Genomic DNA, 60,948 nt, shown 5'->3' with positions numbered 1-60,948 from the left:
GAACTAAATTTTTTTAGTTTCAGGTTAAAGACTAAATGAGGATCATAATGTCAGACAGGAAGCATAAAGAGACTCTCACCACACACGCCATGATTGGGGATAAAATACATGAGACATTATGTGATCATCTAAATCACTGATCATGTTCACATAAACATGATGTCACGGTTTATTTACTCCGGGTGAATGTAAATTTGAGCAGCAGACATGACAAATGTTACTGCAGTTGCAGTTACGTGTGCAGATGCATGAAATCATGTGTGTGCTTTAAAATACCTTATTTATTTTAACACTCTGTTTTGTTTTTTTGCTTGGATTATGCTCTTAGTATTTGATCAAAGTGATACTTTAGTTTTGTCTTCATCTCTTAACCTCAGTGCTCATGACTCATTCTCGCTGAAAGAAGGTGGAAAACCACGCTCACTGAATGAGTCGTAAACTGAATGTTCATGCAGTCTTGTGGTCTACTATGTTCAGCCGATCAGTTCAGAGTGTTTTCTAAAGTGTAGTTTGTGGTGGAAACTGCACTCTAGAAACAAATAATTTATGTTAAATCATTTAACCCACCTAAAGACGCCCACTTCTGGATATTGTGCAACACCTCTGTTCACATTAAAAACAGTTTGTCACCCGTGCAGAAGAAAAAGCGTATTGCTCTGTGTGATTACTGAAGGCTGTTGTAGATCTCTCATGTATCTCGTAAGTGCTTTAAATTCATCTAATGTTTTATATGAGAAGCAATATATGGTTTTGAGTGAATTACTGTAAAATGACAAATGTACTCTTTAATCTTGGCTTATATTTATAACTTTTATAATTTATTAATCTTGCTTTGTGTTTATATGCTGTAGTTGAGACCGGGGCTAGTTGTCAAATTGTAACTTACAGTAAATGCTCTGAGTAACACACTTTTGTAACAGCCCTGCATGAGTATTTTAAGCTACTTTTTTATTATAACCTGCAATAATATCTTAATACATGATTTAAAAAGAAGTTGGATTCCACTTGAGGCCTCCAAATTAAATGTATCTGGAATTAGAGGCATTAAGAGACAATGCAATGTAAGGAGTGAAATGATCTGCCTCACAAAAACAGATGCCATGCAACAAAACAAACAAACAAACAAACAAAAAAACTAATTGGAGAAAGAGAGCAAACAGAGGGGTCCATCTGAGAGTTTCCCCTACTAAAATTACAAGCAGCTCTGTGTATTGTAAATAATAAATAAATTAAAAATTGATTAAATTGATATAAATAATAAAAAAAGTAAATATAAATGTGATAAATAAATAAAATAAAAAACGTTTTAAAAAATGTTTTCAGAAATGTTTTGAAATTTTGTTGCCATATTTAGCAACTTTTCAGACTATCCTAGCAACTGTTTCTTCCAAAAGCACCTAGCAACAAATTTAGCAATTTTTAATATTTATTTGACAACTTTAAGCAACTTTTGATGAGTGACTCAGACCACAAAAAGCCACACATTCTCCATCCAAATTACACAAACAGAGGAAATTAAAGATGCCGAGCAGTACACACATCACGTGAATTGAGTTAGCTATTTGCAATTGTTCAGTTTAATAATAATAATTGAATAATTGTTTATTTATGATACACCTTCTTAGTAGCTTCTAGCTTGTACCCATAATTGTTGATGAGTACACTGTAAGAAAACAGGGAAAAGATACTAATTTTCCAAGATATTATCCATTATCCATTGTAACCCTGCAACTTGAAAACAAAATGCGCAGTTTAAAATGCAGTAAAATTAGGTAAAATACTTGAATTATAATCATATTGTGTAAGTGTTCAACAATACAATGACTATACTACTACATGAAAGGATAAAAGGGGAACACTTTTGGCATTTCTCACTTTGTGTAAACACTTGCGATTCAGACCATAAACTACAAATATGTCGCTTTGTTTCATAATTACAGTATATATGTTTTTTGTTATTTACCTCAAAAGAAAGAGTGAATGTGACAACATGCCCCGTAGGTGGGGTACATCGTAACATGTGAGGGGCGCGTTGTAACATGACCATATGACAGCTTAAAATGTTATCTGATGGAATGGGAAAAAAAATCTACACGAACTAAAATATTTTGTCAATAAAATAAAATGAGTACGTTTTTCTACTAAAATAATCACGTTTTTTAAAAAATTAAAAATAATCACATTTTTGAGGTTCACAATGAACACATCGCAAATATGCATGGGACAGCCATCTAAACTGATAAACAATAGACTAGACATTAAAATAATAGCAGATTTGTCTCATTTTAAATGAATACTAAAAACTGAGATAAAAAATTTACTTAAGACAGAATTACAGAATCCCAAAAAAAAAACAGTTTGCACTACAAACCAGTGTGTTCATAATTAAGATAACAGATTAAAGTAATATGGTAAGACACACCAGTTTGCAATATCAACCAACAAAATGAGCTTTTTGTGGAGCTAAAAATAGCTGGAAGTGGGTGAGACTGGAAGCCAGACATAAAATTTTTTTTACAAATTACTGCACTCACTTCACCCAATGTTTAAGGTGAGTAAAATAGCCTTGACAGACTAAATTGCTTACACATAACTACTGACGAACTTTATTATTTCCTGTGTGTATGGGTAAAGGGGGAAAGCAGGCAGTGGATCAAACCACTGTGAGGTAAAGGAGGGGGGACTCAAAACATTTCTGAACTTTATTTTTATTATTAGTGTTTATATTTAAAATATTTATTCATTATTTACAATACACAGAGTCACTTGTAATGATATGTTTAGAGAGGAAACACCAAATTTGATCTGAGACTGTGCACAAACTGAAAGCGATGGAAACGTTCATATTAAACAGCCTTTGCGTGGAAAAGTGCTTAAAGCCACGTCAGGGTCCGGGCAGAAGTACATACTCATGAACAACTATCAAACACAGCTGTGGATCATTCAGATATATTTTTATAAATGTAGCTTATTTTTTTGTGGACTATATGTAAACATCTTTTATATGATATATCTTATTCAGGTCAGTACTAAATAAACAATAACATGCATTTTGTAAGATTCCTTTTATTTTGGTAAAATAATGAACATTTTGCAGATTCTGCAAGGTGCATGTAAACTTTTGACTTCAACTGTATGTCTTTTTTATTTTAACAGTATGGTTTGTAAAGCTCCGACTTGTAAGTTATGAATTACTGTTATGATATACACTGTAAAAAACTATTTCTTGAGTCAACTTAAAATAGTTTGTAACCTGGCTGCCTTAAAATTTTAAGTTTAGTGAACTCAAAAAAAGTTTATTCAACTTGAAATGTTAACTTATACTAAGTGACAACTTAGATATTTGAGTTGAATCAACTTAAAATTTTGAGGCAGCTGGGTTACTTACCCATCTGTTGAGTTTAGCAAACACAAATATCTAAGTTGTTACTTAGTACAACTTAACATTTCAAGTTGAATAAACTTTTTTTGAGTTCACTAAACTTAAAATTTTAAGGCAGCAGGGTAACAAATTATTTAAAGCTGACTCAACAAATTGTGTTTTTTATTTTTTACAGTGTAGAACCATTAAGGGGAGGAGAATATTAATACTGATTGATGTTTTTTCTTTATTTTTGAATTTTATTGTTCAAGTTAGATGGAAATTGGAAGTAAACACATGAAGAGACGGCAAGAGAGAGATGAAGACACAAACCAGTGAAAACATGAAGCTTGTGAAGCTCGCCAGATGGAGCAGCTACGTGGATATACGACCGCATTGTAAGCAGACAAATATTAATTTCTACTAGTGTCTGTGTGTATTTCTGATCTTCAGCATTAGTCCATGTACAGAATCTAAATGATGAAGATAACAGATGTGTGTTTTATTCCCAGTCTCTGCTGATCCAAACCATAGGTGGAGTTTCACTTTTATGCGGGGGGCAGACGAGCCAGCATTGCGATTATCCTGCTGTAAAACCTGTAATTTCTTGAAGCAGCAACATCTGAGTCTGTAAAGAGCGAGTCAGCGTGGGCTTTGATTCTTATGTTTGCTGCTCGGGATGAAGATGAAGTTCGCTGAATAAAGGCTTGGATTTGTGTCTGTTCCTTGCAATCGTATGGATTCTGAAGATGTGAATTACAGAGCAAAAATAAAATTGATTCTTTTTAATTATGTTGAGTTTTTGATGTATTTTATGGTTCTATTGTCATTTACAGCATACTGGAGAAAACACCTTTTGTGTCCCGCATTTCCTGATTTTGCCGAGTTAGATGTGTTCCTGTGTCATCATATTTTGTTGACCCTGGAACAACATTTTAATCCAAAAATGTAATCTTGACCACATCCCTACACCTAAACCTAACCTTACCCATGAGTAATCCCTAAAATCAGAGGAAATGATAGATGAATGCACTAAACTTCACAAAAAATACAAACTGTTTTTTCAAATCTGATTGGTTAATTGCAATGTTGTTCCAGGGTCAACAAAGATGTTGATCCAGGAACATGTCATACTTGGTAAAATCAGGTTCTGCTTTGTGTCCCACCACAGAAAACAAAGTAAATAATGTTTAAATGATTGTTCATTTGAAGGGTTTAAGACCCTGGTGAAAAAAACAGCATATGCTGGTTTATGCTGGTCAAGGACCAGTATAAAGCAGCAAAGGACCAGCTTAAACTAGCATCAAAACATACCTACCAGCTTATTGTTTAACATGTAACTCAGGCCTATGCTTGGAAATGAGCTGGCAGCAGAAATCACACAGAACTGAGCAAAATGTTATCATTTCATATTAAGTAAACAAATAAACAATTTAATAATGCAATTAAAAACATAATGTCATTGACATGACAACTAAAAACAACAATAAAATTAACGCCCATTTTTAGGTGCCTTAGGTGTCGAGTATTTGTACATTTAGATGCTTTAAATATGTCAGCATGTTTTAGTGTCTGTAACGATGTACTGCTGCTTGATCACTTGGACTTTCCATCTGCATTTCCTCTGTCACACCTACCGACTTTGTAGTGTTTTTTGTAGTGTCGCTCGTTCCCTTGACCTGGTTTTTACTGATTCATAATGATAAAAACGTAACTTGATAAAGGTTAAAACATAGACTTGGATAAAACATTATTCTCCCCTATTTTTATTTTATGAATAACGTTCAAGTTTAGAACAAACATTTTACAAGTTTTTGGCGGGGTTCCCCTGATAAAAGTAGCATAACGGGGGCTATAATTAATTTACTGGGATCACTTCAGCCCACGGTGTTTAACCCTTTCAGACCCTGCATCCATTGAAATGGACATCACATGACTTTTGGTTTAAACCAATAAAATGTCATGTTTTTAAAATATGAGCAATGCCTGGTCACTGATTGGTCCCTGATCAACCAATTACAATGAAGATCTGACTCCTAACTTATTCTGATTGAGCTACAGACATCACAAAAGAGAGACATGTTAACCAGCTAGACAAGAAGAGGAGGAACCTCATATTTTACCTTTTATATGCAGAATTATGTTAATGGTAGACTCATCAACTTAAAATTAAGACTATAAAATGATAATATTTAAAGTTATTTTGAAGATCTGTCAGAGTTGCAGAACACAGGATTGTTTTTTAATTTACTGTCCATTACAATGGACATCAGGTCTTAGCAGGAACCTCATGAATTAGTTGTATAACAGATTAAGAAATTTGTGCAAGCATTTCAAAGCTAAATACAGAAGTACAAATTCAAGTGTCAATGTTTTATGAACATTGATGTTAATTAATGCAATTAATATTAATATGATTTCATTTATGTCTTCAGATTGACTATAATCTGTAGGTCAATTTTTCATTGGTTTTATTGAGAAACAGCCATAGTGGATGAGATCAGTGAATACACAGTAACACACACACTCACACCCTACACACACACTGATGCCTTGATGCTATAATGCACACAATCATATATTTATCAAAACAATCAGCAAGTACACATAATCCCATAAATATACACACAAAGACATTTATACATATACTCAGATTCACCCACTTCAACCAAAAAACAAGTTTTTTGAGACTTCTTATCATCTTACATTTTTTTTCCACATTCTTATGGCATTGTTCATTCTTACAATATGTATTCTGTTCAAAATCTTAAACACTAGTTCAACTATAGTGCACAAACTCTACTTATTATGTATGGTTAAAATATGTGGATTTATTTTTATTCAGTCCTGGCGTCCATTGTAGAAGACATGAGAAAAATCTAATAAAAAATGATTTTGCACAAATCTTTTTTTTTTAGACTCATTTATATGTTGGAGAAGAGCAAATATCAAGAGGACAATAATTTTTTTTTTTTTTTTTTTTGTCCAGTGAAAAAAAATCAGGTCTGAAATGGTTAAGTGGCAGTTTCTGCGGGAAAACCGCAAACATTAGTGCTGTTTTGACTCATTTCCACATTTTCCTGAGTATCTCTTGTAGTAGTGAGCCACCTGTGCTCTGCACTGCACTGCCGCCCTCTCGTGGTGAAGTAATGTTATCTCCAAAGTTATTTTCACAGCTGATTTCATATCAGTGAAAGTGACCGCCTCAGCTGTAAGCGCTGACTGTTTATCTTGAACAGCAGGACTCCGACTGACTCAGTTTGTTCAGAGCGGCTGCAGGAGCTCTGGTGACCACATGGCTGTTTCTGGCCAGATTCACCGCATGACAATGATCACGTGTGTTTTGGGTTTATTCCAACATCCTCAAGTCCGATAATGCTGACAAATCTGTTTTTTAGAACAATGCAAGTGTTTTTACTGTAGTCGCAATGGTATATTGGGTCAGATTTATAATAAAACACTGATAAAAGCATAAATAACCCCACTTCATTAGTATTTAAACAGTATATGTTTATGTTGATCATTATTCTTGTTCAGATGGCGCTGTATTAAGCATGAGAAGTGATTCTGTTGCTTATGAAAACGCTTTTGAAACGTCTGTGTATTTGATAAATATTGCATTTAATTCATTTCAATTGTTATTAGTTACAGTTACTGAGAATAAATGTGTAATTAAATTACAGTTACTTTTGAAAAATGCCAGTGATTACAAAGGGGATTTCATCTGAATTTTCCCACACACCCACCCACACTTACAGATTAAATTGACTTGAACTGCATTGACCTCTCTAAAATGAGACACCAATGTTTCAGGAGTTTAGGACACAGAACAGGACACAAGCTTATTCCATAACTGTTTTATTTCCTATTTGGGTTTATGCATTAACTTTATTTTTTAAGATTGTTTTTCCAAGGCATTGTTAGAAGCTAGCGTTTTCTATGCAAACATTTGATTTCAAACCCAGTATCGTAGCTATTAAACTATTTCTTGTTATGATGTTATTTATGTTATGATCTTGTTATGACATATAGCTCACGGTGACCCGAGTTCGATTCCCATCTCGATGTCCTTTGCTGATCCCGCTCCCCTCTCTCCTCCAGCTCTTTCCTGTCATATCTCTACTGTCCTATCACAATAAAAGGCATAAAAAGCCAGTAATGGATTATAAGATAACTAACAAACTAGTACTACTTCCTTAATTATTTATGTGGTGAAATGTTGTGTAAGAAAACTGGTGTGACTGCACTGTGTCCCTAAAATGTCTTGTTTGAACTTGCCGTTTGCAAGCAACTGATTTCTTCATGGAAGCTTTGCGTTTAAATATTTCAGCTCAGATCAGAGTTTCGTGTCTAATTATTTTGACGTGAAACATCTAAATAATCTATCAAGCAGCTGTGTAATAAGTGAGATAATGTACATTCAGCCAGTTGTTATCACAAAATAAAGATGTATATTATCCCTTTTTATAATCTTAATTCAAGTGATAAAGGATTTTGAAAGTCTGACAGTAATCAGTGTTGAGTGCTACTGTAAGTTTAACTCTGCCTGGTTTAAACGTTTCAAAATCATTAACAGTTGAAAATATTAGAAATTTAGAAAAGTAATCAAAAAGTAATTAAAAGTAATAAGTTACATTACTTTTTAAAAGTAATTGAAAAGTTACACTACTTATTACATTTTAAATCAAATAACTTGTAATCTGTAACCTATTACATTTCCAAAGTAACCTTCCCAACACTGTTAATAATACATCAAAACCTCGATGTCATTACCCACCGAAGGTCTGTGCATCGAAAATAAACAAAAATACAAGCACTGATACAAGTAATATTGTAGAACAGGTCATTGTTATTAGTGATCGACCGATAATGATTTTTTACTAGGATACCGATATTTTGCATAATTATGCGCCCGATACCAATATGCAGAACCGATATTTATTTACAGTTATAACGTAAATCAGTGACTGAGTGAATTAAGTCCATACTTCACTTTGGTTTTTCCTCCTTTAAGTCATCTTAGTTGAAAGATCAGTGTTGAAAATTAGCAGTCTTTCATATTAAACTTAATCTTTTACAACAATAAAACCATTTTATTTATAAAACGCATCAGCTGCACCACTAATAAGCAAAATAAATGGAGAATGGAGAATTTTTTAAAATGGAGAAAATAAAGAGGAGTCATATCAACTTAGTTTGCTATAAACTATAAACTACAGTTTATAGGCTGTTTAATAGGCTAAAGAGTGAAGAATTCACTAGATAATGTTAATTCACTGAAAAATATTCTCTGGAATATTGGAATATAACAAACAAAAAATCGTATTTTATTGTATTTCTCAACTGGTATATTATATCAGAATTACTAATATTGTTTTCGTCGTTCTATTCTGAAATGCCTGCTGACAGCGCGGTTTATCTATGCATTTACATATACTCAAACTGTGATCGCTGGCAAAGATAATTCCATACTGTACATATTTAGAAGTGTATTAGAAAAATAATAGTTCTATAGTAAATGTTGATATAATTGAGAGTGTTTTAAACAAGTGAATCTTGTTAAAAGTTACATGCGGTGGCCCATTTCAGCCCGACTTTTTTACGTCCCTATAAGGCCGGGCTTCGGGACAATTTTCACGTCATAACTCAGACGCGGGCCTGGCTTCGTGTCTGTTTTAGGCTTCTACTTATTTTTATGTTTTTGACATCCACAATTTATGGTTATGAAAAATTCCCCGCTGGTGGAAACAACACGAGACTTCACTTTCGCTTTTTTGAGACCGGCTTTTGAAATCAACGAACGGGAACAGATCCGCGTTCAAGTGCACACAATAGGCTAAAGCTTGCTGTGAAGCACCGGCAAAAGTAATTAGCATGAATGTGTCGAGGGAAAATAGTAAGGAGATTTTTAATTACTTATTAATAAACTAGTGTTTTCTGAGTCAGTGATTTCAGGATGAATTTGCCGATCTGGACTCGCCATCTTCTTTTTGGACGCGCCTTTAGAGAGAAATTCATCGTTACAGATTACACAATGAAAGAGCTTTTGTTTTCGATTTGATTTATTTCATTAAGTAATATTTTTGAGCTTTCTATATGTACATTTATCATGTCTGTGCAGTTTGTTTTCGCTGCGTGTCGGTTTATTTTTGTGAAGCGCTCCTGTTGAGAAAAATATCGGAAAATCGATATATCGGTCGATCTCTAGTTGTTATTAGTGGCTGTTTCCTTATTAATGGTAGTATATTGTAAATATTATTCTTATTCACTACTCATTTGAACCCTTTTTAACATTTTTTATTAAATACTATTTTTACAAACAATATTATTTTTTATGCTTTTTACACAATTACGATTCATAAAGTTTATCATGTTCAATATCTCATCTATTATATAAAGTAACAAGTCTAATTTCACTAGAATATCTTTATTTATATATATTTAAATATCGAAATATTTTCAAACTCCCCCTAGACCGTTGCTCTGATTTTCACCAAATTTGACTCGGATCATCTTCAGACCTTGCTGGCAAAAAGTTATAGATTTCGTGTCGATACATGAAATGGTTTTCGTTTAGAGCATCAACGAATTTGCTGGAAAGATGCCAAACTACATCTGAGGCTGTATCTCTGCAAAACTTTGATATATTGACACCAAATTTTATATGTGCCATTGTCGCCTCACACTAACCAGGCCACATCAATTTGGTAACGGCGCCACCTATTGGTCAGAAGTAATACACCATTCATTAAACATTAATAATGCCATTTCCAAAAATGCTAATAATGTCTGATTGCATTAGCCTATTGTAATAAAACTGGTCTCAAAATATTCCTTGGGTCATGCCGACAACATACATACCAATTATACCACAGTTGGGCGAACTTCCTGTCTGCCATTTTGATTAATGTACAAAACCTACTTGTTCGAACTCCTCCTAGACCGTTGGTCCGATTTTCACCAAATTTAACTCAAATCAAAGTTATGGATTTCATGTCAATAGACAAAACAGTTTTCGTACAGCGCCACTACACATTTAAGGCATGATGCCAAAATGACTCTGAGGCTGTATCTCTGTAAAGCTTTGACATAATGACACCAAACTTTGTGTGTCATTGTCACCTCACACAGAACACGTCACATCAATTTGAAAACAGTGATAAGCCATTAAATTATATTATTAGTGTTTGTATTTATGATTTTTCAGCCATTTCAACTGATATCATCCTAAAATGGCTGTAATTACTCGTTGTAGTCGGTCTGTCGCTCCTTGTCATGTTTAGCTCATCATTCTGCCTCTTTTGTGCTTGGCCCTGCAATTGCGGCTTGCAGCTATATTTTCTTAGTTATTGTACATGGAAAAACTGTAGATGGACAGATCAGTTCTATAAAATAACTAATTAAAATCTTAAATTTTATGACAATGTAACCTGAAAGTTGGTTGTTTTTCGGATAACATAATTTATCCGTTATTATCATATTGTCATTTTGACCATAAAGTTATTTCTGTTTTTGCTTGGAGGTTATTAAAAGGTTATTTTCTGGAACAGAAAACTGAATATGCCTGGAAGCCCTGCTGACAGTCCTTTTACCGTTTTTTACTACTGCATTTTACAGGCAGATTCCAAGAAATGAAGTTGTCAGCAGTATGGCAAGCCATTTTGACTTTTAGTCATTTTCAGGATATGAATTCTTGATGTCAATAATTCAATTTTAACTAGTTGAAATGTTACTTCTTGATGCCATAAGAGCAGGCTGATTTACAAGAAACCATGCAGTCATGAAAAATATGAAAGACATCAGTTTGGAAGAACATGCACAAACACACACTATTACAAGCCTGAGAATGAATAAAAGTCAAAACGGCTTGCCATACTGCTATGTTTGGCAACGCGATTTCTTGGAATCAGCCTGTGCATATCTTCCTCTAAAAATCGGGACTATAAAACCGCACGCACAGCCTCCTCAGAGCAGTACCGTGAGCTGCTCTATACAGAGCTCCGCTGTAGAACGTCGCCTTTACAGGAGCTACTCTTGATTTTGAACTTTTCTGACAACATCAGATTATACTGTAAGTGTCTATGATAATATCAAATGATTTATTGCATTTGTTATTGTTACGGTCTGTTGACGCACTTGAGCACAATCTAAGTCACATTTAATTCTAAAAAAAATAAAATAAAATGACAAGAAGAAATGCCACAAAGAAAGAAAAAAAAAAGAAAAGGAAAGAAGGATCATAGACTAATCAAACAGCAGATGCTTTAAAGCAGAATGAAATGAATTTCCGTTCTGAAGCTGCAGCTGAAATAGTGATACTAGTGCAGTGTAAATGCAGACTAATGGATAATAGTAAAATGAAACCGTATGACTCTGCAAATCCATTAAAATGATTTGCAACAACTGCAAACTCATTAATTGTGTATTAATTGTGTATCATTGATTTTTAGCTCAACATTGTTATGATCTCAATTTTAACAATAAAAAGTAATATTCTGACAGTGATGCATGTGCAAAAACGATGTTCTGATCTACTGAAACTTATAAAACAATTTATTCTTAAACATAATATGGTTCGTCTGTATTATTAAAGGCTATATGCTTAATATAGCTCTGCTCCACATTTTGTATCAGACATTCGTGCCCTGAAAAACATTTAAGACCCTGCACTAGATAGTTTGTTGTTTTTAACACCATGTTAGCATTTACATGGTAAAGACTAGGTCAGCATCATAATCCCTAACATTTTTAATTATTGTAAAAAAAAAAAACATTTTAACTTGACATAACACAGAAATTCTACACCACTTTAAACTGTACTTCCATATTATTTGCAACAGATATTCTGCAAGGAGAAATGACTCAAAAAGACAGAACGCATCTGGATCAATCTGCAGATGAAGGCTAAGAAAAGAATAAAAGACAAAAATGGCAAGTTACAACCTAATGAACCAGGAGAGAAAAAGATGATTGTAGTTAGACAGAACAGCATAAATGGCTTCAGACCAAACTGTGAGTATTTATGAGGTTTGAGACAAAACACTTTTTCATGTCTTTGATCATCAACACTGTTTCTCCTCTAATCTGTCAGTGGGACCTAAATAAACTACAACCACTCCAAATAAATTGCATATGAAAATATCCATTTAAATATGTACATTTGGCAGACATTCTTTATCTAATGCAACTTACACCAAATTAAATATGAGTTCATATTTCATGAATCTGCTCATCTGTTCCATGGGAACTGAACCCATGATCTATAGCACCATTCTTGTACAGAAATGATATGAACAAATGTCTGTTTTTTTGTGTGTGTGTGTGTGTTTTCTCCGTTTGTAGATTCGGAAGATCTAGATGGCTTTATACTGATGTTTCAAAAAATGTCACAGATTCTCACACATCATATACAGCAGCTCATTTCTGTTCCTGGAGGCTGACCTTCCTATACACAGTAGCTCAGTTTTTAACCCTGTGTTCCTGGAGATTTGGTTTTGAAAGAACAGGATCAGGCTCCTAAGGGGACATAGTGATCAACTGTGTGCTATAGTGCAAAGTGTGCGTTTTCTCTCCTTAGAAAGCAGCAGTTCCTTTCACCAAAGTGGCAAAGTGTTCATGTTCATTCTCTGATTAAGCAGTCTGTGTTTTAAAGTCAAAGGAAAAGCCTGAATCAGTTGAGGGGCTCTGGCTGCTCTGTTATGGTTTGAGTACATTCATCCCTCAAGTCTAATCAACACAAAGCTGATCGTCTTCATCCTATGATGACACATTTCTCTCCTGATGGGAGTTTTCTCCTCCAGGATGAGGGCACAAGGACTCAGTGATGGGTTCAGGAATATACATATACTTAAAACTTCACAGTCACTAGATCTCAACTCATTTAAACACTTATCCGTTTTTTTGTTGTTGTTTTTTAATGTCAGCTCTTTTATGACGATGCTGTACCACAGAATACTGCAGGCTAGTGTAATATGAATGCAAAAGAATGAATTTTTATACAGGCTCATGTTTTTTGAATCACTGATTACTGTGTTGTACTGCACACTGTATGATATTACATTGGAATGGAACATGGTGCAGCAATGCCAGTGTCATAAGTTTGATTCCCAGGGAACGCATATAGTCATAAGACGCATAGCTTTAACGCAGTTGTTATCAACCCAGTTTCTAGAGACCCCTATACTGTACACTTTAAAGACTCTTTAAAAGTCTGATAAATGCAATAAATTTTGTGGAGTCTGTCCTAATGAATTGATGACTGCACTGCAAGAAATATGAACTACAATAGAATTATATTCATAACTGTATTGCAATAAATCTGTACTACTCCAGGGAATAAACCTGGTTTACTTGTAAAAAAAAAAAAAAAAAAAACTTAAAGTGCTTGTTTGTGTATCATGTATTTTGATTGAACATTATTAAAGCAAGAATCTGTTCTGACTTGCTCTTGAGTTGTTGAGCAAGATCAGACATTAAAACAAAAACAATCAAAAACAGCTCTCTACAGGAGATTGTAAGTATTACAGCTGAGAATAATCACATCAGTATTTACATCACATCAGAATTTAGAGGAGGTTTTTATAGTTATTTAAATTAAATTTGTAAATGTATATTCCAGAAGTAATCCAGAATTCCAAGAGTTAATCTGCTTGAGAATTATCTATTGTAATATTATTGCTATATCTTTAGATTAATTATAGCACTAAAAAAGAGATGCTTCAAACACATTCATTTACACTGATTTTAATTAGAAAAAAAAACATAAAAAAAAAAAAATAACTATATATCCAGACAGATCTATCTGTAATGCTGATCATGCGCTCAGAGTACAACACAAAAATGACCCTGTCACATTATTGAATTTAAGCAAATGGGACAAATGGGAATTTAAGCAAATTGGATATTCATGTCTGTCTTCTTTATTTTTTTTTTATTTTTTTTTTTTTTTTAATGAAAATAACCAATCCTTTCTCTAGGTAAGACCCTTCTTCCTCGGCTGGGATCGTTTACAACTGCATTTGGGATCGTTTGATCGTTTTGATCTTCATTTAAACTACATTTTGGAAGTTCAAACTCAGGGCACCATATCAGAACTTCTCCTTTAAAGTGATGCTTGACTCTTTACAAAATAACTGATAACTTTACAAAAAACACAAAATATTTCCTTGTCTCATTTTCTCACATCTTAAAGGAGAAGTGCACTTCCAAAACAAAGATTCACATATAATGTACTCACCCCCTTGTCATCCAAGATGTTCATGTCTGTCTTTCTTCAGACGTAAAGAAATTATGTTTTTTGAAGGAAAACATTTCAGGATTTTTCTCCATATAATGGACTGATATGGTGCCCTGAGTTTGAACTTCCAAAATGTAGTTTAAATGAAGATCAAAACGATCAAACGATCCCAAATGCGGTTGTAAATGATCCCAGTGAGAAAGAAGGGTCTTATCTAGCAAAACAATCGGTTATTTTAATTAAAATAATACAATTTATATACTTTTTAATGTCAAACGCTCGTCTTGTCTTACTCTGCCTGAACTGTTTTTGTTCCGGTTCATGACAGTTAGTGTATGTGGAAAAACTCCCATCTCATGTTCTCCCTCAACTTCAAAATCGCCCTATATCACTGTTTTATCGCTGTTTTAACTTTTGTTCACTTTGCAAACACTGTGTCTGTACTTCTGCAGCGATGTAGGATGATTTTAAAATGATTTTTGATTTTGAAATTATTATTATTTTAAATCTTAGTCTAAAGTTAAATTTGCGACACAGAGCTGAAGATGCGTGTGATAAATGTGTGTGATAAAAAACACACCTAATTCACATCAGCAGCTCATGAATGACTTTAACAGAAACACAAGAGCTCGACTCACTCAATCCTGCATTTTACACTGTACATCTACTGTTCAAACACACAACAGTTTCTGCTCAGACTCCAAAAATCTTGATTTCAAATCACTAAGAAGCTCATTTAGCACATCATCTCAGTTTACTGTACTTACTGTAACTTTCTGTTCACTGATTTAGGAAATACCTCTGAAAATGAAAAAGGTTTATAATATATATTTTGTTTTATAAGCCATATATATATTGAAAAAAAATAAAATATGTGTGAATGTGTGGAAAATTTTAAAAAAAAAAGGTTTGGAAAATTTTGTCTATGTTTTTTAAAATAAAAGCACAAGGACTTGTATGATTAAGTTTGCAAGGAAAACATTGCTGTACGTGTTGGCTTGAATGTGAAGCGCACTTGAAACCAGTATCATGTCCTGACTTGTGTCGTTTTCCACATCTCTATCAGTTTGGTTTGTTCGTATATCACAGAGCCTCTGCCTGGAAAACACCAGCAGCATTGCAGCTCATTATATAGTGGATTTAAGAACTGAAATTAGGCTGATCAGGAAGGGGGAAAAAAAAAACACACCACACCCCACACAAACACACAGACTGTAGATTACTTACTTGTCAAGAGTCAGTGTTAACTGCAGTAGGCGAAGACTCAGACAACACAACAAACACCACCACAGATCTCGGAGCTGTAGTGTAGCTCTTTTCAGTTCATCACTGGTAAAATACTTTATTTATTAAACAATTTTAAACTGCACTGATGTTTCTACTAGTGAAACTAAAATGTAAACCGGTATTGCACATGAATCATTGAAAAATGTCAAACATCACTTTAACTTGAAATTGTACATTTTGCAGTGGAAATGAAGAAATGGCAGAACATCTGCGGAGCATCACTAACTACAGGAATCACAAAATGACCAGCAAAGAGGACGAGAGACAATCTACTGAACCAGGAGAGATACAACCAACAAGACGAGTTAAACGGGGCAGCATTAAATATAGACCGTAAGTAAAATAAAGAAAATTAAATGTAGAACTGTAAGTAAAGTATTTATGATCGTCAAGATAAAGCATTGTTCTTATGGAAGCTTTATTCTGCCACTGATTTAAAAAAATAAATAAATAAAAATTTGTTCCATAAATTCTTTCATCACTGGTTTCATCTAAAATTCAGGAGTTTAGTGATTGATCAGCTACTGAAATACAAATGCCGTTTTTCTGTAATTGCCATTTGTGGCAGGACGCTTGAAATCAATCACTCATTTAGTGCAGCATATTAAAAGAGGGACAATGGACACTCAAGAGCTTAGAAAGTACTGAGCTGAACCTACCGTTAAAAACTTGATCAGTGCACCACTGGTAAAATTAATCCTAAATGTCTCATTTATTCACTACATGAAAATACTCAGATGTTTGTGTTTGTGATTTCTAGTTTGTCGTGATTTAGACAGACCTGCAGAGATTCATTCTGATGATGCAAAGACAGACATGCACAGATGAGGTGAGATATTAATAACATGCAGAGAATAAATTGAGTTCAAAGTAGAACTGACATATGCTGTTACACTGTCAGCTCTTACAGAATGTTTCTTTTGTTTTCAGAAAGTAGTTCCAGTTTTATTTCCTCTGATGTCAGTCACTGAAGCAACGACAGAGGTGGAAAGTAATGAATTACATTTACTTGCATTACTGTAATGGAGCAGCTTTTTTGTGTACTTCTACTTTTTAAAACCTGTAATTTTAAGTATAGTTTGTATTAAGTATTGTACTTCGCTACATTTTAAAACACATTAATGACAGAATTCTTAAAAAACGCTCCATGGAAAATACTGCAGTAAATGAAGGGTAGGAAAACAACCTGGCGTTAAAATCATAAGAAAGATGCAGACGGACAAGACAGGCGTTATGGTGCAGTCCCAGCTGAAAACGAATTCCCATCGTATTCTGCTGAAGTTGAACTCGACGAAAAAGAAGAAGTGACCCCTTGCCATGTTCATGCTCTGTTATGCAACTGAAAAACCAAACTAGCAGCTTATAAAATCTCAACATCAAGCCTTCGCAAGCATGTAAAGGTAAATAAATCGTTGTATTGGTACGTACTACCCACTTACTACCCTCAGACTACCTCTAAGACTTTTTGTATGTTATTACTATGTCACTTTATTACACTCATAAACCCCTTTATGCACAATATTTTTATTTATATATATATATATATATATATGTATGTATAATTGTATTTATTTGCATTTCTAATTCTACCTTGTATTTAATGTTACGTGTATGCACCTAGGGTCTGAGAGTAACGAAATTTCAATTCTCCATATGTCCAGTACATATGGCAGATTTGACAATAAAGTTGACTTTGACTTGACTAAAATTAAGCTTTGACAGTTTAGCAAAGGGTTTTGCACAAATTAGTCAACACGACAGCGGTGCAGGGTGTGTGATATATATAGTAATTGTTGTTTTAACGAGGTGCGATTTGACATTATGAATATTTTGCAAAAACCAAACATGCACTTAAGTCTAGCAGACTAGTGCGCGCGTGCATTTAGAGTGCATTCTTTCACTGTGTGATTCAGTCTGTTAAAATGCATTTAGAATAATCACAAAGATAAAGATACAGGAGCAGAAATTTTATACATTTATATCATTTCATATAGTAAAACAATATCACATGAAGAGCTGTGTTTTTTCTCCAAAAATCCAAGGCTCATTGGAAATACGTGCCTCTATATACATTTCTGCAAACCTAAAAAAAATGTATATGTACAAATCACTGCAGTTTCCGGTTAAAATGAACGCTAGAGGCAGTAAAACTTTTAATCCTTTTCTCACATAGTATGGCTTATACACAGAGTTTGATTAATAAAGCCTAATTATCAGAAGATTGCACAGCCAGTTTTGTTCCTGAATGTCTCAACCATTTAAATGATTCAGTTCAATCGCAATGACTCACTCATTAACAGTGAGTTTTTAAAAGACACCCACTGGCGGTTTTAATTTCTCATTTGAAGTATCTTGATTTAAAAAAAAAAAAAAATCAAATATGAGTATTCAACATTTTATGTCGTATATATCAAAACATTATTTCTGCATTTCATGACCTGCATTAAACAGTGTGTAAATACATCTAAATGCCACACCTTGTGAAAAAGAAGTGTGCTTAATTGTATTAAAAATGTAATTTTTGTGTACTTCAAATCTTAAAAGTATACTTTTTAAAAAAGTCCACTTGCAGATAATATTATATAATTTAAATTAAAGGCCACTTAAGTGTACTTAAAAAGAGTGCACTTTAATGACAATAGATCTTAACATAGTGCACTTTTTAAAAATGCACTTTATAATGTCTAATTAAGTATTACTTAAAAATACATTTTACATAACTATGATTTTATTGTTTTTTTAAATAAGTACACTTATTTTTATATATTTATCAATATACTAAATTTATTTTAATTTCAAATTAAGTGTGTTCTCCAAAATTACACTTGTTAATGTATTTTAAATGTATTTAGTCTATAATGTATAATATACTTGAAATGTTTTTTTTTTTTTTTGTAAACTTCAATACACTTTTTTACTATACAGTATATTCCAATAAAATGTATTGTTGAAATTTTCATCACCAGCTCCTGTGATCCAGCATAATTTATAGGTGAATGATTCAGTAATTCACTCAAGATTTACTCGGTTCAGTACTGGATGAATCAGTGTTTTTGAATGAATGATCAAAGACAAATACATTATTAACAGGCCCCTATGTATGTTACTATATGATTGCACAGAGCTTGAGTCTATAGGTATTTTTGATGAAAGTAAACGACCGACAACGGTCGTTTTGAAGAAAACGACCGATTTCATGAGCTGAAATTTTCTTGGACGACATCAGACATGAACTCCATGAAAGCAACAAATCAGTGTTGAGACTCTTTAGGCCTCTTAATTTATAGATTACAAAATGTAAAGCTGCAATAAAAATGAAATATATTTAACACTAAATTAAAAATCAGACATAGCTAGATAAGAGCTAAATAGAGCTCAGTAGAGCTAAATAGAGCTGTCAGAAGCAAAGCACAATACAAATCTATGGAATAATGAAACTCAAAAACCCATTTAATAACTTTTGCAGATTAAAGACCCTGTAAGCTGAATTCAGTGAAGATTGATGTCAGAATGACAAAAATATCAACACTGATATGATGACACCAGCAGATCATTCACAACACAAACACACAGAGCTGCATCTTTTGATTATCAGAAAGTGTGAAAATACATTACTGTGAGGAATGAATGATTTCACCAGGATCAGACACTGACTATTCCCGTGATTATACTGGATAAATACAGTAATTTATGAGTTTAATAGAAATCTGTTACATAGCAATATTGTTCATGATCTAGGCCTACCTGTTGACCTGTAGCTTCACCCCAGCTGATGAAAACATGAACAACTCCTGTCTCACTCTGAAAAAACAACAACAAAAATTAGAAAATCAATCAAATACATTCGACCATTTCAAAATAACACTACTGCTGTTAATATTCACCTTCATTTACACTACAGTAAAGCAGAGAATATTTCTATTCCCATTCTTCAGTATAAAACTGTGGCATGAGATCATGATCACGTGACTGAGTGTGACTGACAGTGAAGTGTCGCTCTCTACTGGACACTAGCAGTATTACAGCTCAGAAAATCACACAGCAGACTGTAGAAATGCTTCAAATGAAATTAGTAAATAAGACTCATGAGATTCACCTTTGTATTTATATACTCCATCTCATACTACAGCTGAAATCTACAGTGTTTAATCACTGTATTGCTTGTCCTTTGTCAGTGTTCTTTAGTTTCTGATGTTCTGTTATTGCTGATTTTCAGGTGGTTTGTTCATCACAGCGTTCATTTCTTCAGCAGACCTGGAGCAGCATTTATGAGAACTGAAGAGTGTGTGAAGATTCACTCAAACACCAAATTACAGCCTCTTCTTCTAAACTGTGTGTTTGTGCGTTTACGTAGGAGTTACTGAATGAATGGAGGCATCAGATACACAAACCCCGCCCACTATTACCAGAAGCCACACCTACTCATCATCATTAGTGCATCACCGCCACCTACTGTTAAACACACTCACAACCATTATCTTTATATAACTGCCACTTTATGATTAATAACCCAATTTTTATAATTTTCTAATCTTTGCAGATTTCCTTTTGTTCTGTCTGTATAACAATATAAGCTTATACACATTTACACATAAAACAAACTGTATTTTATTCCTCTTTATAATCCTCTTCATTAGCTTTCTGCATTTTTGATACTAAATTTAAAGTGAGCTCTTGTGTCTGCTGTAACTCAATGCCATTCAAATACAGACCCACAAATTTCTTTTTATTAAAAATAATTAGTGTTAAATAGTGCTACAAATAATAATATTGCATTGTTAGAGTAGATACAGTAGTTTTAGGTCTGTAACTCATGACTATAGAATATCAGCTCCATGAAATAAAATTTGAGCATTATAATTGTATTAAAAACATGAATATATTAAATATTCTTTGTTTTTTACACAGAAGATTAGCAGTTGTTTCCATCTTTGTCCACTAGATGACACAACTAGATTTTCAAACTCAAATGCCTTTAGTCTCGGGTTAAAGTTTTTCATCCTTAATATCTATAAATCTGTAAGTGCTTTTCTAGAAACTATTTTACCAAAAGCAGCACACAATGGATCACCTGCAAAAGCCTCAAACTTGCTCCTTGTTTATTGTTTAAAAGTATTTAGAAGTATAAACACTGAATTAAATGTGAACTTTTAAGCAGAAAGACTAAAATAGCAGTTTTCTTTTAAAATGTATTTCAAAAACCATTATTTTATTAATTTTGTTTTAGAGGAGAGGAAATCCTGACAACACAAACTTACCTAGTATCTTTTTTTTAAACGATTTTGGCATAAAAACTGTATTTAATAAATGATTTACAGCAGTATATAGACTTGTGTTATTGTTCATGCATGACAGCAGTGGTTTATGAACTTTATGAAAGCTTTTTTGTTTCATGATACTCCAGGTTAAGTTTGAGACTCAAGACCAGATCAAGTGAAATCAGAGATCAGAAATGAAGCTGAATGAGGATCATAATCTCACAGACTCTCTGACACTGTTATGTAGTGGGATCAGAGAGTTTGTGGATGGAAAAAACAAAACAAAACAAAAAAAAAAAAAAAAATCACAGAACTGGTTTGGTGACTCTGAATCAACAGCACCACAATCAACCGTCAATTTGCCGTTAGTCAGATTTCTGACCTGAGAGACGACAGCGTAATTACACACGCCTCTCATTGAGAACAAAAGTAGAAATATCCCACACAGGTCTGATTGTAGTCATATGTTTTCAAGATTCAAGCTTTCGATGAAACATGTACTCAGTATTCCTCTTTATGCAATCAGATAAAATGCCTGGACTGACCTTTGCCCCTCCCTTGTAATACAGTATAAACAGACTCTCATCACACACATCTGATGTGTCTGAATCATATCACAGGATCAGCGTTATAGAATCAGTTTCATCAAACTGCTTTAGAGAGGAGAAAACCTGCTGATTACAAACTTGACAACAGTTTTTAAACAAGATCTGTAAATAAATCTGTATTTTTCTTCTTTTATTATTATGTCCTTCTTTTTCCTTTCTATACATTTAACACTGAAACATAATTAATGATATATAACCGCTTTGTGGTTGCAGCATAACCCAACACCTTTCAATACACACAAAAATATTATTTGAAATAATATATAAAATTTTTAGACAACTAAAAAACTCTATATACACAGTAGATTAAAATCCTAATAATTAATGTGTTTTATAAAGGAACGAAGAGATTTGCAATCTTTTGCAATTTATTTAATTTGAGACTAAATAGTTAAGACAAAAAAGTGTTTTATAATTATTGTAATTGAAGACAGACTGTTCTTATCAGTATTGACCACTAGATGGCGCAAGATGATTTTTGACTTTGTTGGTTGTCTTCCAGATTTCTCCTTCAGTCTGTGGTTTTGATGCAGTTTATTTTGATATCAGAGGGCAGTTTCTTATCAGAGTCCAGCAGCACTGCAGACCTAAACTAAAGCGAATTAAGGAAGAAGAATAAAAAACAACTAGCTTATTTACTGAGTACTGCACAGTATGCACTTTTTTGCATTTAAAAAAAAAAAAAAAACATTGCATGCAAATGCAAAATCAGTATATTATGTGTAAGTTGATAACTGAAGACCACACTGTAAAAAATAAAAAACACAATTTGTTGAGTCAGTTTAAAATAATTTGTTACCATGCTGCCTTAAAATTTTAAGTTGAGTCAACTAAAATAAGTTTATTCAACTTGAAATGTTAAGTTGTACTAAGTAACAACTTAGATATTTGTGTTTGCTAAACTTAACAGATGGGTAAGTAACCCAGCTGCCTTAAAATTTTAAGTTGATTCAATTCAAATATCTAAGTTGTCACTTAGTATAATTTAACATTTCAAGTTGAATAAAACAAATTGTTTTTTAATTAAACATGCAACGTTTTAATGTAGCATGTGATGTTTAAAATTTAGTATAAATTGTGCAACATAAGTGTGAATTTAATAATTGAATTCAGTAATTTGTGTATTGATGCAGCATTAAATGACTATATTATCAGCATTATATCACTGGCTAAAATATCAGTTTCTTGTATCAGTTACTGAAAAACACACCTAGATTAACCACTAGAAATAAAAAACCTTACATGAACAGAAAAAATATTAATATTACAGAAGACATATCCTGATAGCTGCAGGGTGGAGAAACGTGTGCCGCTTATTGATAAGCAAATGCACCATGATAACATGCCACAGTATGAGCTCAGTACAGAAGAGACACTTTTTCCACAGTGCTGGAGTGAACATCGACCCTCTTCAGCTCATCGCAAGGTTAAAAAAACCTCATATTTTTGTGTTGTCAAGATCTTCTCTTTTAAAACCTGAACAAAAATATGTTATTATTATAATATTTTATTAAAATAAAACCGGAATGTAAATATGCATGTACAGCAATTATTACCTAATGACAAACTTTATTTCAAAATTGCATTTTTTTTTTTTTTTTTTTTTTTTTTGCAAAAGCAGAATGAAGAAAACTAAATGCATGGCAGATGAGCTGTGGAGTGTCACAAGCTGCAGGAGAATTAACTGTTAAAAATGACAAAGGAAGAAGATGAGAGTCAATCTAATGAATCGAGAGAGAAACAAACACTGAGACGAGTCCGGCGGAACAGCATTAATGGTGGAGTACCAAACTGTGAGTTTTTGTGATGTTTAAATTTAAGTTAAAATTTCATCATCAGCTATATTCCACCATAATAGCAATGTTCTATTTTTCTTTAACTAAATGAAGGTTTATCAATGTCTGTTTGTGGTTTTATAGTTTGTAATGGTTCGGACAGAGATGATTCAGCAGAGGTGCTCACAGATGAGGTGAGATATTTACTGATTATATGCAGATGAGAGAATGTAAAACTGTAGAACTGATGCAGAAATCTGATGTCATATTGAGAGCTGTGTCTGTTTTCTTTTTAGAAAGCTGCTTTTTCTTTCATCTAAACCAGCAGGAAACTCTTCATCAAAAATGTAATTATACAAAAAAAATTATATATATGCAAAGATTATACAAAACAACTGCACAAAAGTAAACAAAAATGATATTACAAAAAAATAAATAAAAGAAATAAGAAATAAAAAATCTTGATAAATAAACTACTTGTTTGTGTGTGTTTTTTCTTCATATTGTACTTTCTCGTTCAGTGACCTTAAAATGATGCAGGAATTATGATCAGACATGTAACACATCTGCTCTGACAAAACTCTGTCAGGCTTAAAAATATATAATACATAAGCAATCATGTGACGTAATGTACATTTAATTTACTCTGTCTTTACACTGTACACTGTAACTATACATATATTTATAGTATATGTATAGTTACATGTATAGGTTTTAAAAATTGTTTCTACGTCTAGTGTATTTATGTTCATATTTATGTTTATTTATGTAGCACCGTGGTCCTGTGAGACACGACATTTCATTCCACTGTATGTCCACACATATAGCAGAATGACAATAAAGCTTGACTTGACTTGACTGTGCAAACTCAGAGGTGTTCACTATGAGCTTCATCTCATGAACGTGTGCCAAAATGAGTTTGAGGTTTCATTTAATGTGTGTCAGTCAACAATCTACAAACAATGACAGTACAATCTCTGTTTGTCAGTGCATTAAGAACATCATCTGTTTCTTAATAAAACATTCACGTGTGAAATAAATGAATCATGCATAAACTAACATTATATGAGCCGCAGCCTCAACCTATATGGTTTTTGTTGTATTTATGAAAAACCGTAGCCTAAACACACTGAGCAGACATAAAATGCACAAAAATTGCTAGCTTAATATAAATAAATAAACAAATAAGCTAGTAAGTAAAGGGACAAGAATTTCCAGGCTGACTTCTGAACGTAAAATTACAATTAAAAAAAAAAAAATTTACCAAAAAAATTATGTGGAATAATTTTATCAAGTGCAGTAGAGGGTTATGAGTCGCCACCGTGTGGTAAAGAGGGAAAATACAAGGAAATGTATCGAAAAATATTATTAAATGATCAACACTATTCAAACTATTTTGAAATATAATTTAAATGATTATGTCCAACACAATTCTAGTCACAACAGGACATTATAAAAAACAACTAAGGTCTATTTATTATGGCCAGTGTGTGTATACACACACACACACACACACACACACACACACAAATACATTTTTTGGTATATTCACCAAACTTAGGTGTGATTTCTTTTGAGTGTGTGTATGTTTATGTTATTTTTTATTGCAAAATTATTGCAATATACAGTAAACATTCTCCTTTTTTTGTAACTACATGCACTGGACATTGTGTTCTCCATTTTTTTGATGTAGTGTCTAATGTATGATCTGTAGTGTGTGTAGTACTGACTTTTTTTAAAGTTTTGAGAAAATGAGTAATGTTTTCAAAAAAATGTGTTTTAGCATTTCAGAAAAACTGTAAAAGCAGATTACAATATGGCCAAACGATGCTTCCTCAAAAACAGGGCTGCTTCCATTACATGTTTAATATCTGGTTTGAAAAAACAGTTTATAGTTTTTGTGAAGTTTAGGCTTACAATCATTACAAAATATGTTGACCCAGGATCACATGTAACTTAGCAAAATCAGGACGTGCCCACACAGACATACACATCTGAAAGTGCATTGTAAGTGCACCACATGCACTTGCAAATGAGGAACTTTGCACACTTTAAAAACAGCAGGGATAAATACAACCTAGTATTGGGTAAAATACGGACATACACCAGTTTTTTTTTGACCCAGTGGTTTTTAGAGCGCAGCATCTGTGGTCAAACACAAGTTAGATGACGCTAGCTTATTGAGCTGTTTTCTACACCTTTCAGTTTACTCAATGTGATCTTTTTTCATAAGGAAGTAGGAGCATGTGGCTTTTGTCCATTTTTAGAATATTGTGTTGATTATTGTGTTGTTTTCCTGATAAAAGTGGTGGATTTTTTTTAAAAGTGTTTTTGTTTTCAAGTTACACATTTAGACAGATTCATTCAGACTTTCTGCCAACGTAGAATCTAGATGAGTAAAAATTTATAAATGTAATTGTGTGTAATTGACAATGTATAATTCAAACAAATCCAAAACAATTGGAATAATCTGAAATATATATTTGTGATTTATAGTCTCAGATGATCCAGGTGGGCTTGTGAAGTTTTATTCAGGTGCCAAAGCTGAGGTGAGATTCTCACATCAAAACCCTTCAGCATGTTCTCAAGAACAAACAACATCAGATGAAGACTAAACAACTGTGAGCTCCTGTATTCTTTTACAGACTCCTCTGATCACAAACAAACAGACTAATAAACAGGATCTTTCACAGATTTGTGTTTCAATACTGCTAGCTAACACGCAGTAATATTTACTTCATATTTAATGTAGTATTATACTTTACAGCATTTGGATGTCTTGATTTACCAAGCTTTGTGTAAAGCAGTGGTTCTTAATGTATTTTAATTCATTAAGCCATATTAAGTGTTCATGATTTTTTATGGTAGGAAAATGCTCAACGATAGACCGCAAGGCCCGTCCACTGCCTATGCCCCTGAATTAAAAAAATGAATTTGTTTATAAACATTAACATATTGACCAAACTGTTAATGTACAAGATAAAACACTTATTTTTCATCATTTAAATCCAATTTATTGTTGTCACAGAATGCAGCACTTGAAAGTAAATAATCAGCTTTGACTTTCTTCAAAAACACTGTAATATAGCACTTAACTTTAAGGAACACATTTCCACGTTTCAAAATTGTTAAGGAAGTGGTTTATCACGTGGGTGGCAATCATTATAAGAACTAAAGCTTAGAGCGAACTAAGCAAAAAAGCTGTAGTGGATGCTTTCTCTTCTCAACTCATCACAAGGTGACTAAAACACTTTATATTTATTTGTTTGTCATATTTATTTAATTGCTTTATTTAAATCTGAACAGTGATGTGTGTTTGTTATTGAAACTGTATTGTAAGTGAACTACACAATAAGCATTAACAAATGTTGGACTTAGATCAGCACAAGACAAGCAATGGTATTTCTACCTCTAATCGTAATAGTCTGCCCGGGGCTCTTTCCTCTTATTCCTAGAGAGATGGGTGAGTATATAAGGAATGGAAAGAAGGATGGAGGGCTAGAAGGAAGGCCATTTCATAAAATAAAATATTTTTAATCACTAAAGTGTTGCTTCTTCATGCAGCTGCATGATACAATGTGACTCTTATATATGGTCTTATATGTGACTTTTGATTGTTGTTGAAACTTGATTAAAACATTCCTAATAACCTTGAATTATGTGACATGCATGTCTTATGTAAAGCACAAATGTTGAATTGTTGAAATGTTTAAAACGGCTGTGTCAGATGAAAAACAGAATGCTTGTGTTTGGCAGGTGCTGCACATTTATTTTCCTCTCTTCAGTTGCTCTTTCAGATTAAAATGAACAGTGTCAAATACCTCCAACAGAATAATTAGATGTCTCATATATTTGAGAATATAGTTGATTCAGGAAGGTTTGAAACATTAAATATTATGTGATATAAATGATGGCACCTTGACCTACTTTGACTTTTGTGAATTAATGCCACCAGCTGCAACTAAACTCTTGATGTTGTTTGTGTGATTTAACAGATGGAGTGTAGAATGGAAATAACAAATACAGAAAACTCCTAGACCCTCAGAAAAACAAAAAACAACAGGACAGAGAGAAAAATGGAGGCCAGAAGTGAAACGCAAACCAGTGAATCACAAGAGAAAAGCAGATGCAGATTTGTTAGACAGAGCAGTATGGATAGAATAAAGCCAGAATGTAAGTGTTTGTTCATTATGAAACTCTTAAGATGTATAAGATATTGCCATAAAGTGACACCTTCAAGCAGAACCATTTTACCTAAGTGATATAGTTCTCATAGATTACAAAACCTATAAATCCAAAACAATGAGGGCAATCTATATACATTTGTGATTTCTAGTCTCACGTCATCCAAACGGGCCTGTGAAGTTTCATTCATTTTGCTCTCAAGAACACACAACAACAGAGTCCAGTTACCAGCAGCTAAAGACCTGATCATCACATTCTCCATCACTCCAGACTACAGTCTGTTGAGCTCCTGGATTCTTTCAACCATATACAGACTCACTGATCACAAACAGACTAATGAATGTTTTTTCCTTCGATCAGTGTCTGATAATGACAGTTCTGTTAGATTTTCAGTTTGGTTCCTTTTCCTGTTGTCATGTTTATTGATTTGAGTTCATCATTATTTGGTCAGCCTATTTTAGTGTCTGTGCAATTTGAGTTGGAGTCTTCAAAGTGTACGTGTCACCAGCCCGGCCTGTCCAGATTTACCTGCGCGTTTCTTGACACAGACTGTTATAGAAGACCAAACAAGTTTTTTTTTTTTTTTTTGCCACCATTAGCCTGCTTTGACTGGAGCAGGGGAACCGCTCCCTCGGGGAACACTTAGAAGATTTCCTCAGTCTAAACCCGTCTTGCATTCTTGCTGACATTATTTCAATGCACTTTTCCAGTCTCTGTTGTTACTGACATCCAAATAGTTTCTAATTGCTCCCAAAGACTTGCTTTTGATGAACCTTTTGTGCAATCAATGTTTGAATCCATTCAATCCCAACAATAATTATATTTAAGTATTAGAAACAGAAAGATCTTACACATACAGAAACATTAAAATGATTTTGGTAATCACCAGTACTTAGTTTAGTGCAGCTGTGGCACAAACCGTACATCGATTGGTGGTCCAATAAATTTGTTACGTGCAGTCATGGAAAGGCATTTCAAAAACATATTAAACTACAATACTATTTTGTATTTTGTAATTAAAAACATTTAATCTTAGAATTTTGTATTTTCAAAATACATCAAATACTTTTTGCCAATCAACCTCTTAATTAAAAGACCATGCACTCATTGTCACATTTCTGAAAACACCTGTTTCACACCGTTCTTTGAAGGGAGTAAAACACTCGAAAATTATTTGGTAAATTAAATATAAATTAATGAAAAACAAGCGGAGGTGTCATTGCCCCGGGGCACCAAACAGTCTTAACCTGACAGAGGGCCGTCTGTTTCAGGTATTTGTATATGATGAATCATAATCAAAAGCCTTTGCAGAAGCCAATGCAATTAAATGTAAGCATATGTGTCAGATATACTATGCTGAAATAAAGCACATACTACTCGACAATATTTGCATCCTGCTTGTACATGAAGGAATTCAAACATGTCTTAAGTACACCTAAATGAACAGAGTAAATGCATAACTTGAGAATAATATTGCTATTATTCTAGTTAGTAGTAATGTAGTGAAGTGTCGCCCTCTACAGGTGATAAAGAAACTTAAAATGTAAATGAAAGTATTTCATATTAATAGGGCTTCAGGAAAACACACTTCAGTTTATTATTGGGTACAGATGCACCCACTTAAAATCTAATTATTTTAATAAACTAATAAGAGAATCATAGAATTAATTAAACACAAATTATGTTTTTTATTGAATGTGAAGCCTTATTGAAGTGAATCGTGAAATGTTAAGGTCAAACAGCTCATTATATGAGTTTTCTATATAATATTTGGGCAGACGTTCGGGTACATTATTTACAGTAAACACTGATCTAAGCATTCATGTTACAACGTAAACACTCATTTGTAATCTTCTGTTTTATTTTACATAAAGTTATACAACATGAGTTATACAACATTTACATGCAATGAAACATTGTCTATCATAGTTGCACTCAATTTCTCACATTTTAGTCTGGCAATATAGTTTGGGAGAAGTTCAGGTAGTATAATGTGTACAGGTTGGTCACGACAGCGTGACTCTAGTAAATGAGGCTTTGTTACGTCATAACTATAAATGTTTTAAAATTTCAAAGGTTTGGGGAGCCAAGATGTATAGATCTTGTTATCAACAGATCAATTATCTGTTGATAATTATTGGGTATCATAGAGACAAAATAGTTCACACTCTGATAATTTTAAATGTGATCCTGGACCACATATCATATGAAAACTGAATAAAGCTTTCCATCCCATGCAACATAAGACTGGTTTTGTGGTCCAGGGTCACAAATATAACCCTGAGATTTCAGAGAAAGGTTGAACAATATTAATACTGTGTATGATACACCAGGGCTGATCACATGTAGATCACCAGGGCTGTTCCAGGGTGGGTCCTACACACAAGATGAGTAATCAAGATATGATTAATCATCAGCTAATGTTTCCTCTTACGTTTATGGTGTACATTTTACACGTGCCAGCGGATAAGTATGTCAAACACGTGTGTGTGTGTGTGTGTGTGTGTGTGTGTATTACAGGTGCAAGCGACTCCAGACCGAGCCCTTCTGCACCTGATGGTTCCAATTTGTTTCCAATAATCAGCTTTGTGAGCATAAACATAAGTAAAAGTGCCTTTAGAGAGAGAGAGGAGGAGGGAGCTGATTATGCAAATTTGACAAATGTGAAAAAAGGTTCTAGGAATGAAAATGCTTAAATATTGACTCCAAGACAAAGGGTCACTGGACAGAAGTACTTGTGTTTGTTTATAAAGTATTATTGTGTGTCAAACATGGATGTGTGGTTTTATTAGAAAACACTGGATTAATTTCCACTGATATGTTAATGATCATGAAGAAGCAACTACATATGTCTTCTGGACCAGATGAAATGTCTAAATTATTCATACAATAGAAATATCAAACACTGAGTGATCAGTAATTTTTTTGGATTAAATTGTGAACCAAAATCCGGTACACATAATCTCTTTAGAATACAATCTGCATCATGTTTCTTCATCCTCTACAGCTAAAGTCCTGTTTTATTAGACAGCTACTTGTCTTTTGAAAATCATATTTTGCATGCTACAGAAACAACTTAGAGAACGTTACCTCATTCCGAAGCAGAACATTTTTTCATGCATTCATGACTATTGTAATGCATTAACAGCTTGTTGTCCTGCATCTTTAGTAAACAAACAACAGGGTGCTTATACCAGGTCAAGTAAGTATGATCATATCAATTTTACCATCTCTACACTGACTTGGCTACCTGTTATTATTTGTGAAATAAGACATGCAAACAACACAGTCACCAAAGCTGCCAGCCCAGATTCAGTTTCAGAATGAGGTATAAGCTTTCAAAAAAAACATGTCATATAGGTGTATACCATACAGTGGGTGGTTACCTTTCCTTATCCTATATAGCCAACTCAGATCTCAGATCTCAACCTCGGAGTCACACAAGCAGTGGAGATTCTCATCACAAGGTAACTAAACACTTCTATCTTATCCATTTATCTCAAGAGTATTTATATCATTAATGTAAACATGATGTTAGTGTACAGTATTAAGCATTAGTGCATCTAAAAAGTAAATCTATATTGCACAATAATCACATAAAAAGGTACAATTTCTCTATAAATTATATCTGTATTTTTTAAACAGATATATGCACAAACAGAATATAGGAGTTTAATTACGTCTGTGCAGTTTACACAAGAAACTGTTACATTTATCAAATCTCTTAGTACTAATATCACAACAGAACATCAAAAGTGCATGTTTTCAATTCAGCGTTAATACAAAAAAAATAAAAATAAATAAATAAAAAAAATCACAAAGTATCATTTTCTCTACACGTGTTTTAGTATAAATGCTTCATTCACAATGTCATTCATGATGCTATTACTGTCAAACTTTGTTTCTCTCTAGATATTGATTGTATAGATAAAGTTTCTGATATGGTAAACAGTGATTAAACCAAATGTTCTCATTAAATATTACAATATTTTCATGTTTGGAAACAATGCTTATGTGTACTGAAAATGTGAATAACAAATGAAAACACAAGATCATGTTTTGAAAGAAAGACTAGTTGTGTTACAACTGTGATAAGTTTATATCATTGTTTTGTAAATCTACACTTAATTACACCAAAGTAAACAGAAAAAACTGTAAATTCTAACCAGTTTTCTTCATTTACAGTCTCTTGATCCAGATGGAGCTGTAAAGTGTCATTCTGACGTATCAAACCGGACCAAACATGAGGTGTGGAGAGAAAACCGTATACAGTTATTCACATACAGATTTATTAGGAATGTTCTTGTTTTAATGTTATCAAACTGAATTTATGCAGCTGACTGATCAGGAATTATATCACTGTAACACAGCTGGCTTTAATTAAACTGTGTTTGTGTGATTACAGATATGAATGGAGTGTAGAAAGGAAAAAAACACAGAGAGAAATCTGCTGGAGCATCAGAAACCATAGACAAGCAAAACCCAACAGTATAGACAGAAAAATGGAGACCAGAAATGAGACGCAAACCAGTGAATCTCAAGAGAAAAACAGACAGAGACTTGTTAAACAGAACAGTATGGATAGAATAAATCCACTGCGTAAGTATTTGTTTATTATGGAACTTAATATCGCCTTTACACTCTTGTCATAAAGTGATCAGTCATAGAGATTCATCAGACTGGCTTTTTGCAGTTACAGATTAATTAAATATTTACAGTTGTATGATTGTTTAATTGACATTTTTATAATATAAAAACTATAAATCCAAAACAATAAAAATATCTATCTTGTATCAATATATCTTGTGATTTCTAGTCTCAAATGATCCAGACGTGCCTGAAAAATTTATTCAGACGTTTTGAAGAACACACAACATCAGTGACGTACAGTTACCAGGATCTGAAGACCTCAACAACATGAAAGTGAGTGATGTGTGGCCAAATATCATGTCCAATACACACACACACACACACACTGTGAACACACACCTGGAGCAGTGGCCAGCCATTTCTGCTGTGGTACATGGTTTGGCGCTCAAAGGCTCTTCGACTGCAACATTGAAGGTGGAAGAGAATGTTGGACATTCACTCCTGACAACTCCTGCCAGTACCAAGACTCAAACCACAACCTTCAGGTCTAACCATTAGGGCACAACTGCCCAGAGTCCAGGAACAAGTGGCAGAAGACCTGAACGACTACATGTCAGACTCCATTCATCCAGACTACATTATTTCAGCTCCTGGACTCTTATAGCTTTTACAGACTCATCTAATCACAAACAACCAGACTAATGAGTTCACAGTATTGCAGTTTTTCTAGTTGTAAGCAATTCTGTAAGGAAGGCATGTTAGAAAATGTCACGAACATGAAAACATTCCACTGTGGCTTTACATTCACCTTCAACTACAATTCTACAATGCATTACTCAAATGAATCTAATTAACTCAAACTTCATTTCCCAAGACTTGAATTTAAATCCCTTAAAGTGAAAAGGTACACTGTAACAAAAAAAAAAAAAAAAAAAAAAAACTCAAAAAAGGTTGTTTTAACTTAAATTGTTCGTGCTGCCTTAAAATTTTACGTTTAGTCAACATTAACATTTTACAGTGTATGTCAATTTAAAAAATGTTTAAAAAGGTTTCTAACATTACTTGATTAGTATATTAAAGACAATGACATTTTCTTTTCTATGTTTAAAGGGCTAAACAATTATTGGTCAGTAATTTCACTGTGTTATTATTGTTTGTCATTGTTTGCAGTTCAGGAAAATGTAAATAGTATTCATTTCTAGCATAACATTTCTGCTAACAGTTTTTTTCTCAATGCTATGAACAGTTTTACAGACTGTCAATCTCAGTACGTCTAGCTTTACATCATGCATCTTTCCAAGGCCAAAGACAACAGTGGGTGAAAAAGGTAAAGAGACACACCTCTCATCGGGAGGAAAAGCATACATTTCCCCTGCAGGTGCGCCTGTCTGTTTTTAAGATTGAAGCCTCAGAGTGACAAACTCATGATGTGTCATAGAGCCCTATAGTGATCTCTAAACAACAACTTTCACAACAATGCAACAATTTTGAAAGTCTTTCCAACCTGCTGCTGTCAGGATGTACAATAACACATGTGCATGTCTGAATAAGTTCACTAATGTGTTTGAAAAAACTGATATCATATAAAGGAGTTTTTTTTTTTTTTTTAAGATCCAGTGACTGATGGCTGATATAATGCTGATACTGTAACTTAATGACATTAAATAACATACAAATGACTAAAAATCAAATTCACGCTTACTTTAATTATTCAATTCACCAAAAAAAAAGTTCTTTATGGATGATGATAGTTTATGGTATAATAGACTCGGAAAGAAAAAGATCAAAAGTTAAATCAAACTCAACTCAAACATTCCTAAACTAATGAATATAATAAACAGACTCAATATTCCTCTTTATCCAGTAAGATAAAGTGCTGGATTGACCTCTACAGGCGATCATCAGAATCACAGCAGAGTTAAAGATCTACAAATATATATGAAAGTATTTTACAACAACAACAACAAAAACACACAAATAGATTTTACTTCATCAGTGGATATAGATGTCATACTGTACTCATTAAATAAAGTAATTTCTAAAAAAAAAAAAAAAAACACTAAACAGAAAAGCTGATCATTTCTCCTGTTTTCTGATGTATTCTGAATGGTGTGATCAGGATCCAGATGTATTTCATTTCCAGTCAATTCTGTGTTCATGATTCACCTCAGTATTTCATCTCCCCTTTTGCTTTTGTGTATTGGTGCTGTTTCTGACACAATAATCACTTTGATTCTCGGCTTTCTCATGTGCTTCATCTCTCATTTCACACACAACATCTGTTTCTCCAGATGTACAAGAAATTAAGAAAATGATTCTGTTCTTACTAGAGACTCTTTCTGGATTCATCTGTCAGCTGATGATGATTTTTCATATCTCTGTAATACAATTAAACTATATTGTGTAGGAACAAATGTAGAAATCCAGATAAGCAAACAGAATAAACAGAATATGTAATGAATATGAAAAGAGAGATTAAGCACAAAGAGGAGACTATAGGTGATCACATTATTAAATCACATCTTAAAATGTTATCTGATCTAATACAAATAATTAAGGCAAACTAAAATATTTTGTCAATGAAATACAATTTGACAAACACAGCTGTATGTTATAGCTTTGTTTGGACACTAGGTGTCACTTTGGAGTAAGAAATAAGTATTACAATTAGTATTTTACTTCATCATGCCTCCTGGTGTCTAATTTCATCTGCACAGTTTAGCTCACTGACTGCAAATGAGGAAGAAACATCAACACCTCAGGCACAACAGGATCAGAAATCTTTGAAGTCTGTTGACAGACTTTTTTTTATATTCAAAATAAGGTCTACTGTTCATATGATAAATCAGTTAAAAGGTTAAGAATGAATCATTGTTCTCAGTGATCAATGTTTATGGCATGTTGATTGTTTAGCTGTAGTTGTTTTAACCCTAACTGATGCAGTGTGTAGCTTTTTATTTCTTTAACAGGATGTCTGAAAATGTCACACCCTCATTAGACTGACTTTAGCTTTTATAACATTGTGCGTTCATTGTGGTATTGTTTTGTAAAAAAAGAAAAAGAAAAATGCAACACCACAGCATTTATTTCCATCAAGAGTTGCGTTCATTTTTGACAGAGATCTGAAGCCATTCAATGGTTAAAATCCGGATATTGTGGTGACTCATACCTAACAAATGATTCGGCATTCTCACTAAACCACTTTTACACAATTTATGTCAAATTAATCTTGACGTAAACAACCATCATCGTCTAAGAACACGTCTGACGTCATCTGACAATGTTTATCGCCAAAGGTGAAGCTATGTAATGCATCAGTTGGAGCTAAAAGAATTGTTGCTAAGAAACAGTGGGTTGTGCAAATTCTACAAAAAAAAAAAAAAAAAAAAAAAAACCTAAGTGCTGTTTTTTAACCATATGAAGTCTAATTTATCATATTTAATCATATTTAATATTATCAACATGATCAAAACTTTGTTAACAATAAACTCTAACAAATAAGTAAAACTATTAGCATTAGGAAAATCATGTTTATAGGCCAATGTATAACATGATACGGCAGGCTTCCGAGGAACATTTATTTGATCTTGCAATCATCATTTATAGGTGTACTGGATTGTATAATGTTTAAAAGTCACACTGATTTCCATTTTTGGCCATATGAATAATAACTGCACCAAATTGCTTATTCTTGCTCAGCTTGAGTCTCAAAATTAAACAGTTTTTTTCCTTTCTCACTATGTCAGTCTATATGAGCCATAAAAGTCTAGTGCATCAAGAATATGACCAAAAAAAAAAAACATAACATAACATAAAACATTTTGTCTTTTATTTTATATATATCTAACTATATATAAATATATTTCTATATAATTAAAAAGTGGATGATTGGATATTGCTTTTTTGATTTATTGGTTTAATTTTATCTATTATTTTATTTTGATTTTTTTTTTTTTTTTTATTATCATATCACTATATATCATATCACAGATATATATTTTTTTATTCGTTTATTTATTATGTTTTTTTTTTTTTTTTTTTTTTTTGGGGGGGGTTGGGTCAGATATTATTAACATTTTAGTTTTTAACCCTAGGTCCATACATATTGTATGACAGTGTTTTAGTGCAACATTAAATAAATAAATAAATAAATAATTCCAAGATTCAAGATTAAATTTGTAATATTTCAAGAATGAAGTTGAAATGTTACAAGAATAAAGTCAAAATACTACAAAAATAAAGTTGAATAAAATAGAAATATTACAAAAACAAAGTCAAGAATAAAGTTGAAATATTCTGAAAATAAAGTTGAGAATAAAATTTAATTGCCAAAATAAAGTCGAAATAGTATGAGAATAAAGTTGAGAATAGAATTGAAATATTACGAAAATAAAATAGAGAATAAAATTTAAATATTACGAGAATGAAGTTGAAATATTATGAGAATGAAGAAAATAGAAGGTAAAAATGATTTTTATGACCATTACTGAATTTCAAGCTTTACATGACTGATAGAAACATACTAGTCTCAATAATTCAAGCGAGAGACAAAATGCACAAATTGCACAATTTGCATGAAAAAAAGTGCACATTCACGTTCCATGATAAACTCATTTTAAACACTTAAAAAAAGTGTGCATTTTTTTTATATTTGTGAAATATAATTTATGAATATATATTTGTATTTTGTGCATGTGAATTTGGTGTGTATTTTGCATGAATTATTATTAGTTAGTAAGAAAACACAAAATGTATAAAGTCTTTGTTGGTTTGATTATCTTAAATTGGTTTGATTATCTTATCTAAAATCTGAAAATGTAAAACTTGTTGGACTACCTTTCTTTCAGTCACGTGTACGTGTTAGCATAAACAATACAGCCTGTTTACAGAGTAACCATGTAAACTGGAGTTTATAAAAAAAACATGTCAGGTACTGAATGAAATACACCTGAACGGCACCGCCCGCCCATTCCACACAGTATACAAGAGAACACGCACGTGTCAGTTTGCAGTGTGGACGGAGTTTTCTTCTGCTTTATTTCTGCATGACTTTTTCCTTGCATACTGAGGATTATTTTATAAAAACTCTTTTGCAAAAAGAACTGCCATTAGAAACCATACACAGGACCACAGGACAGAGAGAAAAATGAAGCTCAGAAAGGAAACACAAACCACTGGAGAGAAAAGCAGACAGAGACTTGTTAGATGTGAAAGTATGGTTCAAAAAATGGCATTGTGTAAGAGTTTGGATTTTATGGAACACATTGCACATTCAGACAGATTTATCAGACTTTCTGCAGTCAAGATAAATGAAACAGATGTTTAATTGACATGTATTATTGATCAAGAAAATACATTTTTAAATTCAATGCATTTGCATAATCTAATACTGTATATATATATTTGTGATTTCTAGTCTCGGATGATCCAGGCTGGCCTGCAAAGTTTTATTCTGACATAAAAGCCGAGGCGGGATTCTCACATCAAAACCCTTCAGCACGTTTTCAGGAACAAACAACAGCGGCTGAAGACTGAACCGTCAGAAGAATCATCATGCGTCACACAGAGTAAAAAAAAGTATTCACAAAATACTTGTTTCATTTTGCACTGACTCATATTTTATGCACTGCCATTTATGTGTGTTTTTGTATTTCTGTATATAGTGGTTTATTTCATAATCTTCTATCCACGATCAATACCGTTTGTAAACTGAAGGTATCTGGCTTCCACTGTTACACATATCCAGTTATTTTTTTACTGCACACAACAGCTTGTTATACTCTTTGATACTGCAAAACCTGGTACTGCTTGCCATTTTATTTTAATTATAAATACACTGGTCTGTTGTGCAAATACTTTTACCGTTTACTGCATTTTATTCGTAAAGAAGTGTGTTTCCCATACTGAATTGTATTGCTGCATTATAGTCCTTTTCTTTTGTCTGTTGCAATGACATTGTACTGTAGTTTGCTGACATTTTGATGAATCCGGTCCAGTCTCTTGCTATCAGTTTCCCACATAAACTGTACTTTGAACTGTTGAAACTGATAAACCTTAGAGAAGAAATCCAGCCTTGTTTCTCAATTACTGTCATTAAATCACAGCCAGAGTTTACATCAGGAAACACTGACAGAGTATAATATTGAAGACATGACTCAACATGTTAATGCTGATTCTAAATAATGACACAAGGAATGTTATTCTGATGTCACTGATATGGCAAATAAACTGATGAAAGATGTTGAAGAAGAAGTTAAAGGCTTTGGTGTTGTTTGTACGGTTTATGCAAATCCACTTACTGGTTTGCAAACATGGGCGTAGATTTGATTTTGGCATATAGGGACATAAAAGCATACAAAATTAGGGACAATATACAAGTGTGTGTGTATTAATAGGGACGTCATAGCGTCTCTACTAAATTCTGCACCCTTGAAAATCATAAGCAATGTCCAACTTTCACAAAAAGCTTATGGACATATTTATAATACAAGTCAGACATGGAAGTGAGTTGCTGTTTTTGTCATTCATTTGTTTGCCAATGAACCACACAGAGACATTTATTCAGATTTATTAATGTTCATCTGATCTCATTTTGGACTTTTCTTTCCGTTTTAAAGTTTTTTGTTTGGATTGTTTGACTACTCAAAAATAAATATAAGAAAATGTAAAATAATTTGTTTCCTGCTAGCTAAATTTCACATATAGAAACAAACATTTGGCTCTAAATCTCTTTCCTTTATTTAAAGTTGATCTAGACAAGTATATTGAAACTATCCAAAGTTCATCCTCTATATTACTCCCATCTGTCCTTTCAAAGTGGAAAAAAACCATTCTTTTTATTAATAATTTTCTTAAGGGATTTGTTGTTTGTTTCTTTGTTTGTTTCTTGTTTTTATAACCATGATACCTTAATAGTTTAATGTTTTGTACATTTTAATAAAAAAAAAAGAAAGAAAAAAGATTTCTGATTCGCACTCCGAAGATCCAACCTGAGCTCAAAAGATTCACGAACAATCATTCGTGAACCCGCTCCGAAGTTGCATTCAGAATCAAACGATTTGTGAATCCACTCCGAAGTTCCGATCTAAATCGAATGATTCGCGATTAGTCCCAAAATTTCTGACCCATTTCAGATCAGGACCTCTGAGTGTGGTTCGCGAGTCATTCAATGATTCAAAGTTGAATCAAACGATTCACGTTGCGCGATCCGACTGCTCCGAGTGCTTCGAAACAGTGAATCGTTTTGTGACGCAATGGTTAACTGATTTGGAGGTTCGAAAAGCTCTGTTTCACCCATAACAAAATTAAAAAGTGAATGGCTCTCTTGATTGAACTGAATGATTTCACAAGTCACTACTTGTGTACTACTACTGGAAAAGCACTGTCATTTAGAAATAAAAGATCCATATTTCCATTACAAAGATAACACCCAACACTAATCCACTTATTCGTGTTTGGCAACAGGTTTCGCCGCTTACTCGTGAAACACGTCATTAATACACTGTCAGTTCTGTCGCTGGGGCGGAAAAGTGAAAGTTTACAAAAGTGAAAAGGTACAAATATGTACTTTTAAAGAACTAATATGTACCTTTAAGGTATAAGGTATAAGGTAAGTTACTTGATTTAAAACGTAATAAGTAGTGTAACTTTTCAATTACTTTATTAAAGTAATGTAACATTACTTTTAATAATTTTTTCTAAATTTCTAATATTTTCAACTCTTGATAATTTTGAAACATTTAAAGACAGAGTTAATCTTACAGTAGTGTTCAACACTGATTACTGTCAGACTCTCAAAATCCTTTATCACTTGAATTAGATTATAATAAGTAAGGGATAATATACATATTTATTTTGCAATAACAACTGGCAGAATGTACATTATCTCACTTATTACACAGCTGCTTGATAGATTATTTAGATGTTTCATCTCAAAATTATTAGACACGAAACTGATCTGAGCTGAAATATTTGATCACAAAGCTTCCACAAAGAAATCAGTTGCTAGAAAACAGTTCAAACTAGACATTTTAGGGACACAGTGCAGTCACACCACAACATTTCACCACATAAATAATTAAGTAGTAGTACTAGTTTGTTAGTTCTTATAATTCATTACAATGTACAAAAACAGGCAACAGCTGCATTTGTATGAAACAACAGAGCAAGTCCATGATACCACGATGACAGAATTAAGAAATTGTCCACATAATATTGAATTAAGCTTTAATATTTTATTAGCTAACCAAACGCAAAGCTTCCGCAAAGAAAAATGGTCAAGCATATAACACTGACTTAAGTTGCCCCGAAACAGTCTGAGCTGTGTAATAATTTAATTTAAAGCACAGCCACCACATATTTACTTATATTTTTGGGCTTTTTATGCCTTTTGTTGTGACAGGACAGTAGAGAGATGACAGGAAAGAGCTGGAGGAGAGAGGGGAGCAGATCAGCAAAGAAACTTGAGACGGGAATCAAACTCGGATCATATGTCATAACAAGATCATAACATAACATCATAACAAGAAATAGTTTAATAGCTATGATACTGGGTTTGAAATCAAATGTTTGCATAGTTATGACAGAAAACTCTATCATCTAACAATTCCTTAAAAAAACAATCTTAAAAAATAAAGTTTATGCATAAACCCAAATAGGAAATAAAACAGTTATGGAATAATCATGTTTCCTATTCTGTGTCCTAAACTCCTGAAACATTGGTGTCTCATTTTAGAGCAGTCAATGCAATTTAAAAGAAGTCAATTAAATCTGTAAGTGTTGGTGGGTTTGTGGAAAAATTCAGATGTAATCCCCTTTGTAATCACTGCCATTTTTCAAAAGTAACTGCAATTTAATTACATATTTTTTTCTCAGTAGCTGTAATTAATTATAATTACATTTATTTTGAAATTAAATTAAGTACTTCCATTACATGTAACTAGTTACTCCCCAACACTGCCTTTAAGGTACCAGTATGTACTTTCAAAGTACTAAAATGCACCTTTAAGGTACTAATATTACTATTTAGGGGTAGATACAAAGATGTACCTTATCACTTTTGTATCTTAGGGTGCTGCCTCAGCGACAGAACTGCACCTTTTATTGTGTGATTATTTAAGGTTTCTTTTGTTTGTTGTGGGATAATTTAAGCAAATCGATTATTGCTATTGCATGTGGTTTTGCTCTCCTCAGTTTCTGTGTTTCAGTGGCTTTGTACAGGACCAGACCTGCGCTGAGGATCATTTTTCAGGGTTGAGTGTGTGCTGTGGCTTGTTTTCATTCTTTCTTTCTTAGTGATGTTGGTAGAAATGTGGAGGCAATGTGTCAAATCTCTGGCTTATGAGGGAGATACTGCAGATAAACCATTTCTAAGATTCCTCACATGGGTATCTGCTTGAAAACACTGAGGCTCAGTGTTGTGTGTTATACCCACACTCTCAGAAAAAAAGGCACAGTTCTGTCGCTGGGGCAGTACCCTAAGGTACAAAAGTGAAAAGGTACATCTTTGTACCTTACCTACCCCTAAACAGTACATATTAGTACCTTAAAGGTATATATTAGTACTTGAAAAGTACTTTCACTGTGTACCTTAGGGCACCGCCCCAGCGACAGAACTGTACCTTTTTTTTTTTTTCTCACAGTGCATGTATCTGCTTTGAACTTAATATTCTTAAGGTGTTTATTTACTATCACTATCTCTAGTCCAGTCTTTAAAGTGTGGCATCTATCTCGGAGAAATTTACTTAAACAGATGAGAATGAAATGCTGTATCACAGATAAGCTCTGCTCTGTTACCAATCAAATTAAATGCGTATAAACAAAAATCCATAATTTTTCACAGTCCATTTACACTTAAATTACAATTGCATAAATAATGTCATGAGAATAATAACATTTTGATTACTGAAAAATGATGTGACATTAATATGAAACTAAATCCGCCAGTAGGAGGCAGCAAATTATAATAAGTGAATCATTACAGAAATCTTTCACTTTCAAAAGCTTTTATTTGCACTCCCAGTTTTCATGTCACAAAAATGTATAATTATAGTGAATTACAGGAGTAAATGTATATTCTGATCAGCATTGGGAATTTAATGCATTTAAAATTTTAACTTCAATCTTTAATGCCACACGCCCATTTATACATATCTGTGGAGTGAACAACACTATGTTGAGGGAATGATATTTTTCTTTGTTTTCTATGTAAACAAATCTGCTGAATAAGATTTTATTCCAAACTTCATTTCACCTTGGAAGGAATTTTAATAATGCCTGTAGAAAAAGTGGGAAATGATTAATGTGTTACAACGCATAAAAGGGTCATTATTTTCAATAAATGAAAATAAAAAAAGTTAATATAAGAATAGAGAATGCTAGTGTTATTGGAGGCTCTTTTCTTATTAAAGAAAAACAAAACAAATAGATAAAATAGAATAAGAATAGAGAGTGCTAGATAAAAACTCCACAGTAAAATATATTTGATTGTAATATAACTATACCTTTTATATTGTGCAATATTGATATTTTTGTAATAGTTTTTTTTTTTTTTTCTAGTTTTTGGGCATATTTAAATAGGTTCACCTGACCATGGGGACCAATACATAGCTGAGCAAACCCATGCATCTAAACCAATATATACTTGAATAAACCAATATAGACTAACCAGTACATAGTTGAGGAAACAGATATATCTAAACCAATATATTCTTGAACAAACCAATATATACAGACTAATATATATATGAGGAAATCATTGCATATTTAAGGAGCCCAATGTTTACTTGAACAAACCAACATATACAGGAGCAAACCCATGTGCATGTGATCAGACCGATGTAAATTGTGTTCATATCTTTGCTGATAATTGTGCTATTCTTGTTTGTGTCCCATAAAAGGTAATGAGTCCCGATATTGTCCGAAAATAGAAATGGAGGTTGATCCTAAACTGAATTAGTAAAAAATCCTGCTGAAGATACACAATCAGATTGTAACTTTATTTGTTTTTGTTATAAAGTGCTTTTTCTCTTGGGACTGTATTTGCTTGAGAAAATGAAAATGCTGTAAATAATTTGCCATTCACATATTTGATAGTGAGCTGAGGGGTGAGGAGATGCAGATTAATAAAACTAACTAAAATTAAAATGGAATGGAAAATATACAAAACAAAATCAATTAAAATCTGGAAGAAAAACAACAACGTCAGGACAGATATTATGCTTGATACTGGGTGTGTTTCCCATTCTTGGATCAAACAGCAATTTTTAACTTAAAAATCATGAATGTTTGTCATGTTTGTATTTTTATCTTAGATTTAAATTTCTTATTTAGAAATAACATTTATTTTGCATATTTTATCATTACTATTATGTGCATTTCTTGAAAAAAAAAAACACACACACACAATAGATAGTGTGTAATATCCTGTTACCTGTTCAAAAACCACTGGCAATTGAGTAGAAAATATATGTGCCACCAGAATTCTTGTCACAGTTGTCAAACAAACCAGTTAATCCAGATGTTTAGATGCAACGTTTAGATCTACTATGATGAACTCAATGACACTGAAGCGCTGCTGAATCTTCATCTGCATGTTCAGAATCAGTAACCAGACATTACACCAGACTAAAGATTGAATCAGCCTCTTATGAACACTTCAGATGAACACAACACTGAGACATGATGCTGACTCCTGAGAGGTCTCAATCAGCATAAAACTGACCAATATACTTCATATTGTCATCATCAGAATCACCTCATATAATCAGATCTTTAATGTGTTTATCATGTGATATTAACTAACTGTATATTTCTGCCATGTGGACATAACTTTGACTCAGTCACTTCTGATAACAGATATAGAAATGTAAACTATTTGTAAAGCTGCTTTGAAACAATGTGTATTTTCATACAAATAAATGTAAATGGGGAAAATAAATAAAAGCTCAAAAATAAACCAAATCCAGATTTATGTGAAGGAACTCAAACATTTCTAATGATAAATATGCAGAATAATGTCAATATTTATGATATATTTATCAATCAGATAAAGTGGCTGTGTTGATCTTTGACCCCTGTAATACAGTGACGTGTGATTATCAGAATCACGACAGAGTTAAAGATAAACAAATATATATGAAAGTATTTTACAACAACTGCAATAAAAACACACTTACAGATTTCACTTCATCAGCTGATATGGATGTTATCGACTGGATTCATTTAATAAAGTAACGAGAGTTTCTGAGAAATCACTAAACACAAACACAACATTACTGAAATGAAACACAAAGATGTGAAATCGATCAGTTCTGCTGTTTTCATGTATTCTGAAGTTTTGAATGGTTTGATCAGAATCCAGATCTCTTTCATTTTCAGTCAATTCTGTTCATGATTCACTGTAAACTCAGTATTTCTTCTCCTGAAACAACCTGTGCTTTTGCTTTTGTGTACTGATGATGTTTCTGACAAAATCTCATGTGCTTCATCTCTCATTTCACACACAACATCTCCATTTCTTCAGATTTACTGTAAATAAAGAGAATGAATCTGTTCTTACCAGACACTCTTTCTGGATTCAGATGGTGGTGTTTCATATCCAGCAAATCTTCATAAACACCTAAGTGAAGAATAAAATCATGGATCAGTCATAAATGCTTTACAAGAAGTCTTATTATGTTCTCCTTATTTAAAATAAATAAATAAATAAATAAATAAATAAATAAAAATAAAAAAAACTACAGGACAAGGTTAAATAAGGCAATTATTTCTGTACAGAAGATGTCTTTGAAAATTCTATAAGATGTAGAACATACCTTTTAACGACTACAAAGTGATTCATTATTTAAAAGTAGCACCTACTCAGTGAATATCAGATGTCAGATGCAGTCATATTGTTTGTAGAGTTTGAAGAGGTTAAATTCACATCACAGAGCTGAAGATGTAAATGTGTGTGTTGAAACCTGATTCACATCAGCAGATCATTAATGACACAAACACAAGAGCTCAAGACTCACTCAATCCTGCACTTTACACTGTACATCTACTGTACAAACACACAACACCGTCCAATACAGCAGAATAAGCTTGCTGTACGTTCTGATATTTCACACAAAATGCAAAATCACCATTATTATTAGTAGTATTTGTGAGCTGATACCTGAATGACAGTCATTGAATTAATCTGAAAGAATGTCGCTTGTATAAAATAGAAATTCCGGCTTCATACTGTAAATCAAATATGTATCAGAACATGTTTTCTATGCTGTATAGAATATTAACTGCAGTTATCATCATTTGTCCACTAGATGTCAGAATTGGGTTTTCAAACACAAAGGCTCTTAGTTTCAGGTTCCAGAAGAGAAATCAGATCTGCAGCTGAATGAGGATCATAATGTCACACATGAAGCATAAACAGACTCTCACCACACACATCTGATGTGTCTGAATCATATTACAGGATCAGCGTTATAGAATCAGCTTCATCAAACTGCTTTAGAGAGGAGAAAACAGCTGATGACACAAACTCATTATAAATTTTAAATAGATAATCAGATGAGTTTGTACAGTAAAATCGCTGAAGAGGCCATTCTTGACAATTAAGACATTTTACCATCTATAAAATAAAACACAATTCATTTGTATTAATGTAAAAGACGCACCAAACATATAATGATAAACAGAAAAAGTGTGACATAGACATAGCAATAGAAACAAACTATGTGTATAATATCTGAAATCACAGCAGATGTTTATTGTAAATAGATTCACATCATTGTTCATTGGCCACAAAAGGCTGCCGTGATGGAAGGGGCAACAAGCCCCACTTGTTCACTCTTATGAAACATTAAAAGAAGTGAATCATTTCAGTTTTTGACAGAGACTCTTTCTGGGTTTATGTTTCCCAGATTATGTTTCATATCTATATAATCTACTACAAAAAAAAAAATCATTGGAAGTCGACCAATTACCAGTAGAGACCAACAGGCATCATTATAGTTACCACTAAACAATGCAATTTCCATTATAACCAGTAAAACCATTAGAAATTCTGTGATGGTTTCTATTGTTTCTTCCGGCAGGGCAAATGGCTGTTGTTGGCAATATGCCTCGGAATGTAAACATTATAGAAACATGCTGCATTTATTTGCACACATATGTTTTCCCATTCATCTTTTTTGTTTGTTTTGGAGATTATCCCTACTGACATTTAAAATTCACACAAAATCACTATATTTTGTGAGTTGATAACTGAATGACAGTCACTGAATTAAGCTTAATATGTCACTTGTATTAAATAGAACTGAAGGCTTTATAAATCATATGCATCAGAGAATGCGTTTTATATGAAATATTAACTGCAGCTATTATCTTTGTCCACTAGATGGCAGAATTAGATTCTTAAACTGAAAGGTCTTTGATTTCGGGACGGTGGAGAGATTCAGCCAAGTAGGGCTCGCTGCAGTCTGCGGTGGACACCCAACCCCGCCCACATCCACGCATGACGTCAGACGTCACCCCCATCGCCGAAACAAACCCGCCCGCGTACGAGCGTGACGTCGAAAGTCACGCCCATATCAAATACGTCACCTTATGATTCCCCAATCCCTATAGCGGGAAACCCGGAAGTATGTAGAAGCACTTACGGTTGTTTCGGGGATCTATATGAAATAATAGGCCATTGTCCTTCGTTTTACTAATACACGTTTTCTTATTTGTGTAAAGGATGTCTAGGCTAAAATGCCACAACTTAAATCTAATATATTTAATATGTCTAATATACAGAGCTGATTTCGTCATCATGACAGCCTGGAATAAGCTTGCATTGACTACATTAGGCTAATTTTTAACAAAAACCTTTAAACCTTACCTTGTTTAGTTATGTAATGAGATAAATTCACATTTTAGGCGAAATTTAAATGTAATGTAATGTTTAAATGGAACAGTTCGATTTTGGTATTGTAAAAGTATGTAAAATTATTGTAAACGTTGGTATTGTATAATTGTCAGGGTTTTTTTTAAAGATGTGTTCCACCTATCATAAAGTGTTAACATTTAAATGACATAATCAACAGTTCTCCATTTGCAGTAGATTACAAATGCTAAATAGAGGTTGATTGCTTTGATAGTTTAAATAAGTAACATGACATTAACCTTCAGGCCTTGTTCATCACAACTTGATATGAAAAGTGTCCAGGTCCTCCCCACACTTAAAGATGAATAAAAACACATACGTTACTTATCTGGGCATTTTATATTTATTATTTTACAAAAAGAATTCAATTTAAAATGTTACAAAAATATACACTACCAGCCAAAAGTTTTTGAACAGAAAGATTTTTAGTTTTTTTAAAAAAAAGAGTCTTCTGCTCACCAAGCCTGCATTTATTTGATCCACAATAACACAACATTTAAGCTTCTATTTGAATATATTTTAAAGTGTAATATATTTCGGTGATCAAAGCTACATTTTCAGCATCATTACATCGTTACAGTCTTCAGTGTCACATGATCCTTCAGAAATCATTCTAATATTCTGATTTGCTGCTCAAGAAACATTTCTGATTATCATCAATATTTAAAGCAGTTGAGTACATTTTTTTCTGGATTCTTTGATAAATAGAAAGATCCAAAGATCAGCATTTATCTGAAATAAAAAAGGCTTTTGTAACATATACACTATACCATTCAAAAGCTTGGAGTCAGTGTGCATGTATATATACACATTATTATAGAATTAATAGATTATAGTAATTAATATTTTTATTTAGCAAGGATGCTTTAGAATGAACAAAAATGATGATAAAGATTTCTATTTCAGATAAATGCTATTCTTCTGAACTTTCTATTCATCAAAGAAACCTGAAAAAAAAAATCTACTCAGCTGTTTTCAACTTAATAATAGTAATAATAACAATAACGAGCAGCAAATTAGAATATAGAATGATTTCTGAAGGATCATGTGACTGGACTTCATATTTGAAATCAATGGAATTAATTACATTTTAATAGAAATACAGAAAGCTGTTTCAAATAGAAAAAGAGCTATATTAAATAGTAAAAATATTTTTAAATGTTACTGTTTTTGCTATACTTTGGATCAAATAAATCCAGGCCTGGTGGGCAGAAGAGACTTCTTTAAAAAAGACATTAAAAATCTTACTGTTCAAAAACTTTTAACTGATTGTGTTTAACAAAATGTATGTTCCAAATATAATAAGTCTGAGCAGTTGAATGATCAGACAAAACAGTTTGCTATGCAGTGCACATATGTGTCCACCGCAGGCTGCAATTACGTAATTTAATTACAAAAAAAAGGTAATTGTAATTAGTTACAGTTACTAAGAAAAAATGTGTAATTAAATTACAGTTACTTTTGAAAAATGCCAGTGATTACAAAGGGGACATCTGAATTTTTCCACACACCCACTTACAGATTTAATTGACTTCTTTTAAATTGCATTGACTGCTCAATGCAATTGAGTCACCAATGAGTCACCAATGTTTCAGGAGTTTAGGACACAGAATAGGACACATGCTTATTCCATAACCCTTTTATGTCCTATTTGTGTTTATGCATAAACTTTATCATTTGTTTTATTTATTGTTTTTTCCAAGGCATTGTTAGATGCTATTAAACTATTTCTTGTTATGATGTTAGTTATGTTATGTTCTTGTTATGACATACAGCGCAACTGCGCTCTCAGTGATTTGAGTTCGATTCTCATCTCTCCTCCCAGCTCTTTCCTGTCATCTCTCTACTGTCCTATCACAAAAAAGGCATAAAAAGCCCAAAAATATAAGTAAAAATAATAATAATAATAATAATAATAATAAAAAGTCTGAATTTGTGGTGGCTGTGCTTTAAATTAAATTATTGCACAGCTCAGACTCTTTAGGGACAACTTAAGTCAGTGCTATATGCTTGATCATTTTTCTTGGCGGAAGCTTTGCATTTGGTGAGCTAATACAATATTAAATCTTAATTCAATATTATGTGGACAATTTCTTAATTCTGTCATCATGGTATTGTAGTGGAAAGCACATTCCAGGGCCCAGTTTATGGCAGGAGCCCTCCCTGACCACAATACTAGACATAGGTTTGCTACATTTTGATTGGATCTTGGTGAACTAACATAAACAGACTGTCCAACGGCATCAGATAAAGATGCCAGGAAAACAGCCAGACACCTCTTAGAGCACAAGAAGACCACCTTTGGTGCAAAGCCCGGGAAGGAAGAACTTCCTATTGGTCAAAATGCGGTTTGTGCCCTTCACCCACCTTGAGACTGTTCCTAAGGGTTTGGCCTGTGACCAACCATAAAAATTCCTTAGGACCTCCAGATGCAGCAGCAGTGGGTGAAACTAAGACCATGAAGATCCATCCAAATCCATTCATAACTATGTTTTCAAACCTTAAAACTGATACACACTACAACACACACATTTTATACTTATTCAGAGAAATAAGTATTCCTTACGACAGCAACGTGTAGTGCAACATCTTACACAAACTCAGCTGTTAATGGACAAATGAATGCATGCATGACAGTTCAATCTTTTCCTATCATGTTTGGACTTAATGTGTTCGTAACATTGCCAAATGCATTCTGGTTATGGTTTGGAAAGTGATAAATGCACTGGTAAAACTTCAGTGACACTTTTCTAGCCATGTGTTTGGACTATGCAAATAAATTCCACAGGAGGACAGAAGGGTGGGCCACCACGTGTCCCCCCACTCTGATGGAACCAGCCAATCACAGCATGGAAATGGAGAAGCGCAAATTGCAATCTCCTCCTCATCGGAAAGGGATAAAGGTACCCTTCCAAAAAACACTCCTTGTTCTGAGTCTCCCATCCGATGAGACAATAACAGAACAAACCGCCGTTCTGAGTCTGAGACCCACAAAGGAAAGGACTGTAACAGAGCAACAACGTTCTGAGTCTCCGGCATGTCTAAGAGACACAAACAGGACAACCAACGTTCTGAGTCTGCTACCTGTGAAGGAAAAGACACCAACAGAACAAACCAAAGTTCTGAGTCTCCCATCCGATGAGACGATAACAGAACAAACCGCCGTTCTGAGTCTGAGACCCGCAAAGGAAAGGACTGTAACAGAACAACAACGTTCTGAGTCTCCCGTTCAGAGAGACAGAAACAGATCACCTTCGTTCTGAGTCTCCCATCCGGTGAGACGATAGCAGATCAACCTCAGTTCTGAGTCTGAGACCTGTGAAGGAATAGACACCAACAGAACAAACCTCTGTTCTGAGTCTGCGGCTGGTCGAGGAAACGCACCAGTTCTGAGTCTGCCGTCCGTTAAGGGAAGAGACTGCAAAAGGACAACCAACGTTCTGAGTCTCCGGCCTGCAAAGGTGAGACAACAACAGATACCAAGTCCAAGTCTCCAGCTTGTGGGGCAGCAACAGATACGACCACGTTCTGAGCCTCTAGCCTGCGAGGAAAGAGATAATCTATGTTCAGAGTCTTCGTCCAGCGAGACAACAACTGATGCAGCATCCTGAGTCTCCATCCTAGAGAGACAAAGCGGATTGACCAAGTTCTGAGTCTCTGGCCCAGAGAGGCAGAAGACACACAGACATCTGCAACAAGGTTAAGCTCCGGCGAGCAGACCTTCACTTCAGGTACTTTTGCTTGCGTGTTCCAAGCTAAAGGACCTTCAGCACCTACTCCAGGGCCACATCTGCGTGTTCCAGATCTTAGGACCCTTGGTGCTCCAGGAGACCAGCATCCTACAGCGCTTCATCTTCAAGGCTGTCGAAACGGATTCCTGCTCCTTTCCCCACTGTACTGCCACCAGTGCAACCAGTGGAAGAAGTCGCCGCCACCGGACTGCTTGCTCAACCACACCGAACGTAAATATCACTTCCAAACCTCTTCCAGAGACCTTGGCATTGTTGTATATTATCAGTATATGATTTTCTAAGTTACATTAGGTATTATATAGTTGATTGCAGTTGATAACAAATTACACATATTTGTTTGATGCATAGTAAGGTTCTTCACCTTATTTGTTTCAGAGTAGCAACAGTTTATCTTTCCAGATAACGTAGCTCTGATATAGCAACATTATCAACCTTGTGTTGATAATACAGAAGAGGTTCTACAAGTTAGAGATCCCACCAGTCTTTCTTATGTGACATACTCATAACCACACATTAATTGACATGTGATCCAAGAATGATAACGTCAGCTGTGACATGAGTTTCACCTCCCTAGGTTGGCGCAAGCTAAATTCACTGCCTTAATTGGCATCCCTAGGTTGACGAAAGCAAAATATATTACAGTATCATGGACTTGCTCTATTGTTTCACACAAACGCAGCTGCTGGCATTTTTTTTTGTTTGTTTGTTTTTTTTTTTTTACAGTACACTGTAATGAATTGTAAGAACTAACAAACTAGTACTACTACTTAATTATTTATGTGGTGAAATGTTTTGTAAGAAAAGTGGTGTGACTGCACTGTGTCCCTAAAATGTCTAGTTTGAACTTGCCGTTTGCAAGCAACTGATTTCTCCATGGAAGCTTTGCGTTCAAATATTTCAACTCTAATTATTTTGACACAAAACATCTAAATAATCTATCAAGCAGCTGTGTAATAAGTGAGATAATGTACATTCAGCCAGTTGTTATCGCAAAATAAAGATGTATATGTGACCCTGGACCACAAAACCAGTCTTAAGTCGCTGGGGTAAATGTGTAGCAATAGCCAAAAATACATTGTATGGGTCAAAACTATAGATTTTTCTTTTATGCCAAAAGTAAAGATCATGTTCCATGAAGATATTTTGTAATTTTCCTACTGTAAATATATCAAAACGTAATTTTTGATTAGTAATATGCTTTGCAAAGAACTTAATTTGGAAAACTTTAAAGATGATTTTCTCAATATTTTGAATTTTTTTTTTTTTTTTTTTTTTTTTTTTGCACCCTCTGATTCCACATACTGAAATAGCTGCATCTCAGCCAAATATTGCTCTATCCTAACAAACCATACATCAATGGAAAGCTTATTTATTCAGCTTTCAGATGATGTATAAAGCTCAATTTTGGAAAATTGACACTTATGACTGGTTTTGTGGTCCAGGGTCACATATTATCCCTTACTTCTTATAATCTTAATTCAAGTGATGAAGGGTTTTGAAAGTCTGACAGTAATCAGTGTTGAACACTACTGTAAGATTAACTCTGCCTGGTTTAAATGTTTGAAAATGATTAACAGTTTGTCACGTTGGGTGTACGGAAAAATGAGGTCCGGGTCCAAAATGCAGAAAAGGAAAATATTTAATGAAACTAAAACACAAATGAACATAAACCAAAAGGCCAACACGGCACAACACCACTAGAATCAAAGATCAAAAACAAACCGAACAGAAACACACACGAAGACAAAAGACAATGCAGACCTGAACAGGAGTGAGAAGTGAGAGTTCTTATACAATAGTCCAGAGTGTGAACAGCTGTGAGCGTAATCAGTGCAAATGACAAGACAGACGTGAACAATCAGGGGAGTGCAGTGCAAGGGGAACAGCGACCTCGAGAGGCTGAGGGAAGACCCACAGCCCCGATCATGACACAGTTGAAAATATTAGAAATTTAGAAAAGTAATCATAAAGTAATAAAAAGTAATAAGTTACATTACTATAATAATAAATTAATTGAAAAGTTACACTACTTATATCATTTTAAATCAAGTAACTTGTAATCTGTAACCTGTTACATTTACAAAGTAACCTTCCCAACACTGTTCATCACACATCTGATGTGTCTGAAACATATTACAGGATCAGTGTTACAGAATCAGTGTCATCAAACTGCTTTAGAGAGGAGGAAACAGCTGACAAACTTGATACATTTCTTTAAGCATGACAACTGTTATTAATATCAGATGAGTTTTGTACAGTAAAGTGACTTAAAGGCCAGCTATATATAATTAAGGAATTTTAACATGCATGGTTAAGTAAGGTAAACTACTGACTCATATTCATGTAAAAGTTCTGATGAAAGAAGTGATACAGTAAGATGCACCAACCATATGATAAATAGAGAAATAACTAACAATAACTGTAACAATATCTCTGAATTTGTGCCCCCTTGGTTTTCTTAAACTCTTTTTGACGTTATAATCAATGCTATAGCATAGTGTGTGGTGTCTGTCAAAATGAAACCGATTAAAAAATAAATAAAAATGTTAAATTACACACAGAAGATTGAAGATCCTTGGGGCATGTGTGGTCCTTCCAAACAACCCCCCCCCCCCCCCACCCAAACAAACCCCCCGGAGTCACTGTGCCCCCGGAATCACTGTGCCCCCTTTTACCTCTCCCCTCCTTGTTGAATGTGTTCGTTCGAAAGTGAGAGTAAAATTTATATTTCTTTCTCTTTTCTCGTCTATTTCATTACTGCACGGTTTCTTGTAAATCACGTGATTTCTGGGAAATCAGACTGGGTTAGTGCGGCTGCCTGTGGGCACGCGCGTTAAATGGACAATACCCACCACGCTATTTAAACCCTGTGCGGTTCCTCAGTGATAGACAGTAATGCGAGCTGACCTTGAATAATAGGAGTAAATCATGCCTCAGTCATGAATACATTACAGTGAGCCTCATTAGCATAAACTGCTAAAAGTTTGTTTGCTGTAAGTTATGTCATTTCAGACAAAATGCAAAAATCAAAGTTATTATTTGTGTTGACAGTTTAATGACAGACACTTTCAGAGTTCAGTTTGTGTCAGCTGACCCTTCCCTGGGTGACTAACATCACTATTCTGATCTGTGGAAACTTTCTGATCAGAATTGCGATGTACATGACCCAGGGAAGGTTAACTGTAAAAGTTTTCACAGCTCAGAATAGTGATGTTAATGTCCCAGGGAAGGGTCAGCTGACTCAAACTGAACTGTGAAGGTTTCACAAATCAGAATACCCAAGTTCTGTCATTTCAGACAAAATGCAAAAATCACAGTTATTATTTGTGTTGACAATTTAATGATAGTCACTGAATTAACTTTCGAAAATATCACTTGTATTAAATATAATTTAAAGAACTGTAAATAAAAATGTATCGCTAATAGTGTTTTTACAGCATAAATAAACCTGGAAACAGAAGTATCTACTAAAATAGTATAGTAAACCGTATATAATGTTTTTAGCAGGTTTTGCATGTTTCTCACATTTTTACACAAACTGAGTCAACAGTTGAGTCAAATCACTGAGCAGACAGGCAAACAGAATTGCTGTATAAATGCATAAATGTTCGAAAAAATGTTCGAATTTGAAAAAAAAAACTATATTAGCGAAAAATACACATCTATTGTCTAGTCTATTTCATTACTGCACGGTTTCTTGTAAATCACGTGATTTCTGGGAAATCAGACTGGGTCATTACTGCAGGGTTTCTGAGAGGATGCTCCCTGAAGTACATGGGATTTCTTGTAAATCACGTGGTTAGTGCGGCTGCATGTGCGCATGCGTGTTAAATGAATACCACCTGACATTCCGTAGTCGCCACATACATATAAAGGTTTGCTCCGCGATAGACAACACTGCGAGCTGGTCTAGGTAAAGGTTTGGCTGTAGAACTTCTGAGAATGGACTTTGCAGGAGCTACTCTTGATTTGGCACTTTTCTGATTCTGTTACAACATCGGATTATACTGTAAGTGACTCAAAGATAACGATTTATTTCATGTATTACTACTACGTTTGCTATATTATGTTGGCGCAGTTGTATGAAAGTCGGGTGAGGTACCGTAGTAAAGATAGTTTGCGGTTTGTTATTGAGATTTCTTTAGGCTATAAATACACAGTGCGCTGTCATAGACATGAAAATAAAACCGAATGTCGTTCTCCATGATTTGTGAATTCAAGTGACTGTGTAGTTCTGGACCAAACCAGTTCATGTTTAACGTCTATTACCAATAAAAACGCAGACTGCTCGAATACAAAAACATTGTTTTTAGGTCAAACTCGATTTGGGAAGTGTTTCTCTTTGCACTGCTCCCTTTTTCTTGTATCATAATGTCATACCTTGCTTCTCCGTGAATAACGGTTTTCAAGCCATTAGATAAATCAGGCTATTGTGATTTGTGTATTCTTTCACAATATAAAGGTTTTGTTGTTGTACCTTTTAAATGAGTCCTTGACTTCTATTTTCTAAAAAAGGTTTCACAGTATTTTTTGTCAGTTAACCTTTCCCTGAGTCCTCAGCTTAAGTTTTCTGATTTGTGACACTTTCAGAGTTCAATTTGGGTCAGCTGACCCTTCCCTGGGTGACTAACAGCACTATTCTGACCTGTGGAAACTTTCTGATCAGAATAGTGATGTTAATGTCCCAGGGAAGGGTCAGCTGACCCAAATCAGAATACCCAAGTTAAAATTCCCAAATCAAGCTTGTGAAAAAGACACAAGTTTCAGTCTTCTTAGTGTCCAACTTTTGGAGCTATAGGCATTGTAAAATTTGCAACGAAAAAAGAATGTACTGTGCATTTATAGCCAAAACATGGCATGGGTTATGTTATGATATATATATATATATATAATATTATTATTATTATTATTATTATTATTATTATTTTTTTTTTTTTTTTTTTTTTTTTTTTACACGTCATCACGTCTTAAAGGGGTCATCAGATGCCCATTTACACAAGTTGATCTGATTCTTTAGGGTCTTAATGAAAAGTCTATAAAATGCTTTGCTTAAAATTTCTCAATGGTTGTTTAAAACAACACCCTTTTTACCTTGACAAAATCAACATTGCAAAAATCAACCTGTTGACCCATTTAAAAGTTGTTTTTTGTCATCTTATTTTTTTCTGTGATCTCAAAATAAAAGTCATGTCGTAATGTCGAGATCACAAGAAATTATTAAATTGTGATGAGAATTTTTTTTTTTTTTTTTGGTGTAAAGATCACAAGAAAACAAGAAAGAAATATAATAATAACCCATTGCCTCTTAGGATTTCCGTACCAGCAGGTGCTGGATGCAGTCTATAAAAGATCACATTCACCAGACTGAGAATTATGATTTTCCATTTTACTGAGGAACACTGGATTATTTATAGATTTGGTTATTTTATCAAAATGTTCAATAGCTCCAAATGGTAAATGACTTGTTATTTAGAAACATTCAAGAAAGGATAAAATGAATATAGTTTTTTTTTTTTTTTTTTTTTTTAATGCATTTCATTTTTATGCCTTACATTAGATGGAAATTAGGAGTAAACGCAAAGAGAGGGGAAAGAGGTGAAGACACAAACCTGTGAAAACATGAAGATTGCGAAGCTTCTCAGATGGAGCAGCTGCACTGATATAAGACCAAATTGTAAGCAAACAGATATTACATTTAAATGTATAATACACAATATTCCTCCGGTTTATTATAAACATTCTTTTCTACTAGTGTCTGTGTGTGTTCTTGATTTTCAGCATAAGTCTATGTAATGTATCTAAACAATGAAGATAACAGATGTGTGTTTTATTCCCAGTCTCTGCTGATCCACACACACCTGTAAAGAGCTGGTCTCATGAACCACAGAAGATCGAACATGATGCAAGACAGTGATCAGACTAAATAAAGTCCATCAGTTTCAGTAACACTGAACAGCATTTGATCTTTTATCTTTTGAAAACCACTGAACATTCAAGTCTGTTCTGGGCTCCAGCTCCTGACAGCATGCAGTATTCATCATTTTAGATGATAAAATTAAGGACTCATCTCTGTAAATTTGTATTATGAATTTGCCGTTTTCAATATGTATTTATTATTTTTTTTTGTCATTAGAATTTTCTAAATGAGGCTGTTTGCACACTACTTTGTTATTAAAGTAAAATCTATTAAGATTGTTTGTACTTCTCTTGGTCTGTATGTTACTCTGATCTCTTCATGTGTTCTCCATTTTGTTTGCTGCAGAAAATGTGGTAATGCACATTAAAAGACTAATCAAACAGCAGATTTACTTACTTAATATACTCTGACATGAGAACAAAAAACAATAAATAATAATAATGTATCTGGAACATAAGATTTATGTACAGATCTGTGCATTTACTCTATATACAGCTGTATAAATAAAGAGATGTGTATACACATACTACTTGAGAAAGTTGCAATAATTAGAGATGAATTCATTAATTGCAGAAATGAATTGCATAACACAGGTTATGATTCCTGTGTTAGCTGTCTTTACCTGCTAGTGTCTTTTGTAAAGTTACTAGTACTTGGTTATTAGATACTACTACATATTCCAATAGTATTTAATCATACTCTTCTTGTCAAGTATAAAATAAATAAATAAAAAAAAAAAAATAGAACTAGTACATATTTTTTTAGTTACTAGTAATTTTTTAGACCAGAGATATCATTTACTTAATAGATACTGCATATTTGCATTTCTGGCAGTATGGTAATTGTATGTTGAATATTAATAAACCAGCAACATAGAGGAGAGAGATTAGACAGGAAACAGAAACAAGGAGACGGATGTACTGTTTTTGAGGAAACCACATAGAAAAGAAACATTGTACTCAAGCACATAGACAACATACGTTTTATCATCTGTTTATTTCCTCTTTTTCCTCCAGTAAAAACCAATATCGTATCAGGGCTGTACGCTAACATTTTCTGCATATAGCACTGGTGCTAGACATTGAATGTTTTTATATTAATGTTCTGTATAGGGCATACAAAATCCAACCCTTATGGTTTTGAGACAAACATTTTCTTTATTTGGAAAAAAGGCCAAAAAGAAGAAAAAAAAAAGGCCAATAATAAATAATAATAATAATAATAATAATAACTAAAAAAAAAAAAAAACTGGTTTGCTGTACTTGTAGGGCTGCACAATTTGGCCAAAAATGTTTTATATAGCAATATAACTAATAATGATTATGGTTATTATTATAAATAAATAAATAAATAAACACATTAAACAAAAAAAAGGAATATTACTTTTGTAATAATACTTAACTACTATAATATACAAAACTGAGTATTTAAGAATAAATATAATAATAATTATAGCTGCAAGAAAGGGAAAAGGGAAAAAGAAAGTAGTACACTTCTACATTCTCTACATATCATTATACTTTTGTTGGACAACAGGTTTGCAATCTTTCCTTGTGTTTTCATGGCAACCAATCAGCAAGATAGGCTAACTTACAAAGCCATTAGACTTACTTAATCAAATTAATTCAGCAAATTAATGTATTGTATTACCATCTGGACTCTGTTTGGACAGTGGAGAGGTACTCATGTTTATGTAATAAATTGTTTAAATGAAAATCTCCAAATACATTCTTACTAGTTCTTTATGAGGTTGAAGTCATCCCCAAATGAACAGGGAGTGGTAGTTATTCTGTTTTTGATATCATCTTTTAATTTCTGACTAGTAATTATTGCAATAGTATCCATTTAAATATTACCAGTAAGCAGTCATTAGATACTGGTACTAATTCATTAGATACTATTTAATAGATACTAGTAGTTATTCATTGCGTATTTATTAGACACTAGTATCTTTCATAATTATTACTAGTAGCAATTCTTGTCTTACTAGTCAGATCTGCGTTTTTAGTTGTGTTATGACTAGTCTGAATAGCCACAGTAGAGGCCAATTAAATATTTTACAAGTTAAAAAAAATAAACAAAAAATCTTACTAGTGACATTTCAATTAAATACTAGTTTCAAATAAATACTAGTATCTAATAAATGCGTACTAGTATCTTTTGAATGCATATTAGTAGCTAGTCGGTAGGAACTAGTATGTAACAAATGCGTAATCTATCAGACGTTCTACAGCGGAGCTCTGTATAGAGCAGCTCACAGTACTGCACTGAGGAGGCTGCCGCTTTATATACCCGTGTTTAGAAGGGCTGAGCATGCGCACAGCTCCACCAGGCTGATTCTGAGAATGTGGTCAGACAGCATTATGACAAACCATTTTGACGTTTGGGTGGGTCCTGACTGACATGCAAATTGCTGTAGAGCCAATAGCAACAGACAAACTTAAAAAGTCAGTCTGGCAACACCGCCTCTATATAAAGCCCCACGCACGGCCTCCTCAGTGCAGTACCGTGAGCTGCTCTATACAGAGCTCAGCTGTAGAACTTCTGACAGTGGACTGACACATTTACAGGAGCTACTCTTGATTTTGAACTTTTCAACATCGGATTAAACTGTAAGTGTTTATGATAGTAATCAAACAATGTATTGCATTTATTATTGTTAGGGTCTGTTGTTATATTCTGTTGATGAAACAAGGATCATGTGAAGAGATCTGAGTAGCCTAGCCTAACTTTACTGACAGTCTAATCAAACAGCAGATGTTTTGAAGTAGAATATAATGAATTTCCGTTCTGAAGTTCAAAATAGATATGTGCAGTGTAAATACAGATTAATGGATAATAGAAAAAAAATCAATTTTAACCATAAAAGTAATATACTGACAGTGACGCAAAAATAATAAATGTTGTGATCTACTGTCTTAAACGTATATAATGTAACCCCGTTACGAAGTAGAAGAATTTAATTTAAAATAGGAAAAATAAATACCTAAGTTACCCTTTCTTTAAACCAATCAATATACTGTATTGCATGTTGTCCCTCCTATCGGCTTTGCTCATAGGTTGAATCTATTCAAGCAAATTAGGTTTTCAGACTACGCAGACTGCACCTCACAGGTAGAGCACGTCTTTTTGTTGACTGAAGACAGATGCATATATATGTATATATTGTCAGGAGATTACTGTGGAACGATCTGCTTCATTAATCAAGTTCCATGTGTATCTCGGGGAGTTGTCGTCAATTATTTTGTTATATTAAGCGATTAGCCTAATTGTCTAAACAACGTGCAGTGTAACTGTGTAACATGCTGCTGTCAATAATTAAGATCAAGTTACAGTATTGGCTAATTTCGGTGAAATGTTTGTCTTTTATGTTTTTATTTTCTATATAAAGTTCTGTATGGTTTATTAATTATGTTAGGATATAAAAGTTGTTTTTGTTCACCCTAAATGGGGGAGTAAGATCTATTTTCGTTAGAAATAATACATTGATGTATTATTAATTTCTCTTGTACTGTGGAACTTACATTATAATCTTTGCAATTGAGAGAATGTTTACTGATTATTTTATCACATGAAGAAATTGAAATGCATTAGTTTTGATGATTTTCTCAAATGCAGTACTCATATTTGTAAAATATGAACCTTATTTTCATGGAGACTGTGATCCTTAGGCCTAATTGATGATGTGAATGTTTAAACAAGTGTTTTACAGTTACCTGTTTTGTAAATGCAGGTCGGGTCTCTTCACAACCAGGGTTCTGATTGAGAACTTTGAACTTGGACGTCCTGAGAACAGTCATGCGGTAGGACTGTTACCAACAAAGGAATTAACAGATACTGACATTGACATAAACATTTGTTTCTTTACCACTTTTGAAAGACTACATGGATTGCCGAACTGGTTGCATCTGATACACATACACTGATAAACGCGCACACCAATGTTTGATTAGAAAAAAGGGGTTTTCTCTCATTTTGTTTGTATGCCGGCTGTATTCTATTGTTATTCTGTACTATACTTTCTACTAAAGTTACATTGAAACTTGTCAAAGGAATTTGTCTATT

At 33.5% G+C, this 60,948-nt stretch overlaps 7 long non-coding RNA genes across 9 annotated transcripts in view; all 7 read left to right on the top strand.

Annotated features, from left to right (window-relative positions):
* Positions 1 to 631: 631 nt before the first annotated feature.
* Positions 632 to 4,384, top strand: LOC127158309 (uncharacterized). 2 transcript variants are annotated; one of them, XR_007826124.1, is made up of 3 exons: positions 632 to 699; positions 3,634 to 3,759; positions 3,874 to 4,384. It is a non-coding gene; the product is annotated as an uncharacterized LOC127158309 (long non-coding RNA). The 2 variants fall into 2 exon arrangements; XR_007826125.1 differs by having other exon boundaries at positions 635 to 699; positions 3,638 to 3,759.
* A 6,959-nt stretch (positions 4,385 to 11,343) lies between these two features.
* On the top strand, positions 11,344 to 14,257 carry LOC127158303 (uncharacterized). Its single transcript, XR_007826117.1, has 3 exons — positions 11,344 to 11,432; positions 12,202 to 12,373; positions 12,704 to 14,257. It is a non-coding gene; the product is annotated as an uncharacterized LOC127158303 (long non-coding RNA).
* Positions 14,258 to 15,854: 1,597 nt separating this feature from the next.
* LOC127158305 (uncharacterized) lies at positions 15,855 to 21,017 on the top strand. Of its 2 annotated transcripts, XR_007826120.1 has the most exons (5): positions 15,855 to 15,929; positions 16,068 to 16,217; positions 16,645 to 16,713; positions 16,815 to 16,875; positions 20,101 to 21,017. It is a non-coding gene; the product is annotated as an uncharacterized LOC127158305 (long non-coding RNA). The 2 variants fall into 2 exon arrangements; XR_007826119.1 differs by lacking the exon at positions 20,101 to 21,017 and having other exon boundaries at positions 16,815 to 17,375.
* Positions 21,018 to 23,030: 2,013 nt separating this feature from the next.
* Positions 23,031 to 24,396, top strand: LOC127158300 (uncharacterized). Its single transcript, XR_007826114.1, has 4 exons — positions 23,031 to 23,176; positions 23,372 to 23,543; positions 23,670 to 23,719; positions 23,822 to 24,396. It is a non-coding gene; the product is annotated as an uncharacterized LOC127158300 (long non-coding RNA).
* Positions 24,397 to 26,730: 2,334 nt separating this feature from the next.
* Positions 26,731 to 28,255, top strand: LOC127158308 (uncharacterized). The gene is made up of 3 exons (XR_007826123.1): positions 26,731 to 26,763; positions 27,521 to 27,698; positions 27,862 to 28,255. It is a non-coding gene; the product is annotated as an uncharacterized LOC127158308 (long non-coding RNA).
* A 26,569-nt stretch (positions 28,256 to 54,824) lies between these two features.
* On the top strand, positions 54,825 to 57,158 carry LOC127158299 (uncharacterized). Its single transcript, XR_007826113.1, has 3 exons — positions 54,825 to 54,975; positions 56,524 to 56,640; positions 56,804 to 57,158. It is a non-coding gene; the product is annotated as an uncharacterized LOC127158299 (long non-coding RNA).
* Positions 57,159 to 59,372: 2,214 nt separating this feature from the next.
* Positions 59,373 to 60,948, top strand: part of LOC127158302 (uncharacterized) — a 3,541-nt gene continuing 1,965 nt past the window's right edge. Inside the window, exons 1-2 of the long non-coding RNA XR_007826116.1 lie at positions 59,373 to 59,495; positions 60,617 to 60,686. This is a non-coding gene — a long non-coding RNA (uncharacterized LOC127158302). The remainder of the gene's footprint in view (positions 59,496 to 60,616; positions 60,687 to 60,948) is intronic.

Source organism: Labeo rohita, unplaced genomic scaffold (genome assembly GCF_022985175.1).
Source record: "Labeo rohita strain BAU-BD-2019 unplaced genomic scaffold, IGBB_LRoh.1.0 scaffold_144, whole genome shotgun sequence".
In the NCBI taxonomy this organism is placed as follows: Eukaryota; Metazoa; Chordata; class Actinopteri; order Cypriniformes; family Cyprinidae; genus Labeo; species Labeo rohita.
Note: the sequence above shows the minus strand (reverse complement) of the source record. Positions and strands in the feature narration are given on the sequence as shown.